Source organism: Vitis riparia, chromosome 4 (assembly GCF_004353265.1).
Source record: "Vitis riparia cultivar Riparia Gloire de Montpellier isolate 1030 chromosome 4, EGFV_Vit.rip_1.0, whole genome shotgun sequence".
In the NCBI taxonomy this organism is placed as follows: Eukaryota; Viridiplantae; Streptophyta; class Magnoliopsida; order Vitales; family Vitaceae; genus Vitis; species Vitis riparia.
The window spans coordinates 22,821,877-22,886,141 of NC_048434.1; the positions used below are offsets into that span (position 1 = coordinate 22,821,877).

Below are 64,265 nucleotides of genomic sequence, written 5' to 3' on the forward strand. Positions count from 1 at the left end.
GGTCACTATTGGTGGAGGTTGATGGAAATAAGTATTCTCAATAGAGGCACCATGATATATCATGGGATTATGACAACATTGCCCATTGGGTGATCCAAAAGACATGTGATCATGAAATCTGTGGTTGTAGTATTCCCTTTAGTGAAATTTGACATGCTCCTTAAAGTTAGAGTATGTCAATTGATCACATAATATGAGGATTAGTAACTTAAAGATTGAAGAAGTAATTTTGATGGGTTGATAGAACTATCCTCTTAGATTACGGATACTAGTTCATGGGGAGTCTGCATGTAATGAATAGTAAGTCATGTACCCAAACTTTGTCTCATTGTAATTTCATAAGGTATTGGAGTGCAGTTGACTTTCTTTGGTGGAGTGTTAAGTCAACTTCATAATTGGATTATGAGGGAGCAAGTATTTTCCTATGTGATCTAATGGTCCCCACTCGAGCTCTTAGTTCATGGTAACACACATTTTAAGGGTATTTTAGGTGTATAATTCATAAATGTGCATATAGGCATTTTGTTAAAAAAATGCCCTAAGGGCTTCAATATTCTTATTCAATTTTTTGAAATTCAAAGGAGAGGAACCCTAGCCACCCTCAAGGAGAGAGAGAAAGAAGCCCACCATTTTTTTTGCTAAGATCTATGGACGGAGAGATAAAGTGGAACGCCTTTAGGTGAATAAGTTCTATGACAATTACTACAAATTCAGTTTCTTCATCGGCTTAGAAATGATCTAGGAACATCCAAATCATAGGTTTGAATTTTTCCTCCTTAGATTTATGTTCAATATTGGTTTTTAAAGCCATATGTTTCCATTATGATAGATCTAAAGAAGCCTATGATAGAATGCATGTACTTTATTGATCCAAGGCTTGAGATTAGAGCAATTTGGGATTCTTAGTCATCTCAACATTTCACTATAAGAGTCAACTGCACACCAACATCTTATGAAATTAAATTGGGAAATAACTTGATCAAAAATAATTTATTCAATTTATTAGGTTTGTGACCTACTAACCACTGCATGTAAGCTCCTTATGAACTATGTCCATAATCTAATAAGATGGAAGCTATCAACCTCTCAATATTACCTTCACCATATATCCTTGATTTTCATATTCTTCTATTATATGATTGACAAGCATACTTTAGATCACCAAGAGCATATGTCAAAATTTCGTTAGAGGAATTACTATGACATCACAAATTTCATGATTACAAGTCCTTAGGATCACCTAAGGGAACACTATGTCTCAATCCTATGAGATATCATGGTAACTATTCGAGAATACTTGTTACCACCTTCATAATTCATTAATAATAGTGCATAAGGAATATAGGACCACCTCAAGAACTAACCCCATAGGTCAAAGTCACTAAAGTTCATAGCACTAGTTCAATGTTCTGTCTAGGTTAAGAGCTCATGCATCATCATGGCTTGATGAAATTATAACTAGCCAATAAACAATGTCATGATTTACCAGAGGTCTTGTCTAATGTGTAACCATACACACTAGTGCACTCACCATGGGAAAACTATCTTGATGACCAAGACAAGTCATCCTTCTAAATAAGAGGTGGTACACTACAACTTTAATTATACGGATTGTGTACGTCTATGAACCAACAACAAACTACTCATCAACTTGAAAGAAGCCCATGACTTAAATCTTTAGTGTGATTTCTAATGCACCCAAGTTGTATACAATGCAAGTGCTGTAGACTTGAATACTCAAAACAACTATAATGCATTAATAGGGCAGTAAAGTAAAAAAAAAAAAAAAAAACCACAATATAAATATTAATGAAATCATATATTATTACATCATGTCATGTTTTTAAAAGCTCTATCTTAATAATCTATCACTAACCCTCAAAGCATGTTAGGTATACATCTTATGCATATGCTATCCCTATAATCTTCAAAGACTCTCCTTGACAAAGTCTTAGTGAAGGGATCTATCAAGTTCTCTTGCTTAAGGTATCTTCTCCACAACAACATCGTCTCTTTATACTATCTCACAATTAAGGTGGTACTTCATTTCTATGTGTTTACCTTTATGATAGTTCCTTAGTTCTTTAGATTGTGTCAACACCTCACTTTTATCACAAAATAGGATCATAGGTGATACAACCCTATTGATGTCAAATTCAATGAAGAAAAAAAAATGAGATTGGAGTGTTCAAAAAGACATCTATGATAATCCTCCCGTCTACAATAAAGAATAATAGAAACAAGAGAAAGCTTATAAGAGATTGTTACTCCACTTTCATTACCATTTTCATCAACTCATGAATTTCAACATCTTTATTGGAAATCTCAAGTGAAGTAATATCATATTTAGGAGTCTACAAGATATTTATGAGGTAACTAAAAATCAAAGTGATATAGCCCTCTTTTGTCTTTTTATAAATTGTGAATTAGTAAGTTTTGAAGAAACAATTCAAGACAAAAGATGAAAAAATACTATCGGTGAGAAAATAAAAGCAATAAGTATGAGAATTGAAATCTCTTCTAAAAAGGAAAGAGATAATTAGAGTAAGATAGGTATATAAGACAAAGAAGAGTGCTAAAGGAGAACTAGAGAGGTACAAAACAAGATTAATAGTTAAGGGTTACAAGTAACAAGAAGATATCAACTATGTAAACAAAAAATGATTGACTGCATTGTCAAAAAATCAAAATCTAGATTTCCATGATTGAAGCTTTATTTTGATACAAGACATCATTTTATTACATAGTGCATTATGAAAAAGATCAAATTATAGATATTTTTACAAAGCCTTAAAGATTTTAGAATGTTAAGGACACTACTTGGAACTACAAATCAAGTTTAAGAGGGTAGGTTGGAAAGCTAAACTTGATTATTGGAAGTTTCTAAAAATTTGAATGTGATTTAGTTTCTAAAGCTATATTTGGAGGAAAAGTAGAAAGAAAAAACTAACGGAAAATAAATATTAGTTTTAAATCTAATAAATTAAAGTGAAATGAGTTTTTTCAAACTCGTTTCACTTTTTTCTCAATCATAAAAGATTAAATAATTTAAAAATGCATAAATTTAGAAGGTTTATATATTTTGTTATTAAGGGTTTCTATATATATATATATATATTTTATTATTAATAGTTTTTATTTTGTTAAGTATGAGATATTATGTAATATTTGAATTAGGAGAATGGTTAAAAACAATATATTTTTAATTCTTCTCACTTATTTATCTTCCTTCATGTAATTATTTTGTAGACCCCCTTTGCAAACGACCAAGGGAATGGAATTTTTTTCCATTTTCTTTGAAGTAGGGGGGGACCTCTTTCTGAAGAAAAAAGAGAAAAACAATTGCATGGACGTGTGGCAAAAGGCATGGTCGGCCATGGTGGTGCTTGAGGATGACATCTTCATTGAGCAATGCACAACGGAGTGGGTAGTGTGGCTTGCGAGGGAAGATAGAAACAGAGGATCTTGAGCATAGTCAGGAGGCTCGAGAGAAAGACAGGAGCAAGGAGTAGGGTTTTGAGGGGACAGGTAGGAAGATATTTTTTTCTGGAGAGTTTCTAGGGGGTCAGGCGAGCTTGGGTTTTGAGAAAAAGGCTTTTCAGGAAGCAAGACATCCAGATAGGGCAAAGAGCTCGGGAGAGGAGAAAAGAGAGGTATGGCTACCATGGATCCCTGGACTTACTTTATCGATATACAATCTCATTATTTTTCTTTTAACCGTTCCTGTGGATTATCTGATTATATGTTTAGTTTCATGGTTCATGTTTGAGTTATGGGTTCATTACTGTTATCTCCTTCACTTCTTTAGGTTGTTTTGAGAGCAATGCAGCTTTGTTTTAGCTTCACCATCAATCACACAAGAGTTTTGCTTTGTTTTCATTGTTATGAGATGCTCTCAGGTTCACCCACCTATAGCTGAATCTGTTGATCAAAACACGAAGCATGGTTTGGGTTGTTTTATTTTGCTTTGTCAGTTTATGCTTTGTTTTTGTTTAGATATTCCTCTGTTCTTAGTGTCTTACCCTGTCACACATCAATTTACATCTTGCCACCATACCTCGCCTCTCGATACCCATTTTCTTTACCATGAAGATATGACTGTATCTTCTACACCCATTTCCCCTCAGTCACCCACCTCCTCATAACCATTACCATGCTCATCATCCACCCTTGATACCCACACTGTTACTACTCCAATATGTCCAACGCCATGCATCATTCATCATGCCTCATGCACGCTGAATCCATTTTTCTTCCACTACACCCCTACACACCCATCACCTTTCAACTCTCCATTCTTTATCACTCATACCCATCCCTCTCATTGCCCATAGTTGCATTTGACACCCAAAGCTACAAACCCATTCATCTCTCTACACCACGTACCTTCCATGCACACAACCACCTTTATCCCCTCATTTCCCTCAACTTCTCTTTCTCTTCCTCTTCCTCTTCCTCTTTCTGCGCCTCTTTTCCGGTGATCCAAGGTGTGCGGCGCTTCCGGACGTTAACGGAGGGCGGCGTCCACCTGGAGCTCACTCCCACCACCACCTCCCCGCTGGCCATCAACGTCACTGAATCAACCGATATAAGGATCCAGCGCCTCATCTCCGAGAACCCCGTCATCACCTTCAGCCGTCTCTCCTACTACATATGCCACATCATGAAGTGCCTGCTCTCCACCATCGGCGTGCACCCCACCATCATCGAATTGGATGACGAGGAGATCGGAGCCCTCGCCGCCCACTCCGCCTACTCCACCTCCACCGCTCCCGTCACCCCCACCGTCTTCATTAGCAGCACACGTGTCGGAGGCTTGGAGAGCCTCATGGCCCTCCACCTCAGCGGCCACCTCGTCCCTTACCTCGCCGGTGGTGGAAGCTTTCTCTGGGGATGATACCCAGGTGGAGAAGCAGGCCGTGATGGGGATTGAAGGCTTGGATATGCTCATGTTAATGGATATGGGCTTGAGATGGAGCCCAAACCCGAATGTGCTGATGAAAGGCCTCATGCTCTTTATGTTGATCACCCTTATTAAGTTGGCTCATACCCATATTAAGTTAGCCCATTTGATTGCTTTAATTTTAAGTAATTCTCAAGTTCCCAATTTTCGTAATTTTTTTTTTAAAAAAAACTCTAATTTCTCAATAAATTTTCTAAATTCCAAATTCTAAATCCTATTTTCAAAACTTGTGTCTTCAAGCAATTCTTCAAAATCCCAACTTCCAGATTTAATCTTCATGGTTTCCACTCTCACATAATTTTCCAAACATTTCCAATTTCGAAATTTATTTCTTTAAGAAATCTCATTCCTCAAACATTTTTTTTAAGTTCTAATTCTCAAGTTCATTCTTTTTAAAATTCCACCTCTAAACAATTTTTTAAAATTCCGCTATTCACATTCATTCGTTTAAATATTATTTTTGTTATTATTATTATTATTCCATGTTTATTTATTTATTTCTCTTAAAAATTTCAAATCATTAAAGTTCAATTCTTCAAAAATCTAACTTCCAAATTTAATTTTCAATCTCAAAAATTCCACTATTCGCTTTCATTCGTTTAAATATTATTATTTTTAATTAGTATTATTATTTCATATTTATTTATTTATTTATTTAAAAATTTCAGTCATTAAGGTTCAATTCTTCAAAAATCCGACTTTCAAATTTAATTTTCAATCTCAAAAATTCCGCTATTCACTTTCATTCATTTAAATATTATTTTTTTAATTATTATTATTATTCCATATTTATTTATTTATTTCTTTTAAAATTTTCAATCATTAAAGTTCAATTCTTCAAAAATCCGACGTCCAAATTTGATTTTCAATCTCAAAAATTCCACTATTCGCTCTCATTCGTTTAAATATCATTTTTTTTATTGTTATTATTATTATTCTATATTTATTTATTTATTTATTTTAAAAATTATAATCATTAAAGTTCAATTCTTCAAAAATCTAATTTCCAAATTTAATTTCCAATCTAAGAAATCCCACTATTCACATTCAGTTGTTTAATGATTATTTTCGTTATTATTATTATCTCATTCATTTGTTTATTCCCTATTCATATATTTAAAATCTCATTTCTAAATAATTTCTCAAATTTTCAATCCCTAAGTTCAATTTCCAATTTCCGAAATCTTAACTTCTATAATTATTTATCCAATTATCATTATTTCGTCATTATTGCTATTCCGTTCATTTATTCACTCGCTTATTCATTTACTTAAAATTCAGTCTTTAAATAATTTTTCAAATTTCCGATTTCCAAATTTGGTTATCTGAAACTCCAATTTTCAATTTCCGAACTTAATTTTCGGTTTCCAATATTCCAATTCTCGCATTTATTCCGTTGCTTATTTATTATTATCATTATTATTATCGTTTTGTTCATTTATTTCTAAAAATTCTGTCTACGAATGATTTCCAAGATTTCCAATTTTTATAATTCAATTTTCATAGTTTCTACTTCTCAAATAATTTTCAATTCTGATTCCTTTCAAAATTTAATTTCCAAAGTCCCAATTTCCGTAATTCAATTTTTTGAAATCCCAAATTCCAATTTCTTTCAAATTTAATTTATAAAATTCTTATTCTTACATTTAATTTCTAAAAATTCAATTTTCAAATAATTCTCTAAAACTCTAATTTTCAAATCATCTCTAAGACTCCAATTTTCAAGTAAATTCCAAAAATCCAGTTTTTCCCTCGACCAGTTTTAATTTTGTTTGGTGATGCATGTGATATGTTTAGTGCTCTTTATTATACACTGATCCCATTTTTATGATAAGCGTATTACTCGTTCGTGGCCTAGGTATGCATCCATTCCCATTTGGATCCTTCACTATGCATGTTTTGATTCCAATATGTGCATGATCGATTTGAGTATCCATTGATTTTCTTATTGATTGTCACGTCAGCTTCATTTTACTAGTAGAGACCCAATTTTAGGGACTTAGAGGGGTGTTACGGTCTTTACCGTACCTTTCCAATAAGTAATCTGACCCCCGAGCCCGATCCGGTTTTTCATATACCACATTTTCCAAAATAAGGAGTCACACTTAGGGTTTTCTTTCTTATTTTGTTTACCCTTTTAAAAATAAAACAAAAATAAGTAGCGACTCCAAGTCATTTTTTTTTAATAAATAAAATTATTTTCAAATTAAAATCGAACTTGCCAGTGAGTGGAAAATGCATGAGCTGACATACAGGGTCCACATATTTGCATTTCTATTTCAACCCTATTAAAACCAACATTTAAGGTCAGAAAGAAATAAAACAATGGTAAAGGAGATGTAAGAAGGTGGAAATAAAAATGAAAATACAAATTTTAAAAATTTGGACAGAAACAATAGTAAGGCTCTATGCTACCTTGCCACAAACCATCCAGTGAAAACAGTAAGAAAGTTCAATTGGCTAAATGACGAGATCAGCTTTTAAGTCGTCGTTGATTTTGAGAGTCAACTGTGTGGCTTTATTAGTTTTGTTCTGAACTTTATTGAGACTCTGATACATTGGTCTCCTCTCATGGCTTCTGTATGGTTTGTGTTCTTTCTGCCATTACTTTGTGTAGGAGTTAGAGCTCAACCAGAGAAGACCAAGTTAATAAGCTTGAATTCTTCACTTTCCCCTAAATATGGCTCCCCTATAGGATGGGCTTCACCATCCGACCTTTTTGCATTTGGTTTCTATCCACAAGGCAGTGGGTTTTCAGTGGGAATATGGCTGGTCGGTACAGACGAAAACACAGTTGTTTGGACTGCTAATCGAGATGATCCACCTGCCTCTGCAAACGCTAAGCTATACTTCACAGAAGATGGAAAGCTTCTCCTACAGACCGAGGAAGGTAGTGAAATATCCATTACTGATGGGTCAGGTCCTGCAGTCGCTGCTTCTATGCTTGATTCTGGTAGTTTTGTGCTCTACGACCAGAATTTGAGTGTCATCTGGAACAACTTCAGTTACCCAACTGATACCATATTAGGAGGTCAGAACTTGGACTCTGACAATAAAATAGTTTCCAGTGAATCGAGATCCAACCACTCTAGTGGGTGGTTTTTCCTCGCTATGCAGGAAGATGGAAACCTTGTTTCGTACCCAGTAAATAGTTCAGCGGAAAGCGATGACGCCTACTGGAGCTCTGGGACTAGTTCTGCAACTCAGCTGAGTCTCAACACTGAAGGCGCTCTATACTTGAGCAGTGGGATGTCATCGTCGATCATACGAACTTTCAGGAACAACTCCAATCCCAGCAAGAGCAAGACCACCATATACCGTGCAACATTTGATCCCGATGGGATTTTTAGGTTATACTCGCATCGTTTTGAGAACAATGGTAGCTTCAATGTGTCCATTGTGTGGTCAAGTTTGAGTGATCAATGTGATGTCAAAGGTTTCTGCGGCTTCAACAGTTATTGCTCAAACCCTGGTACTAAAGCTGAATGCCATTGTTTACCCGGTTTTGCTTTCAACAACCTTAGTGAGAAGATCCGAGGCTGCTCTAGGATCTTCAATGGTGATGATTGCAGCAAAATGAACAATCAATTGATATCATACAACATTACTACTTTAGAAAATACAGGGTGGGGAGACTATCCTTATTACAAGAAATCAATGAAGATGGAAGAATGCAGCAAGTTTTGCCTGGATGATTGCAACTGCGGGGCAGCACTGTATTGGAATGGAAATTGCTATAAATATAAGCTCCCGATCAGATATGGTAGGATAAATCGGAAAGAGACTGCTACAGCCTTGTTGAAGGGACATTTGCAGAGAGTCAAGTCTGCAAACCGTCCCCCACCTGCTCCAATGAATACAGAAGTGAAGATTGATGGCAAGAAAACTCTCATTTTAGTTCTTTCTTTAAGTTTGGGTTCCATTGCATTCTTGTGTTTGGTCATTGCAATCTCCAGTTTCTGGGTATATAGACATCAAGTTTAGAGCTACAGACAACAGTCGGAAGAAGTAAATTTGGGTTCAACGGAAGAGTTTACTCTGCAATCTTTTTCTTATGATGAGCTTGAGAAGGCAACGGATGGCTTCCGGGAAGAGTTGGGGAGAGGCTGTTATGGAGCTTGTTTACAAAGGGACAATAGAAAGGGATAACAAAGTTGTGGCTGTAAAAAGACTAGAGAAAGTTGTGGAACAATGAGAGAAGGAGTTCCAAGCTGAAATGACTGCGATTGGGCAAACTCATCACAGGAATTTAGTCCGTCTGCTTGGTTTTTGCATTGAGGGCTCAAGGAAGCTTCTTGTTTATGAGTTCATGAGAAATGGCTCACTTGCAGATCTTCTCTTCAATGCTGAGAAGCGCCCCATTTGGAAAGTAAGAGTGAGAATTGCACTAGAGTTAGCCCGAGGGATACTCTATCTGCACGAGGAGTGCGAGTCCCAAATCGTCCACTGTGACATAAAGCCTCAAAACATACTCATGGATGATGCCTGGACTGCTAAGATATCCGATTTTGGATTTTCAAAGCTGCTAATGCCAAATCAAGAAGGCATTGTTACTGGGATCAGAGGGACAGCAGGGTACTCTACACCCGAATGGCACAAAAATACCCTAATATCAGTGAAGGCTGACATTTACAGTTTTGGGGTTGTGCTTTTGGAGATTGTCTGTTGCAGGAGAAGTATAGAGGTTAAAGTTTCAACTGCAGATGAGATCATTCTTTCTAGTTGGGTGTATGGTTGTCTTGTGGCCAGAGAGTTGGATAAGCTTGTTGGAGATGAACAAGTAGAATTTAAGTCGCTAGAAAGAATGGTGAAGGTGGGCTTGTGGTGTGTTCAAGATGACCTGGCTTTGCGTCCTTCCATGAAGAGTGTGATATTGATGTTAGAAGGGACTGTGGATATACCATTCCCTCCATCTCCAACTCCTCTGTAATTTCTTAATAATAATCTTGTCTCTGTATTGCTATGCTTAAGACTTCTGTTTTCTTGGTGCCTTACCTCCAAGTACTATAGAAGCCTGTTTCTTGTGTTTCATTTTGCTTCTGATGAAAATTCTGGAAAGTGTTTCAATTATGAATCAACCATAGAAAAGCCCATGCTGAAATGGTCCTCATGGAGAAATTTCTGCATATTTTCCTTCCACCTTTTTGCTTTTTCTAAAGTCGATCCAGGTCAATGATGAAATTTCTGCACTAGTCAATTCATGATTTTAGAGCAGTCTCTTTCATGTCCCATTTGAGAGCCAATGAAATTCTAGGACGCGCTTTGGAAATCAAATCAAATCTACATTATTAACAAGTCTTGAAGTTCCGATCATCTCCTTCCACCCTTATCTAATAGTTGAAAGAAAGCATCACTGACATTGTTCTAAAATGTCTTTACTTCCCATGGCTTCTGTATCTGTGGTTTACTTCATCCTTCTGGTATTCTCTGCTGCTGAAGGGGCTCAACCAAAGCCGTCCAACCAGATCAGTCTGGGCTCTTCACTTTCCCCAGAATCTCAACCCACTTCATGGCCCTCCCGTTCGGGTCAGGGTTTTACCAGCAAGGTCTCAATTTTGCTGTGGGGATCTGGCTGGTAGGCAATCCCAACAACACTGTTGTCTGGACAGCAAATCGAGATGATCCACCGGTCAACTCGAATGCAACTCTGGATTTAACCAAGGATGGTAAACTTCTTCTGAGAACTGATCAAGGGGAAGAGAAGCTCATTGCTAATGCAACCACCGCTGCAGCCTTTGCTTCCATGTTGGATTCGGGCAATTTTGTGCTCTATAACGAGGACTCTGATCCCATTTGGGAGAGTTTTAGCTTCCCAACTGAAACTATATTAGGAGGCCAGAGTTTACGCACAGGGGGTGAATTAGTTTCTAGTTTATCAGAATCCAATCATTCAAGTGGACGGTTTGACCTTAACATGCAGCTTGATGGGAACTTTGTTCTGTACCCTGCAGACACTGCTCACACTCCAGGAGATGCTTACTGGAGCACTGGAACTTTCACCAGTGGCAGCCACCTGTATCTCAATGATAGCAGAGGCGACCTACTTCTCCGGAGGAATGATGATCTTGGTTCATTGAGAAGTGTGTTGACTTCCTCATCTTCAATCAATAAAGATGCCAACAAAGTTATCTATCGGGCTACACTTGATGTTGACGGAGTTTTTCGACTCTATTCTCATGCCAACTACAACAATAGTGAACCCAAAATAACGATGGAGAAGTCAGTACTTAACAATGCATGTGATGTGAAAAGTTTTTGTGGCTTCAACAGCTTTTGCACATTTGCTGACGATAAACCCTACTGTGATTGTCTTCCTGGTTCTGATTTCATTGATCCTAATCAAAGATCTCTTGGTTGTGGGAGAAACTTCTCTGAAGAAGGGTGTAGAGATGAGGAAGAAAAAACGCCTTTTTATGGCATCAAGACAATGGAGAATTTGAATTGGGGAGACCACGCCTATTTTGATGCACCAATGTCAAAAGATGACTGCAGCAACTCTTGTTTGGAAGACTGTGATTGTGGGGCTGCCCTATATCTTAATGGGCATTGCAAGAAACAAAATTTTCCCTTGAGATATGTTGTAAGAGATCGAGAAGTGTCTTCCACAGCTTTCCTGAAGGTGGGCATGAGAAGTATTGAGACCAAGAACGGGACCTTTCCTAGCCCAACAAAGCCACCAGTTATAGTGACAAGCAAGAAAGCAATAGTGCTAATTATTGTTTTAAGCTTGAGTTTCGTTACATGTTCATTTGTTGCTCTTTTATTCTCTGGCTTTTTCATTTTCAAGTACCGGGTTCTTAGGTACAGAAGGCTGTTGGAGACGGGAAATTTGGGCCCAGCCAAGGAGCTCACCTTGCAATTGTTTTCATACAAAGAGCTCATAAGAGCAACCAGTGGGTTCAAAGAAGAGTTGGGTAAGGGCTCTTTCGGAGAAGTCTATAAAGGGTTTTTGTACAAAAGTAAAAAACTAGTTGCAGTAAAGAGACTAGAGAAGATAGTAGAAGAAGGTGAAAGGGAGTTTCAGGCAGAGATGCGAGCAATTGGGAGAACTCACCACAAGAACTTGGTTCGGTTGATGGGGTACTGTGCTGAAAACTCTAGGAGGCTTCTGGTCTATGAATATATGAGTAATGGCTCCCTTGCAAATCTCCTTTTCAATGCGGGAACCCGCCCTCACTGGAATGAAAGAGTTAAAATTGCATTGGATGTGGCAAGAGGTATCCTCTATTTACATGAAGAATGTGAAACCCCTATCATTCATTGTGATATAAAGCCTCAAAATATTCTGATGGATGAATTTTGGAATGCCAAAATCTCTGATTTTGGATTAGCCAAGTTGTTGATGCCTGATCAAACAAGGACCTTCACTGGGGTCAGAGGGACTAGAGGATACTTGGCACCAGAATGGCAGAGGAACACTCCAATATCTGTAAAAGCTGACATCTACAGCTATGGGATAGTGCTGTTAGAAATTGTATGTTGCAGAAAGAACATGGAAGTTCAGGTGAAAAATCCAGAAGAGATTATTCTGTCCAATTGGGTCTATCAGTGCATGGTTTCCAGAGAGTTGGATAAGCTTGTGGCTGATGAAGAAGCAAATAAAAAAACCTTGGAAAGAATGGTTAAGGTGGGATTGTGGTGCATTCAAGATGAACCTGCTCTTCGTCCTTCCATAAAGAGTGTAGTGCTGATCTTAGAAGGGATAACTGATATAGTGGTCCCTCCATGTCCAACTACTACCACCATGTAGATGAGGCAGGTTCAATTGCCTTAATGTTTTTGTATTTTTCATCTTCCAATGCATAAGCTAGCATATGCGGTAAGCCTTTTCTGAGTGAAATATATGGTAACTCTTGGAAGCAATAGATGCCCACTTCCTAGGTGGAAGCAGCTGTATTAAGTTGATGTGTTTAATTCTATCTATTACCAGTCGAACACTTTGTACTTGTAATTCATAGAATCTCATTTCCACTCTCCTTCTCATTAAAATTTTTGTCATTAATTAGAACAACTTCTGTATTTTAGCTGGTTGGGAAAGGCTTTCATTCTGTGCACAAGAAGGAATGACAGCTGCAGTCTAACGCATGCCCACCAACACTCAGTTTTGTTCTAGTTGACTATGGCAGAACGATATGGGCTAGCAACCAGTCATCTATATATGTGGCCATGTGAATTTAGATTGGTTTGGTTCTAATTGCAAAGCTGAACATGAAACATTTGTGTGCTGGCTGAGACCAACCCGTTTAATTACCAACCAACCCAAACTACTGTTTTTTGGGCGTAAAATCTGGTATCTGTAATACAAAGAATGAAATATTAATGTGAACCCTCCCTCTGAAGACAGACAGGACAGCCATATAAATCATTGGTAGTGTTCTTGGTAGCTATAATCTAACATACAAAAATGATTTGCAGTTGGGTCTATAAGTGCTTTATTTCAATATATACATTTTTTTCATGGTGAACAGTCCAAAAAAATCTTCCTCTACAAGTACTGAACAGTCCAAAAAACATTTCATACACTCAAAACCAACATCACAATATGGAATGGTCCCATATGCTTGTTGGTTAAGGCACCAACATAATGGAAACTTATAACTGAATTTTGATGCTTTTGCGAATACCCTAATCATAATGTGTGCCAGCTCAAAACTTGAGGAGGCAAAGCAATACTAGTTGGCGAAGCAAGGTGAGACCCATGTTGCATGGAGCACTCAACCAAAATAAAAAACAAACAAACAAACAGAGGAATTAGGTCCACTCTCCACGTGAGAGGCACTTTCAGATGCCACACCCACATGGCCCTCTCTACTTACCAGTTAGTTACCATGCATCTTAGCACATGCCCCTTACCATTTCTTGCTTTTTTTTTTTTCTGTGTCTCTTTTGGATATTTATAGCCTTCTTGTTCATCTCCCCACAAACCATTTGTGAAACCTGTGGCCCCATGCCTCCAACACCAACCAAAATGATGATTTGGTTGTGTTGAAAGTGAGTTTTCCTAAGAAGCATTAGACAGGATCCAGCATGGTCCGGACTTGCCATTTCTTAATCTTTTCATATTGATATTGATCAACAATTAGATCCATAGATTAATTATGAACATGATTCGGGAATTAAAAAACCCAAGTGTGCCGAGACAGCCTTACCGATTTAGCCGTAGAGGGGCCACTTAATTAGATGCATAAATATTATAAGTACATTTTGGTCAGCATGAAGCTTTCTTGATTATATAAAACAAAAACCAACTCCACTTACACAACCCTACGCTAAGATTAAACAAAAGCATATGGGCTGGGGGTTTGTCCCTGCAGGCAACTTCTTCGATACAGTCAAACGAACCCTTTCTTTACTTAAACTATATATCGAGTTTCTTTCTTTAAAAGTGGGTTCTCTGATTGAGTCATTGCCATTATTCTTCAAGGCTTTTTCTGGGGTGCCACCCATGCATATCTCTAATCTTGTAATCCATAATATTATACACCGTGACCTAATCTTTGGTGGGGGTGTTTTGAAAGTCGAATCCATTACTAGTATATATAATGTCTCATGACTATAGTTATTCAACATCATCAAACAATTAATTAATCTGTTCAATGTTGCACTAAGCACAAGGAGAAGCTTCATATACAACCAAGCACCTACTATCCCATCCTACGGTTTTAAATATTAATTAATCTGTTCAATGTTGCACTAAGCACAAGGAGAAGCTTCATATAAAACCAGATTGGTTTTGAGTTTTTCCTACAGGGGCAAAAAACCATTAGTGAGATACCACACTAGGAGGAAAATGAAATTTTCACATTTACCACAAATCATTATTTGGGAATACCAAATTCTTTTTGTGTCCCAAAAATGGATTTTGGTTAGAATTAGAGCCCGTTTGGTAGTAATTATAGGAAACGCTTTTAATATTTTTAATACTTGAAAATTTTCATCATTCAAGTATTAGAAATGATAGAAACGCTTTCTAAAATCATTGTTGTTAGCCCAAGGGTTCTCCTAATCGGGTTTTGATGATAACAAACCATGGTAAAGTGACTAATTGGTTTAATGATTAAGAATCTCAAGCATAAACTCAAAAATTCATCAAATGACCAAATGGATACAAGATCGAGACGCTTAGAAAACTTGTGATCATAGGAAACTAATGTAAGATGAATGCATGAGTGCATTTAGGATTTTCACACGTTTCATGCAACTTAGAAAACTTGATTTATTCTTTAAAACTTCGATTTCATTAAAACCCGAGTTTTTAACTAATATACCTTAGGCAAAATGTTTTATAATTGGCTTAATAATTTATCTAAAGACCTTGCCTAAGTTTTAGAAAAGAAAGGAATTAAAAAAATAGATTTTTGGGGCCAAAAAGGCTCAACCGGTCAAGACTATGGCTAACCGGCTCAACCGGTTGAGGAACCGGTCGACCGGTTGACCTCGTCTGATCGAGGACCGGTCGAAGGATGTTAAAAACTTTCTCTCTCTCCCAATGGCCTTCTCTTCCCGATCGAGGTGATTCTCTTCTCGGTCGAGGTCCGGTCGAGGCAACGATAACTTGTCAAGCATTAAATGCTCCAACGGCTAGTGAATCGGTCGACCCCTAGTTCGACCGGACAAGGTTACCTTTTGCTGTTTTTGACTTCCGAGCTTAGAAACCTATAAATTGAGAGTTCCACTTCATTTATTGATAAGAGAACACTTGCATTCAATAGTCTACCTACCTGTTCTTGGTCAAAAAGCTCTCATTTATTTCATATTGCATTAAATCATCACTTGCATATCCTTTAGTGCACTCGTGTGTGTCATCCTAGCTTTGTCTTGTATTTGAGCTATCATTAAGCTAGGTTGAGGGATTCTTTCTTGTAAAAATATGAGTGTTAAAGCCTTCAAGAGGTTCGAATCTTGAAGAGATTGTGTAAAAGCTCATTGGAGCCGAAATCCAAGTGTAAGAAGATTGGAAGCTTGGTTGAAACTTCAAGTTAGTGGAACTCTCACTCGGTTAGGAGATAGAGGAAAGTAGACGTAGGCAAGGAAGTGTCAAACCACTATAAAACCTGAGTTTGAATTCTCTAACTCTATTTCTTTATTTTGCTTATATTGTGTTTGAATTTGTTGTGATTGAAAATATTTTAAAAACTCAATTCACCCCCACCCCCTTTTGGGTGTTTTTCTTATTTAAGCATAGCCTTTGTTTTCTCAATTGCCAAATGGGCTCTTAGAAGAACATAAAATCAATGAATTCTAACTATGAGAAATCAATTTATTTAAAAGAAAATTATTTATTTATTTATCCTATTTTTCAAAATCTAGAACAAATGAGATTAAGGGTTATATTTTGAGCATAAAAATCTATATCTAATTTATATGGAATTTTTTCTTTATCTCAAAAATATTGTGCACAAAAAGTTATCTCAATTAAATGTGTAATTTCTTTTTAAAAAAATATTACAACTTTACTCATAAGAGCATTTATATTTCAAATTTAAGTGCTACAAGACCTTATTTTTCTTCAATGGAGTCAAAATTACTCTCCTTTAAATATCATTATTACAATTATAATTGTGTGTCTTATATTTAGTAAATTTTTTAGCATATTTAACTTTCTATTAAATAGACTTAGTAAATTTTTTACCATATTTAATTTTCAATTAATTATATAACTAAACTTGAGTTATATTATTTAAAAACGGTTTAATTCTCATGTAAGTACAAAGTTTAGTGATGGTTTAAAAAATTCTTTAATATTTGATATATAAACTTAGATTTAATATGCAAACAAAAGTCGATAATATTAATCTTAAAAATTAGAGTCTTATTATAATATTAAAATATGTTTTTAAATTTTATAGTTTTGTACCCAAATTTCATTTATTGGTTTTCTTATATCTTATTTTTGTTTATTTATATCTTTTTTCAATTACTTAGAATTTATTACACATATTCAATTATGGAGAGTATTTTAGTACTTTATTATTTTTATAAAAATTTAGACAAATTGATATCTTCATTATGCTAAATTAGTTAAAAATCTAAATAAAGGTTTGTTCGATGATTATTTTTTATTCTAAAAAAACCTAAAAAAAACTCATCTAATAATTAAAAACTGTTTTTTTTAGGATGTTTTTAGATAATATTTTTTAATTGTTTTTTATTAATTTCATTTGTTTTTTAAGATTATTTTAAAAAATAATTATATAAATATTTAAAATGATTAAAAATAAAACAAAGCACATAAAAATTATTTTTAAAATATTAAAAATAAATTAAAAATATTTTAGATTTATAAACAGATTTTTATCCAATAAAACATTCGAAGAACCGATTTCGAAAACAGTTACGAAAGAGGCTATGAATCACTTAAAAATTTGATTGTAGTTTTTGTAACACGAACAAATTTGATATAAAGTGAGCCACCGAATTATACAGGAAAGAATTAAAGATGATGTCGATATTCCTGGACACAGAGCCTAAGTATGGCTCCAAGTAAAAAGGGCAAAGCGAAGGCCAACTCAGGCGGGTCAACTCAGTCATCTGACTCTGTTAACAGCAGCTTCCCTTCATGTATTCGATTCGTGCCTCCCTCCTCCGTCTCCATCACCGTTCATGCCAAGCCCGGCTCCAAAGTCTCCTCCATCACAGGTCCATCTCTCCAGGTTTTCTTAATCCCTGTTTGGTTTCCAGAAACGTTCGGAAAGTGAGAGAAACTAAAATTTTGAAATTTTATCTTTTTTTGTTTTATGTTCTTTTCATGAATTCTGATTTTAATAGATTCAGAGAATTTTACCCTTCTCCTGCACCTTCTCAGGAAACAACCAATTCTATGTGCGCGCGCGTTTTGCTGTTGTTGTTTGATGTTTTTAATTTTTAGGTTTTTATTTTATTTTATTTTATTTTATTTGGATTATGAATTCAGATTTCGACGATGAGGCGCTGGGCGTGCAAATCGATGCTCCTGCAAAGGATGGAGAAGCGAACGCGGCGCTCCTTGATTACATAAGCTCGGTGAGTCTTTCTGTAATATTTAGTTTTCTGGAAATAGATTTGTGCTTTGTTTGGTTGCTGTGAAAATGCGGGAAAAGAAGCCAATCCGAGTTTTCTATTCAACTCTGACTAACACCGCTCTTGGGTCTAGTTTTCCTCAGAAAGCAACAATGTAGCTCTCAGTATTTAAAATGGAGAACTACTTTAAATCTTGAGGTAGATAAAAGTAGGTGAGATTGAGGCGGACAACAATAGTAGTTGTTCAACAATTATAATGTCTAATGTAGAAGGCTTCGGCTTTGATTTTATTTTAGTGGGATTCATTGCAATTGTCACATTGGAAAATTTATCTGTGCATTGGGGAAAAACATAAAATGAAAAGAAATTCTTTGAATATTTTGATCTGATGGCTGAAGAGGGAAACATTCTTGGTTGGGCACTTTTTAGTTTGATGTTAAGAGAGAAATATGAGTATTGTAACGAGGTTTTAACACCCTCTCCGCATGGAGGACAAGTTTCATCAACAAAGAATAGAATGGTACATCCCTACTAAGAATGTCAATTGTGTGGGATTTTTATTAAGATTTCCTAGGGATAAAGTACATATTTACAAATAATTTACTTATTTATTTAAGTTTAAGTGAATGATACTTCCTTATAACATTAGCTTAAGCATTGTAGGATGGGTCATGGATCATCAGTATTCTAGGATTACCAATAACAATGTAGTAGTTTTGGAAAGAAGTGATGTTGCCTCTTATAGGATACATTGATGGAGGGTGGTCTCTTATAATTAGGTAGTAGTGAGAACATGAATATCTGGATACTTGTTGTTTTGCATTTATATGTACTTTGTTTCAGTGTTAGTTTTTATTATTTTCTTTTCTTTTCCTTGTTTGGATAAGCAAAAGAGTGGGCACCCTGTTTACATAGGGTTATAGAAGCGGCACCAAGAGATAAGATTCTTTTCCTTTTTCATAGGAAATAAGAAATTAAAGTATTGAAGGACATTAAATTCAGGGTAAGGTTTTCAATAGAAAACTGATGTTGTGAAGATAAAGTGGTAAGTTAAAAATGCCCCACAGAATGGTTATTAGAATGAATGCCATCCAAGAGGTCAACATACAAGTCATTCTATATATAGATATATATAGTCTCAAAATTTTAAAACTGAACACCACATATTTATTTTGATAAAAGATATGTAGTTCTATGTTAGGATGTGGGTCTGCTTGTGTGTAAAGTTTCACACTCAAATCCATATAGTAGCAAGGGTAGTTGAGGCCTGAATTTGGTGGCAAGGGGTTTGAATGGGGGATAAGGGGGTTTCAAGTAAGGAACAAAATTTGATGTTACCATTGAAAAACCAGAAAAGTTTGGGGTATTAGTGGTCCCCAATATTAAAACTGTCTGATGTGTATCGTTAAGTTGGAATTTTAAGAAAATGCCCCAAATTTTGCCATTTTTCTATGAAAATTCTGCCAGTTTCATCCAGCGAGCTAGCTGTAGGGGTGCCTATATTGTACATGTGAGACATATGATTAGTATATAAAATGTGTGTGCAACTGAAATTTTGTTGAAATATTGCAATATTTCTTGATGTTTTGGGAAATATCTTAATATATTTATATGATTATTACTTTTTTCCATTTATTTTACATTTTGGGCTATTTTCACTCCAAACAAGATTTCCTAACTCACTGAAAATTTTACCTAAAATTTCAATAAAATCATAAGTCCTTTAGTAAATTAAATCGCCTTAAAACTGAATCTAAACTTATCTATAAATCAACTTCAAAATCACCCATATCCAAAAAAATATATATAAAAAATCAACTTAAAAATTGTACCTATATTTATTGCTAAAATTTACTTAACAAATTACTCTAAAAATCAACTAACAAAAAAATCAATCTAAAAGATTCAACTTACATTTCATAATCAGTCTTAACTACTACTCAAAGTTCATTGCACACAAATATAACTGAATTAAAAAAATGAACCTAAAATTCTACCTAAATTTTACAACAAAAATTAACCTAAAACTCTCCCTACCTAAATATCAAACTATGAGAATAGGGGTGATGATGGTTTTGAACTCCCTAGAGATTCTAGACGATACCTAGGCTATCCATGACCATTGTATTCTCCAATAATCTTATGTTTTTAAAAATTTGTCATAAAATAGATGCCTATGGACCAATTTACACTTTCATTGGTCAGAGCACACAACTTTTGTCCGATATACTACATACTTGTCATGTAGATAACTTTTGTTTATATTTTGACTCTAATTGGTGCACCATTGCATGTCTTAGTAATCTTTGAAGTTCCATTTTAACTTTCCATGTTATGTTAGTAATTTCCTTCATTTCTTTTGAAAAGTTTCTGCTATTGATATTTTGTCAATATTTTTGTCAATACCCTAATATTTGTATGGTTGATATATCTGTCAATACTCGTCTTTTGGTCCTTGGTTTTTGGTTTGATTCCAAATAAAATGTATTTATGATAAAGAAAAAAATATCTATATCAAGTAAATAAAACTTGTAAAATGGTAAAGATTCAACATTCAAATAGTACCAACAACTGCTACATCAAAATGCTTACCCTTACAACTAATTGATTATAGCAATAATACTTGGTTCATTTTAAGAACTTTCTTTATTAGTCTTAGCAAGAGAGAGGGAGCATTAGACAAGAAGACCCTAAGCAACTACTCCTCTATATTTTAATTTCAATGGATGATAAATTTTCAAAAAATTTTGAATTCAATTTCATTGAAAAGGATTATGTTTTTATAGACTCCATCATCATGGCTTTAATCTAAATACATATTGATGCATTGGTAAGTTCTAATATCTGCCCATGAAATTGAGTGGAGCATGTTTTCTTCATTTGATTTACTGGTAGGCTCCTCTTAAACATTTTTGGAACTGCCAGTTAGTTGCTAATAGGATGGTAAAAAAATATATATCTCAACCCCTTCATAAAATCAGATACACGCATTAATTTGTGACTGAAACTTATGACAAACCATCAGTTCATAATACTGACTAGTTTATTAATAGTTTTGAGCTTTGATTGATCACATGACCGATAAAACAGAGAGGTGTTGTAAGAAAAAATTGAACATAAATCTTGAGCAGCTTATTTCATATAAATTAAACTTATTTCGTATAAATTAGTGGACTTTCTTTTTAAAAAAATATTTAAGAAATATTCATAAATGAAACCCCAAAAGGGGCTGTTACCCAAGTACATGGAAAGTGTCAGTAGCATCAAGAGAAGGAAACAGAAAAAATCTCCCTAGGGGTAACAGGATAATTACAAAAATGATTCAAAATTCAAGAAAGACATCCGTCCATTCCCCAAGAACTCAACCTTCCATATTAATAGATTGCAATAAAAACTCCTTTTACTTCCTGTCCAAAATCTCACTTCCTGAAAAATCTGGAAATTCCTGTATAGGATGGTTTTACATTTTGAATAGGAGTAAATTCCATTTTTTTAATTATTGGGTTATTAGTAGGTTTTTTATTTATTATTTTTCTTTTTGATTTCATTATAGCATAGGAAAATTTTGTCCAACTAATGTTTTGCAGCTATCCTGACTTTTAAAAGTATGATAGATCAGATGTGACATGACTTGGAGAGATGACACTTGAAATTAGAGCATTGTTGGAAGCCAAAGCTAGGGAACTTGTGGTAGTAGGAAAAGTGAGCTTGAAGGTTTTAACTATGGGGTTGAAGGACGAAAAGTTGAATAAAAGTAGTAGAATAAAAAGCAATTTGCAAGGGATATGACCCTTTTTGGTATGTAACAGTGAGTCATTATTCATGAAGCCAACCCAAATGGTTGGGACCAAACTTTCTATTATTAGGATGATGATTGTTATTGAGATTTGAAAAATTTACATTTTTGTGAAGAGAATAATAAAAATAAGAATTGGCTTACAATTGATGGGATTGGAAGAAGAAATTCTTGCATGCACATTGCTTTGAAAAGTTTTGAGTAAATATATTTTCATTCTCCATTCAATACTTCCGAAATCCCATGGTTGTTTAGAATGGTATTTTTTTTTTTCTTTTGGATACATGTTCTTAGAAGAGCTATTTCTCAAGATTGGTTAGAAGCTTTACCTATTTCCAAGTTAGACTTTTATAGATTGAATGGTTTCATAGGTCCATGACACTGAATCATTTGTTTGCACTATGGGGGGCTTTCACTATTTTGATTATAAAATGTCATCAGGATATATATATATATATATATATATATAGATATATATTTATGGTAAATTTTTGTCCCCCATTGAGACTTGAACCTAGAACCTCCCACAAGCCCTCCCCATCCCTTTACTACTTGAGTCAGGCCTTAAGGGCAGAATGTTATAAGAATATAATCCTGTCTTTTTTTTTCCCCCTCTTCTTTTCTTTAATTTTCTTTTTTGAAAAATTGTAGGTTTTTCTTTGGTGGTGGTACTGAGTAGATTAGGTTGATACACCAAACTCTTGTCATGATTGCTTCGCAATTGTAAATAGATAGCACCTTCTTCACAACTGTTCCTTTCTTCTTCATTACTACATAGCTAGATACATTCCTATGAATATGGTAAGATGTGTTCATATGCTAAAAAGGACTGTGGAGTACATCTATTGTTACATAAGATTTCTTCTTGGTTTTCTTGTCCAAAAAATTTATTTATTTTACATCTTTTCCGTTCTCTTTTGCTTGGATTAATTGTTCTTCTGTCTGTTCTTTTCCTTCCTCAGTATAGTTTGTTTATTTAAAAAGTAATGTTCTCAATGCTGATAAATTTTACAGAGTTCATTTTTCTCCATTAACAGGTTGTAGGAGTGAAAAGAAGGCAGGTGTCTATTAGTTCCGGTTCTAAATCAAGGGATAAGGTTGTGATTGTGGAGGAAGTAACTTTACAGGGTGTTTTTGATGCTTTGGACAAAGTTTCCAAGTCCCATTGATGTAGAAAGGAGACCTGTGATTTCCATCCATTAGCATGACTCAGGAGTTCTTGTTTCTTATCTCATTGCAGCCAAAACTGATGCTGGTGTTGTGGGGTGTGAATCTGTTTTGCCAGTATTGGATGTACACTACTGATTCTCAGGAGACCATAAATTGTGAATCCAACTGTTAATTGCACTCATTTTTGGATTTATATTTATAAATCAATAGTTTATAATTTGCTATACCAAGAGTGTGTTACTCTTTCATCAGAAGGTCTTATTTCTTCGTCACTTCTACATTTATACTTTGGGTTATTTTTGTAAGTCTGCCCTACGTTCTATATGGCTGTTCTCGGCATTCCCTAATAAACCATCTTTTGTAGCACTAAACTTTCTTGATGACTCTCAATTAAGCATGTTCTCGCACTTGATAATCAAGAATTTCTTCTAGTTCTGCTTGATTTATGTGTATTTGTGCTCAACAAGCTAAGACCCTCAGCCGATCTCATGTGGCAATTAACGCAGTACCTTCACTGAAGAAACTGGTATTGAGTTTCCTCTGACCCTGCCATGGATCTGGCTAGATGTTAAAGTTATTAGGAAGAATAAGATATTGAGTGGTAAGGAAGTGGCGTGCACTAGATAAAACCATGTGTGAATTTGTGCATGAGCATCCAGAAATTTACATTATGTTTCTGACAATGCATGGTATTGAACAAACCAAAGCTTTACTTTTAATTTAATTGCAGAGAAATTCTTAACACAAGGTGCAGCCAGTAAGTGCTTATGAAACAGGGAAAACAAAAATGCATTGTCTGACCCTAGATGGCAGAAAGAAAAGAAACAGGACTTGGAGGTACTGGGATGTCTACAGTGCCTTCCAACATCAGGAGAACCTTCTTCATTGATGGACGAAGCGATGGCTCGTCCAGGATGCACCAGAGACCAACTTTAACCATCCTCTCCAACTGTCTCTTGTCCACCTCTTCATAGCCCACTAGTTTACCAAGCTCACCAGCTTCGAAACAATGGTAGACCCATTCTTCTAGAATGGCTTCTTCTTCCGGGAGGCTCCAGTCTACATTCTTTCGACAACACATGGTCTCCAACAACACAATTCCATAGCTGTAAACATCTGCTTTAACTGTCACTGGCAGTTTGCGATGCCACTCAGGGGCAACATAGCCCCTTGTTCCTCTGATCCCGGTAAAGGTATTGGTCTGGTCATGCATCAGCAGCTTTGCTAATCCGAAGTCAGAAATTTTTGCACACCTATACTCATCCATGAGTATGTTTTGTGGTTTAATATCACAATGTATGATCTGTGTCTCACACTCTTCATGCAGATAGAGAACGCCTCTTGCCACGTTCAGGGCAATTCCCATTCTCTCAATCCAGCAAGGTTGTTTTCCAGGTGTGAAGAGCAAATCTGCAAGTGATCCATTGCTCATGTATTCATATACCAAAAGCCTATTTGGCCCTTCAAGGCAGTAACCCAGCAATCTGACGAGATTCCTGTGGTGTGTTCTCCCAATTACTTTTAATTCATTCTGAAATTCTCTTTGCCCCTCAGCTAACACCTTCTCTAGTTTCTTGACTGCTACAATCCTCTGGTCGTTTGATATGGCTCCCTTATAAACAGTCCCAGAAGCTCCCTTACCAATCTCTTCCTTAAAACCGTTGGTAACCTTCTCAAGTTCCATGTAGGTAAATGATCGCAGAGCAACGCCTTCAGTCAATCCAACATTCCCAGTCTCTGAGATCTTCTTGTATGCCCATAGATTCTTTCTATGAATTAGAACTCCAGAAATGACCAAGATAATGAGAGCAAAAGAAGCTAATGAAACACTGATAACTAGGATGTCTGTCCGGATCTCTTTCTTGGTTCCTTGTTGTGAAACTTCTGTGGAACCCACCTTCACAAAGAGTATGTTTGAATTACTTAGCGATCTTCTCCCAAATCGCAAAGGAAGCCGTTGCTTTCTGCAACTTCCATCTTCAAACAGGGCAGCTTCACAGTTACAGTCCTCCAAGCAGGCTTGTTCACAATCTTCTTGGGTTGGTAATGATAGAGTGGAGTAGGAAGCATCTTCCCACCAGGTGTTATCCAATGTTGACATGGTGTATTTGGTACTTCCATCCTTGCTTTTGCAAATATCTTCTTCGAAATTTCTTATGCAGCCCGAACTCCAGTTGCTTGCAACAACAAAATCAAATCCAGGAAGACAGACACAGTCAGGCCTGTCATCAAGCAGAACACAAAACCCATTAAGCCCACATAGACCCTTAGGAGCACACTTGTCGGCTGAAGATCTCCATAAAATTGACCAGCTGCCGTTCTGACCCAAATCATGTGAGTACAGTTTGAAGATCCCATCCGGATCGATTCTCAGACGATAGAGGTTTTCCTTGTTATAACCATCTGTTATATTCTTTATATTGGAACCATTTGTATTGAGCAAGTAGAGATGACCTTCATCATCAAGATTAAGGGTCACATTAGCTCCTTTTCCATCTGTACCTGATGCATAATAAGCATATGTTCCCGTGTCTGGAGTTTCCACCGGGTATTGCACAAGGTTCCCATCATTTTGCATCTTCAGGCGAAATAATCCAGTTGAGGGGTTAGTTTCTGACATACTAGAAAGCAGCTCTTTCCCTGCAGAGAGACGTTGACCTGGTAAAAGGGTATCAGTTGGGAGATCAAAACTCTGCCATACAATGTCCCCATCAGAATTATAGAGCACGAAATTTCCCGAATTCAGCATGGAAGCAGAATAAGCTGAAGCAGAATTGGCGATCTCCTTTTGCTGACCTTGCGTTTGCAACCTGAGCCTGCCTTCACTAGTGAAGTGCAAGGTAGCGGTGCTGGGGACTGGGAGATCATCTCGGTTGGCTGTCCACACTACAGTTTTCTGGGGAATTCCGTTGAGAAAAATTCCTAGATAATAGCCATCACCCTGCTTGTAGAATCCAAAGGCATATAGGCGGTTGGGTGACAGCCAAAAGGAGTTGGAAGTGGGAGTTAGAGAAGAACCTCGACTTATATTAGAACCTCTTTGTTGGGCTGATGCTGCAACACAAAATGCAGAGAGAAGAAGAAACAGTAAAGCAGTTGAAGCCATTAGAGATCAGCTTTCTCTATCTTTTCTGTTTCGGCCCTTTCCCTACAACAGTCGAGGCAACAAGTAAATAAGGGCAGGATTGCGCGACTAGGAGAAATGATCCAGGAGCAGATGAGTCAAAGTCTTTGGTCTGTTCGGATGGAAAAGTATGCAAAGAAAAGTCTTTAGTGCCAAACGCATTAGCGTGGTGTGGCTCCCTGGTAACTCCTTTCCTCATTTTCTTTGCCTTGGAGTAGATTAAACTGCATGTAATGTGGTTAATTCATCTGGGCCATCAAACTGAAGAACAACGCTTGCAGATTACACTAGATTTCACGAATCTGAAATGTTGGATCTTCTTGATCTTCCCCAGAAAGCTATCTTCTGAAATGGTAGCCTAACCCTATTTCCCAGAATGAGTGGGCTGTTGATTTGGTGAATAAAAAGAATGACGTAACAAACTTTGCTATATTTTATTTTGAATGTAAGCCAAACTTTGACAAGGAAAGGAGTGAGGTCTTTAATTCTAATTTGACTTGGCTTACCGACGTTATTTTTTAATTTGACTAATTATTTGTATAGTCAATAGGTGTGCTTCATATTTGGTTTAAAAACTCTATGACAGTCACACTAATAATGATATAAAATTATATTTCTTTGAATCTAGTCTAACTCAATCATACATAAGATAGTTATACTAATAATGTATTTGATAATGATTCTTGGAAGTATTTCTAACTTTTGTAACACTTCAAAATTTTTATCCTTCAAGTATTAAAAATGTTAAAAACAATTTCTATAATCATTGTCAAACATACTTTAATAATAATATAAAGTTTAACTTAACTCTTTAGACACTAGGCTAATTAAGGTGTCATGCACTTTTTTGTTTTTTATTTTTAAAATAAAAAATAATAACTTTAAAATAGAATAGAAAAGTTTTCAAACACTTAATTGAAAAAATAATAACTTTTAAAAAATGATTTAAAAAATCAAGATATCAAAAAAAGAAAAAATTTATTATCCCAAATTTAAATTATTTTATATAAAATTTATTGCTTTTTGTGTACAAATTATTACTATTTTTATTTTTAAAAAATTAAAATTAAAAAATATATCCAAACCAACACTTAACTTTATTCTTATTATTTGACCTTTTATTAACATCTAGTTTCAAGTTAGTACATGAACTTACAACTCTGTTAAGGTCATTATTCCAACCCACTAGATATGTGACACGTGGAAATTTCATTATTTAATTCTACTACTTTGAATATGGAATCTTCTAACTACTTTAGTATATCTTTAATAATTTGTGACATATACTTATACGTCCATCCCATTCTTCAACAACTTGTAACGTTAAGGTGTGACCTGGTCAACTCCTATACACACGCTTTGGAAACAATGGAAAACACTCTCAGTTGGAATGTCTCCATTCCAAAAGTCTTCACGCGTGATTGCCGCTCACATTAATAATAATAATAATTTATGTGACAAGTTTTGTCAAGAAGAAAATTGCCTTCCTCCCATGCATTATTTTCTCACACGTACATTAAAAATTCAAGAAAATTTATTGAACAAGTAGACGAGGAGTCAATATTAAATGTGAGGTTGGCTTAGCTCACACGTATGATTTTTATTTATTTTTTTAAATATTAGTTATCGCTTACAGCTAGCGTTGAGCTCTAGAAGAATGTCTAGTCATTTTTCATGAGTTCTCTTTCTCAAAATATTTTATTCTTTTATTTATTTATTTATTTATTTTTATTAAATGCTGAGAATCCGTATTGATTACAAATAATAATACAAGTTTCTTTTTTCTCCTCAAATTAAATTAGCTACCCATAAATTAATTAAAGCCAAATAATTATTCAGCTTTGCTCTAATAAGAGTTAAATTGCTTCTTTTTGTTTATAAAACCCACTCATGCATCTGATGAGTTCTTTATGAGGTTTTTTTTTTTTTTTTCACAATTTAGTGACAAAAAATCAATTTGACATTATGTTTACATATTTTATCTGAATTTTGTTAGGTATTTGATAGCTAAAAGGAAAATTGTATATTAGAATTTTCATAAAAAAAAAAATTGAGATAGATGTCATTTGGGATTTTTTTAACTTCTATAAGTACTTTAAAAAAATATAATTATAAAAATAGAAAAATTATGTAAACATGCACTGTTTACAAAATATTGATGAATTCAATACCAAAAAAGTAACTTTCATAGGGACTGCATTTTGGGGAAAATAATTCTCGGTTCATGTTAGATACTAATAAGAAAGTGATAAATAATTAAGAGTAGAAATTTTAGAATTTAAAAATATGTTTTTCAAAAAATTAAAAATAGCATTTTCTTTAATTGAAAATTTTTTTAATAAAAAAATTAATGTTTAACATTTGAACATTCATTAGTCATGGTTCAAATGTTGAGCTATTCTTCATTCAAATATTGCATTAGTCACATTCAGACATCCTATTATTCACTTTCGGCTTTTTGTATTTTTATTTTTTTATTTATTTTTTGCAACTGGGATTTGATATGTATATTTTCATTACTACCCAAATTTTAAATGCATACTTACTTTGCCAAATCTTTGATGCTCGATAAACTTGGACTCGATCATGGACATTAAGATCCAAGGAAGTAAGTTGTATCAAATTAGTATTGCATCACTAGAACAAAATTGTCAACCTATTATAAAGCACCAAAAATCCTCCCTTTGGCAATTTTGTGATAAAACATTTATTACAATGACCCCTTGCAAACTCTCAAATTAAGGTTCATTAATCTTACTTATCCAATCTTAACTAATGTGTGCTCTCTCACAAAAATCTATAGCCTTACGTCATGACCAAGTGATTAGCACTCAAAATTGGTGTTTTTCTATATACAAAAATAGGTTTTTCAATAACTTTTGACAAATCATTATCTTTTAACTTAAATATGTTAAGTCCCAAATTGAGGACTAATGTTTACATCTAGTAAAGAATATAACAAAAAAAAAGGATAATATATGCATAAATGCAAGTACATGACAACCCAAAGATTCAAATATACTAGAAACAAAATGGAAAAGCTTGAACGCATAGGAAATGATGAAAAAAAATGCAAAAAAAGGAATTTTGACACAAGCTGGGGAATGTCGATATAGAAATCTAATGCTAGGAGCTCATTTCAATACACTTTGATACCACTTTGATAAAATGGAGCAAATTAATCATAATACAATAAGTTTAGGGTGTTATCAAAATATATTTCGACAATAAGTGATACTTTATTTTGATATCAAAAGCTAATTTTGATACCATAGTGGAGGTATTGTAATCATCAACTTCACCATTCCAAAGATCTAATGGGTTTGGGAGTTTATCAAAGTGGATTTCAATGCCCATTTTGATACAGTGGAGTTATTTAATTTTCCTCCAAAAGCATTCCAAAGATATAGAAAGTTTGAGGGTTTATCAAAATGAATTTCAATGCATTGAGATACAATTTCGATATAAGGTGCAGCATTTCGAGACATCAAGATACATTGAGAAACAATTTCGATATAAAGTGCAAAATTTTGATACATTAAGATCTATAAAGATACATTGTGATACATGTAGAAATCAATTTGATACCACATTAGAAGCATGCCAGAGGTATAGAAGGTTTAGGTATTTTTCAAAATTCATTTCGACACCACTATGAAGGTATCAAAATTTCATATACAAATGAGATTTTCATAATTTCACTCTAAGACTTTCCCTATTTGACTTTTACAACACAACAATGAAAACCAAGTTCTTAAATTATCTAAATAAAACATTAAATCTACGTTTGATTTTGAATTGGAGTTTGATTCAATTGAAGATAGGCCTATGTATTTTTGGTTTTAAGACTAGCAATTCTAGGATTTGACTTGATTCATTCAAATTGTTTCTTATTATTAAGAAAAGGAACAAAAAAATATAATAGGATGTTGTACAGAAGGCGTAATGATCTAAGCACTATCTTGAAAAAAGATTCAATATAATAGACGTGTGTGAAGATGCAAGATGATGACTACCTCCATCGGGGCAAACAAGTCATTATTCCCTAAGATTGGTTTTGAGTTTTTCCTACAAAGGGCAAAAAACCATTTGTGAGATACCACACTATGAGGAAAATGAAATTTTCACATTGACCACAAATCATTATTTGGGAATACCAAATTCTTTTTGTGTCCCACAAATGGATTTTGGTTAGAATTAGAGTCCGTTTGGTAGTAATTATAGGAAACGCTTTTAATATTTTTAATACTTAAAAATTTTCATCATTCAAGTATTAGAAATGCTAGAAACGCTTTCTAAAATTATTGTTGTTAGCCCGAGGGTTCTCCTAATCGGGTTTTGATGATAACAAACCATGGTTAAATAACTAATTGGTTTAATGATTAAGAATCTCAAGCATAAACTCGAAAATTCATCAAAAGACCAAATGGATACAAAATCAAGATGCTTGGAAGACTTGTGATCATAGGAAACTAATATAAGATGAATGCATGAGTGCACTTAGGATTTTCACACGTTTCATGCAATTTAGAAAACTCGGTTTATTATTTAAAACTTCGATTTCATTAAAACCCGAGTTTTTAACTAATGTACCTTAGGCAAAATGTTTTATAATTGGCTTAATAATTCACCTAAAGACCTTGCCTAAGTATTAGAAAAGAAAGGAATTAAAAAAATAGGTTTTCGGGGCCAAAAAGGCTCAACCGGTCGAGGCTATAGCCAACCGGCTGAACCAGTTGAGGAATCGGTCGACAAGTTGACCTCGTCCGATCGAGGACCGGTCCAAGAATGCCAAAAACTTTATCTCTCTCTCAGTGGCCTTCTCTTCCCGATCGAGGTGATTCTCTTTTCAATCGAGGTCCGGTCGAGGCAACGATAATTTGTCAAACATTAAATGCTCAAACGGCTAGTGAACCGATCGACCCCTAACTCGATCGGACGAGGTTACCTTTTGCTATTTTTGACTCCCGAGTTTAGAAACCTATAAATTGAGAGTTCCACTTCATTTATTGATAAGAGAACACTTGCATTCAATAGTCTACCTACCTGTTCTTGGTCAAAAAGCTCTCATTTATTTCATAGTGCATTAAATCATCACTTGCATATCCTTTAGTGCACTCTTGTGTGTCATCCTAACTTTGTCTTGTATTTGAGCTATCCTTAAGCTAGGTTGATGGATTATTTCTTGTAAAAATCTGAGTGTTAAAGTCTTCAAGAGGTTCGAATCTTGAAGAGATTGTGTAAAAGCCCATTGGAGTCGGAATCCAAGTGTAAGAAGATTGGAAACTTGGTTGAAGCTTCAAGTTAGTGGAACCCTCACTTAGTTAGGAGATAGAGGAGAGTGGACGTAGGCAAAGAAGTGTCAAACCACTATAAAATCCGAGTTTGAATTCTTTAACTATATTTCTTTATTTTGCTTATATTGTGTTTGAATTTGTCGTGATTGAAAATATTTTTAAAACCCAATTCACCCCCCCTCCCCCTTGGGTGTTTTTTTTATTTAAGCATAACCTTTGTTTTCTCAATTGCCAAATAGGCTCTTAGAAGAACATAAAATCAATGAATTCTAACTATGAGAAATCAATTTATTTAAAAGAAAATTATTTATTTATTTATCCTATTTTTCAAAATCTAGAACAAATGAGATTAAGGGTTATATTTTGAGCATAAAAATCTATATCTAATTTATATGGAATTTTTTCTTTATCTCAAAAATATTGTGCACAAAAAGTTATCTCAATTAAATGTGTAATTTCTTTTTAAAAAAATATTACAACTTTACTCATAAGAGCATTTATATTTCAAATTTAAGTGCTACAAGGCCTTATTTTTCTTCAATGAAGTCAAAATTATTCTCCTTTAAATATCATTATTACAATTATAATTGTGTGTCTTATATTTAGTAAATTTTTTAGCATATTTAACTTTCTATTAAATAGACTTAGTAAATTTTTTACCATATTTAATTTTCAATTAATTATATAACTAAACTTGAGTTATATTATTTAAAAACGGTTTAATTCTCATGTAAGTACAAAGTTTAGTGATGGTTTAAAAAATTCTTTAATATTTGATATATAAACTTAGATTTAATATGCAAACAAAAGTCGATAATATTAATCTTAAAAATTAGAGTCTTATTATAATATTAAAAATATGTTTTTAAATTTTATAGTTTTGTACCCAAATTTCATTTATTGGTTTTCTTATATCTTGTTTTTGTTTATTTATATATTTTTTTCAATTACTTAGAATTTATTACACATATTCAATTATCAGGCTATTTTAGTACTTTATTATTTTTATAAAAATTTAAGCAAATTGATATCTTCATTATGCTAAATTTGTTAAAAATCTAAATAAAGGTTTGTTCTATGTTTTCAGATGATATTTTTTAATTGTTTTTTATTAATTTTATTTGTTTTTTAAGACTGTTTAAAAAAATAATTATATAAATATTTAAAATGATTAAAAATAAAACAAAGCACATGCAAATTATTTTTAAAATATTAAAAATAAATTAAAAATATTTTAGACTTATAAACAGATTTTTATCCGATAAAACATTCGAAGAACCGATTTCGAAAACAGTTACGAAAGAGGCTATGAATCACTTAAAAATTTGATTGTAGTTTTTGTAACACGAACAAATTTGATATAAAGTGAGCCACCGAATTATAAAGTGGGACATAGGGAAACAATTAAAGATGGTGTCGATATTCCTGGACACAGCCTAAGTATGGCTCCAAGTAAAAAGGGCAAAGCGAAGGCCAACTCAGGCGGGTCAACTCAGTCATCTGACTCTGTTAACAGCAACTTCCCTTCATGTATTCGATTCGTGCCTCCCTCCTCCGTCTCCATCACCGTTCATGCCAAGCCCGGCTCCAAAGTCTCCTCCATCACAGGTCCATCGCTCCAGGTTTTCTTAATCCCCGTTTGGTTTCCAGAAACGTTCGGAAAGTGAGAGAAACTAAAATTTTGAAATTTTATCTTTTTTGTTTTATGTTCTTTTCATGAATTCTGATTTTAATACATTCAGAGAATTTTGCCCTTCTCCTGCACCTTCTCAGGAAACAACCGATTCTATGTGCGCACGCGTTTTGCTGTTGTTGTTTGATGTTTTTAATTTTTAGGTTTTTATTTTTATTAATTCAGATTTCGACGATGAGGCGCTGGGCGTGCAAATCGATGCTCCTGCAAAGGATGGAGAAGCGAACGCGGCGCTCCTTGATTACATAAGCTCGGTGAGTCTTTCTGTAATATTTTGTTTTCTGGAAATAGATTTGTGCTTTGTTTGGTTGCTGTGAAAATGCGGGAAAGAAACCAATCCGAGTTTTCTATTCAACTCTGACTAACACCGCTCTTGGGTCTAGTTTTCCTCAGAAAGCAACAATGTAGCTCTCAGTATTTAAAATGGAGCACTACTTTAAATCTTGAGGTAGATAAAAGTAGGTGAGATTGAGGCGGACAACAATAGTACTTGTTCAACAATTATAATGTCTAATGTAGAAGGCTTCGGCTTTGATTTTATTTTAGTGGGATTCATTGCAATTGTCACATTGGAAATTTTATCTGTGCATTGGGGAAAAACATAAAATGAAAAGAAATTCTTTGAATATTTTGATCTGATGGCTGAAGAGGGAAATATTCTTGGTTGGGCGCTTTTTAGTTCGATGTTAAGATAGAAATATGAGTATTGTAACGAGGTTTTAACACCCTCTCCGCATGGAGGACAAGTTTCATCAACAAAGAATAGAATGGTACATCCCTACTAAGAATGTCAATTGTGTGGGATTTTTATTAAGATTTCCTAGGGATAAAGTACATATTTACAAATAATTTACTTATTTATTCAAGTTTAAGTGAATGGTACTTCCTTATAACATTAGCTTAAGCAGTGTATGATGGATCATGGATCATCAATATTCTAGGATTGCCAATAACAATGTAGTAGTTTTGGAAAGAAGTGATGTTGCCTCTTATAGGATACATTGATGGAGGGTGGTCTCTTATAATTAGGTAGTAGTGAGAACATGAATATGTGGATACTTGTTGTTTTGCATTTACATGTACTTTGTTTCAGTGTTAGTTTTTATTATTTTCTTTTCTTTTCCTTCTTTGGATAAGCAAATGAGTGGGCATCCTGTGTACATAGGGTTATAGAAGCAGCACCAAGAGATAAGATTCTTTTCCTTTTTCATAGGAAATAAGAAATTAAAGTATTGAAGGACATTAAATTCAGGGTAAGGTTTTCAATAGAAAACTGATGTTGTGAAGATAAAGTGGTAAGTTAAAAATCCCCCACAGAATGGTTATTAGAATGAATGCCATCCAAGAGGTCAACATACAAATCATTCTATATATAGATATATATAGTCTCAAAATTTTAAAACTGAACACCACACATTTATTTTGATAAAAGATATGTATTTCTATGTTAGGATGTGGGTCTGCTTGTGTGTAAAGTTTCACACTCAAATCCATATAGTAGCAAGGGCGGTTGAGGCCTGAATTTGGTGGCAAGGGGTTTGAATCATAAGGGGGTTTCAAGTAAGGAACAAAATTTGATGTTACCATTGAAAAACCAGAAAAGTTTGGGGTATTAGTGGTCCCCAATATCAAAACTGTCTGATGTGTATCGTTAAGTTGGAATTTTAAGAAAATGCTCCAAATTTTGCCATTTTTCTATGAAAATTCTGCCAGTTTCATCCAGCGAGCTAGCTGTAGGGGTGCCTATATTGTACATGTGAGACATATGATTAGTATGTAAAATGTGTGTGCAACTGAAATTTTGTTGAAATATTGCAATATTTCTTGATGTTTTGGGAAATATCTTAATATATTTATATGATTATTACTTTATTCCATCTTTCTTTTTCATTTATTTTACATTTTGGGCTATTTTCATTTTTTTGATAGGCAAAGGCAACAATATATTAGAAAAGGGCACCAAGAGGAAAACCCAATAGCATACAGGAAGTATACAAAAGGCCCCTTAAGGCACACACAAAAGAAGAGAAAATACAAACCCGACCCTCATCTAGCGCCTAGCCAATCAATAAAACTAGGTAAAGTAATAGAACCTTCATTTACAATTGATTTTGTCCAAACCCAAAGATTACAAACAAAAGAATTTTTCACCCTATGAACCGAAAAGTCCTCGTTTTCGAAAGCAATCCTGTTTCTTTCTTTGGGCTATTTTCATTTCCTAACTCACTGAAAATTTTACCTAAAATTTCAATAAAATCATAAGTCCTATAGTAAATTAAATCACCTTAAAACTGAATTTAAACTAATCTATAAATCAACTTCAAAATCACCCATATCCAAAAAAATAAATATAAAAAATCAACTTAAAAATTGTACCTATATTTATTGCTAAAATTTACTTAACAAATTACTCTAAAAATCAACTGAAAAAAAAATCAATTTAAAAGATTCAACTTACATTTCATAATCAGTCTTAACTACTACTCAAAGTTCATTGCACACAAATATAACTTAATTAAAAAAATGAACCTAAAATTCTACCTAAATTTTACAACAAAAATTAACCTAAAACTCTCCCTACCTAAATATCAAACTATGAGAATAGGGGTGATGATGGTTTTGAACTCCCTAGAGATTCTAGACGATACCTAGGCTATCCATGACCATGGTATTCTCCAATAATCTTATGTTTTTAAAAATTTGTCATAAAATAGATGCCTATGGACCAATTTACACTTTCATTGGTCAGAGCACACAACTTTTGTCCGATATACTACATACTTGTGATGTAGATAACTTTTGTTTATATTTTAACTTTTGTTTATATTTTGACTCTAAGTGGTGCACCATTGCATGTCTTAGTAATCTTTGAAGTTCCATTTTAACTTTCCATGTTATGTTAGTAATTTCCTTCATTTCTTTTGAAAAGTTTCTGATATTGATATTTTGTCAATATTTTTGACGATACCCTAATATTTGTATGGTTGATATATTTGTCAATACTCGCCTTTTGGTCCTTGGTTTTTGGTTTGATTCCAATTAAAATGTATTTCTGATAAAGAAAAAAATATCTATATCAAGTAAATAAAACTTATAAAATGGTAAAGATTCAACATTCAAATAGTACCAACAACTGCTACATCAAAATGCTTACCCTTACAACTAATTGATTATAGCAATCATACTTGGTTCATTTTAAGAACTTTCTTTAATAGTCTTAGCAAGAGAGAGGGAGCATTAGACAAGAAGACCCTAAGCAACTACTCCTTTATATTTTAATGTCAATGGATGATAAATTTTCAAAAAATTTTGAATTCAATTTCATTAAAAAGGATTATGTTTTTATAGACTCCATCGTCATGGCTTTAATCTAAATACATATTGATGCATTGGTAAGTTCTAATATCTGCCCATGAAATTGAGTGGAGCATGTTTTCTTCATTTGATTTACTGGTAGGCTCCTCTTAAACATTTTTGGAACTGCCAGATAGTCGCTAATAGGATGGTAAAAAAATATATATCTCAACCCCTTCATAAAATCAGATACACACATTAATTTGTGACTGAAACTTATGACAAAACATCAGTTGATAATACTGACTAGTTTATTAATAGTTTTGAGCTTTGATTGATCACGTGACCGATAAAACAGAGAGGTGTTGTAAGAAAAAATTGAACATAAATCTTGAGCAGCTTATTTCATATAAATTAAACTTATTTCGTATAAATTAGTGCACTTTCTTTCAAAAAAAAAAAAAAAAAAAAAGAAATATTCATAAATGAAACCCCAAAAGGGGTTGTAACCCAAGTACATGGAAAGTGTCAGTAGCATCAAGAGAAGGAAACAGAACAAAACTCCCTAGGGGTAACAGGATAATTACAAAAATGATTCAAAATTCAAGAAAGACATCCGTCCATTCCCCAAGAACTCAACCTTCCATATTAATAGATTGCAAATAAAACTCCTTTTACTTCCTGTCCAAAATCTCACTTCCGGAAAAATCTGGAAATTCCTGTATAGGATGGTTTTACATTTTGAATAGGAGTGAATTCCATTTTTTTAATTATTGGGTTATTAGTAGGTTTTTTATTTATTATTTTTCTTTTTGATTTCATTATAGCATAGGAAAATTTTGTCCAACCAATGTTTTGCAGCTATCCTGACTTTTAAAAGTATGATAGATCAGATGTGACATGACTTGGAGAGATGACACTTGAAATTAGAGCATTGTTGGAAGCCAAAGCTAGGGAATTTGTGGTAGTAGGAAAAGTGAGCTTGAAGGTTTTAACTATGGGGTTGAAGGAGGAAAAGTTGAATAAAAGTAGTAGAATAAAAAGCAATTTGCAAGGGATATGACCCTTTTTGGTATGTAACAGTGAGTCATTATTCATGAAGCCAACCCAAATGGTTGGGACCAAACTTTCTATTATTAGGATGATGATTGAAATTTGACAAATTTACATTTTTGTGAAAATAATAAAAATAAGAATTGGTTTACAATTGATGGGATTGGAAGAAGAAATTATTGCATGCAGATTGCTTTGAAAAATTTTGAGTAAATATATTTTCATTCTCCATTCAATACCTCCGAAATCCCATGGTTGTTTAGAATGGTAATTTTTTTTTTTCTTTTGGATACATATTCTTAGAAGAGCTATTTCTCAAGATTGGTTAGAAGCTTTACCTATTTCCAAGTTAGACTTTTATAGATTGAATGGTTTCATAGGTCCATGACACTGAATCATTTGTTTGCACTATGGGGGGCTTTCACTATTTTGATTATAAAATGTCATCAGGATATATATATATATATATTTATAGGTAAATTTTTGTCCCCCATTGAGACTTGAACCTAGAACCTCCCACAAGCCCTCCCCATCCCTTTACTACTTGAGTCGGGCCTTAAGGGCAGAATGTTATAAGAATATAATCCTTGTCTTCCCCCCCCCCCCCCCCCCCCCCCCCCCCCCCCCCCCTCTTCTTTTCTTTAATTTTCCTTTTTGAAAAATTGTAGGTTCTTCTTTGGTGGTGGTACTGAGTAGATTAGGCTGATACACCAAACTCTTGTCATGATTGCTTCACAATTGTAAATTGATAGCACCTTCTTCACAACTGTTCCTTTCTTCTTCATTACTACATAGCTAGATACATTCCTATGAATATGGTAAGATGTGTTCATATGCTAAAAAGGACTGTGGAGTACATCAATTGTTACTTAAGATTTCTTCATGGTTTTCTTGTCCAAAAAATTTATTTATTTTACATCTTTTCCGTTCTCTTTTGCTTGGATTAATTGTTCTTCTGTCTGTTCTTTTCCTTCCTCAGTATAGTTTGTTTATTTAAAAAGTAATGTTCTCAATGCTGATAAATTTTACAGAGTTCATTTTTCTCCATTAACAGATTGTAGGAGTGAAAAAAAGGCAGGTGTCTATTAGTTCCGGTTCTAAATCAAGGGATAAGGTTGTGATTGTGGAGGAAGTAACTTTACAGGGTGTTTTTGATGCTTTGGACAAAGTTTCCAAGTCCCATTGATGTAGAAAGGAGACCTGTGATTTCCATCCATTAGCATGACTCAGGAGTTCTTGTTTCTTATCTCATTGCAGCCAAAACTGATGCTGGTGTTGTGGAGTGTGAATCTGTTTTGCCAGTATTGGATGTACACTACTGATTCTCAGGAGACCATAAATTGTGAATCCAACTGTTAATTGCACTCATTTTTGGATTTATATTTATAAATCAATAGTTTATAATTTGCTATACCAAGAGTGTGTTACTCTTTCATCAGAAGGTCTTATTTCTTCGTCACTTCTACATTTATACTTTGGGTTATTTTTGTAAGTCTGCCCTACGTTCTATATGGCTGTTCTCGGCATTCCCTAATAAACCATCTTTTGTAGCGCTAAACTTTCTTGATGACTCTCAATTAAGCATGTTCTCGCACTTGGTAATCAAGAATTTCTTCTAGTTCTGCTTGATTTATGTGTATTTGTGCTCAACAAGCTAAGACCCTCAGCCGATCTCATGTGGCAATTAACGCAGTACCTTCACTGAAGAAACTGTTATTGAGTTTCTTCGGACCCTGCCATGGATCTGGCTAGATGTTAAAGTTATTAGGAAGAATAAGATATTGAGTGGTAAGGAAGTGGCGTGCACTAGATAAAACCATGTGTGAATTTGTGCATGAGCATCCAGAAATTTACATTATGTTTCTGACAATGCATGGTATTGAAATTAGATATATGTTGTGCACTCTCATTGAACAAACCAAAGCTTTACTTTTAATTTAATTGCAGAGAAATTCTTAACACAAGGTGCAGCCAGTAAGCGCTTATGAAACAGGGAAAACAAAAATGCATTGTCTGACCCTAGATGGCAGAAAGAAAAGAAACAGGACTTGGAGGTACTGGGATGTCTACAGTGCCTTCCAACATCAGGAGAACCTTCTTCATTGATGGACGAAGCGATGGCTCGTCCAGGATGCACCAGAGACCAACTTTAACCATCCTCTCCAACTGTCTCTTGTCCACCTCTTCATCGCCCACTAGTTTACCAAGCTCACCAGCTTCGAAACAATGGTAGACCCATTCTTCTAGAATGGCTTCTTCTTCCGGGAGGCTCCAGTCTACATTCTTTCGACAACATATGGTCTCCAACAACACAATTCCATAGCTGTAAACATCTGCTTTAACTGTTACTGGCAGTTTGCGATGCCACTCAGGGGCAACATAGCCCTTGTTCCTCTGATCCCGGTAAAGGTATTGGTCTGGTCATGCATCAGCAGCTTTGCTAATCCGAAGTCCGAAATTTTTGCACGTTTATACTCATCCATGAGTATGTTTTGTGGTTTAATATCACAATGTATGATCTGTGTCTCACACTCTTCATGCAGATAGAGAACGCCTCTTGCCACGTTCAGGGCAATTCCCATTCTCTCAATCCAGCAAGGTTGTTTTCCAGGTGTGAAGAGCAAATCTGCAAGTGATCCATTGCTCATGTACTCATATACCAAAAGCCTATTTGGCCCTTCAAGGCAGTAACCCAGCAATCTGACGAGATTCCTGTGGTGTGTTCTCCCAATTACTTTTAATTCATTCTGAAATTCTCTTTGCCCCTCAGCTAACACCTTCTCTAGTTTCTTGACTGCTACAATCCTCTGGCCGTTTGATATGCCTCCCTTATAAACAGTCCCAGAAGCTCCCTTACCAATCTCTTCCTTAAAACCGTTGGTAACCTTCTCAAGTTCCATGTAGGTAAATGATCGCAGAGCAACGCCTTCAGTCAATCCAACATTCCCAGTCTCTGAGATCTTCTTGTATGCCCATAGATTCTTTCTATGAATTAGAACTCCAGAAATGACCAAGATAATGAGAGCAAAAGAAGCTAATGAAACACTGATAACTAGGATGTCTGTCCGGATCTCTTTCTTGGTTCCTTGTTGTGAAACTTCTGTGGAACCCACCTTCACAAAGAGTATGTTTGACTTACTTAGCGATCTTCTCCCAAATCGCAAAGGAAGCCGTTGCTTTCTGCAACTTCCATCTTCAAACAGGGCAGCTTCACAGTTACAGTCCTCCAAGCAGGCTTGTTCACAATCTTCTTGGGTTGGTAATGATAGAGTGGAGTAGGAAGCATCTTCCCACTGGGTGTTATCCAATGTTGACATGGTGTATTTGGTACTTCCATCCTTGCTTTGCAATATCTTCTTCGAAATTTCTTATGCAGCCCGAACTCCAGTTGCTTGCAACAACAAAATCAAATCCAGGAAGACAGACACAGTCAGGCCTGTCATCAAGCAGAACACAAAACCCATTAACCCCACATAGACCCTTAGGAGCACACTTGTCGGTTGAAGATGTCCATAAAATTGACCAGCTGCCGTTCTGACCCAAATCATGTGAGTACAGTTTGAAGATCCCATCCGGATCGATTCTCAGACGATAGAGGTTTTCATTGTTATAACCATCTGTTATATTCTTTATATTGGAACCGTTTGTATTGAGCAAGTAGAGATGACCTTTATCATCAAGATTAAGGGTCACATTATCTCCTTTTCCATCTGTACCTGATGCATAATAAGCAGATGTTGCCGTGACTGGAGTTTCCACCGGGTATTGCACAAGGTTCCCATCATTTTGCATCTTCAGGCGAAATAATCCAGTTGAGGGGTTAGTTTCTGACATACTAGAAAGCAGCTCTTTCCCTGCAGAGAGACGTTGACCTGGTAAAAGGGTATCAGTTGGGAGATCAAAACTCTGCCATACAATGTCCCCATCAGAATTATAGAGCACGAAATTTCCAGAATTCAGCATGGAAGCAGAATAAGCTGAAGCAGAATTGGCGATCTCCTTTTGCTGACCTTGCGTTTGCAACCTGAGCCTGCCTTCACTAGTGAAGTGCAAGGTAGCGGTGCTGGGGACTGGGAGATCATCTCGGTTGGCTGTCCACACTACAGTTTTCTGGGGATTTCCGTTGAGAAAAATTCCTAGATAATAGCCATCACTCTGCTTGTAGAATCCAAAGGCATATAGGCGGTTGGAAGACAGCCAAAAGGAGTTTGAAGTGGGAGTTAGAGAAGAACCTCGACTTATATTAGAACTTCTTTGTTGGGCTGCTGCTGCAACACAAAATGCAGAGAGAAGAAGAAACAGTAAAGCAGTTGAAGCCATTAGAGATAAGCTTTCTATATCTTTTCTGTTTCGGCCCTTTCCCTACAACAGTCGAGGTAACAAGTAAATAAGGGCAGGATTGCGCGACTAGGAGAAATGAGGAGCAGATGAGTCGAAGTCTTTGGTCTGTTCGGATGGAAAAGTATGCAAAGAAAAGTCTTTAGTGCCAAACGGACTAGCGTGGTGTGGCTCTCTGGTAGGTCCTGTCCTCATTTTCTTTGCCCTGGAAGAACAACCGTTGGAGATTATACTAGATTTCACAAATCTGAAATGTTGGATCTTCTTGATCTTCCCCAGAAAGCTATCTTCTGAAATGGTAGCCTAACCCCATTTCCCAGAATGAGTGGGCTGTTGATTTGGTGAATAAAAAGAATGACGTAACAAACGTTGCTATATTTTATTTTGAATGTAAGCTAAACTTTGACAAGGAAAGGAGTGAGGTCTTTAATTCTAATTCGACTTGGCTTATCAACTTTATTGTTTAATTTGATTAATTATTTGTATAGTCAATAATGATATACAAATAATTATTGTACATAACCGTACAATAATTATATGACAGTGACACTAATAATGATATAAAATTATATTTTTTTGAATCTATTCTAACATAACCGTACATAAACATAATTATATTCATAATATTTTTTGAAAGTGCTTCTAGTTTTTATAACACTTGAAAGATGAAAATGTTAAAAACACTTTCTATAATTATTGTCGAACACATTTTAATAATAATATAAAGTTTAACTTAACTCTGTAGACATTAAGTTAATTAAGGTATGATTTGAATGCATTTTTTGTTTTTTATTTTTAAAATAAAAAATAATAACTTTAAAATAGAATAGAAAAGTTTTCAAACAATTAATTTAAAAAAATAATAACTTTTTAAAAAATAAAGATATCATAAAAAAAATTATTATCCCAAATTTATTTATTTTTAATTATTTTATATAAAAATTATTGCTTTGTGTATACAAATTATTACTATTTTTATTTTTTAAAATAAAAATTAAAAAATATATCCAAACCAACACCTAACTTTATTCTTATTATTTTACCTTTTATTAATATCTAACTTCAAGTTAGTACATGAACTTACAACTATGTTAAGGTCATTATTCCAACCCACTAGATATGTGACACGTGGAAATTCATTATTTAATTCTACTACTTTGAATATGGAATCTTCCTACTTTAGTATATCTTTAATAATTTGTGACATATACTTATACGTCCATCACATTCTTCAATAACTTGTGACGTTAATGTGTGACCTGGTCAGCTCCTATACACACGCTTTTGAAAGGATGGATAACACTCAGTTGGAATGTCTCCATTCCAAAAGTCTTCACGCGTAATTGACGCTCACATTAATAAAAAGAAAATTGCCTTCCTCCCATGCGTTATCTTCTCATGCGTACAGTAAAAATTCAAGAAAATTTATTGAACAAGTAGACGAGGAGTCAATATTAAATGTGAGTTGGCTACACGGACGATTTTTATTTATTTTTTTAAATATTAGTGTAGACCCCCATTTTGGGTCATTATTTCCAGCATACAAGAGAGCCTTGTTCAGCTATTCTTTTTGCCAGGTGGAAGGCTCTGGATGACCATGTGTTGCCTTGTGGTTGGCTGTTGGGGATTCAGAGGAGTGGGCTGAAGGTGCAGTGAGAATGGGACACGTGGATGGGAATATTTTGCAAGCCGTTATGGAGGAGCACATTTTGTTGCCTGAAAGGGGGATATTTTGGCTAGCTTGGTGAGTAAGGTAGGAGGGCTAGCTAGAGAAAAACTAGAAGGAAGATATTTTTCATGTGGTTGGTTGCTTGAGAGAGAGCTGCATGTTTAAAGAGAGAAAATAGGATGAGTGGGTTGTGAGAGAGACACTTTGGGAGAGTGAACGGAAGAGAACCAGAGCAGAGAACAGGAAAGAGGAAGGAAGCTAGAGTCTTACTGGTCTTGGAGTAAAAGAAAGGGTGAGAAGCTGACCAAGCTTTCAGAAACCTAGGTATGGCCACTGAACATTTCACCGTTTTCCTTCCTCGGTGCTTGTTGATTTTGAGTGTTATTTGCTTATTTGGGTGTGGATATCATATGTCCATGCATTGCTTGTTGCCTTTGAAGCGGTTGATAGACTAGATCTTGCTACATTCGTCTATACACCTTTGTTTTTCTTCGAGATAAATCCTGATTATGGTTCAGTTTTGCTGTGACATATGAGAATCATGTTCCCACTCCTTGTTTCACTCACTCGCTCTTGGCCCGTTGATTAAAACATGAAACGTATGGCTATAGTTGGCTCATTTTGCTTTCTTCATTTGTGCTCTATTATCTTGTTGTTTGTTTTTTTTTTTTCTCTCTTTTCCCCTGTTTCTGATGTCCACCTATGGAGAGCTGGGCACAATGCATACAAAGCATTAAGAGGTTCTGAGCATTTGTGGTACATGGGTTTTTACTGGGTGAGGCAATACCAGAAGATTTCAGGGATGTTTATGACGATAAATGCAAGTGTTTGCATTCTTGGAATATTGGTGATTATTTCTCGAGTTTGGTACAGTTTGAAGGGCACCAGAAGGCTGTTTGTGGGATTGCTTTGCTATTTAGGCCTGATAAGCTATATGCTGGGAGGCATGATGAAACTAAGGTGGCCAAGTTAAAACTAAGGGAGCTCCAGAGCATAATTCCTTGAAGAAGCTGCTCATTTCCTCTCTGCGTGCACAAAATAATACCTCCTCATTAGCATGGCCACCCTACAGTTGTTGCATGACCACCTGCTCATTTTTTTATTCACCCAAAGGAAACAACAGAGAGGAAAGTTCAGCCCGTTGAATCAAATAGAATTGAATGATGGCATCAAGTAATCTCTGCTTTCAACCACTCGACTTTGTGATGGATACTCTTCAGTCCACTGCACTGGGAAAGATAACCAGGCCAAGTTCGAGTTTGCCATACACTCTGGAGTTGGATCACTGCCAAAGCTATAGGAGAACTGTCTATGAAAACCCAGAATCCTTCTTTTACTCCCAAGAAGCTGCTAATTTCCTCTCCTGCACCTACTTGCACGCAACTTTGGTCACGCATGGCCATATTTTCTCCCTCTGTATTGAGTACACAACTCTCATCATGATTCATGTTCTATGCTCAACCCAGCACCATTCTTCGACACAGATTTCATGACTTCCATCCCAAGGGTCAGAGGTGGACCCTTGTAACATAATGTGCCTATGCTGTGTTAGGTTATATATGTAAAAATAACTTTTTTGTTTTATGTTTTGAGTGGTTGTCATGCTTCCACGTGAAGAGATTTACTCAAGTTAAATCTCTTTGCATTTGGTTTAAATTCTTGTGACTGTACAACAAAAAGATGGTAGAACCGAGAATACAAAGTGAAAGAAAAAAGCTCCTCTATTTTTTGGGACTGTCTTAACTCCTCTGTTCCCAGGTCTGTTCCAAGCTGTTACTCTTCCATTTTTTCTTTCTATAGCCTTTCTCTGTTTCAGGCTGAAACTGCAGCCAATAGAATTGGTATCAGAGCAACCCATTTCACAAATCCACCTCTCAATCTAATCTTCGATCCACCTTGTTGTTTCCAATCTAATCTAATCCACTTCTTCTTTTCAAGCCCTTTTTATCTCTTAAAACATGCCTCTTGTGTATGGAATTTTAAGAAATTTCCTCTGTTTTGGAAAGAAAGGATACTAGGATTTCTTTTAATCCAAAGACCCAAATCCGAACCTACAATGCAGCTGAATTGGTGATGTTGTTGTGCAATCAGATTCTGTAGCTAGAAACCCTCAATCTTGAAGTAGACGGACCAAGGACTTAAAGGGTAGATCAATGGCTAGCACAAGTGTTACAAGTATGAGTTCTCAACCTTCTTCTATTCCATTATTTGAAGGAGAAAATTATGACTTTTGGTGCGTAAAAATGAAAACATTATTTATGTCTCAAGATGTTTGGGATTTGGTTGAAAATGGTTTTGATGAACCGACAATGTGATTACACTAACTCCGGTTGAAAAAAATCAGTTGAAAGAATTGAAAAAAATGGATGCAAAAGCTCTCTTATTTATTCAACAAGGTGTTGGTAATAACATCTTTCCAAGAATTATGAGAGCTTCAAAAGCTAAAGAAGCATGGGACACCCTTTAACAGGAGTTCCAAGGAGACAAAAGAACCCGCTCAGTAAAGCTTCAAGCTTTAAGAAGAGAGTTGGAAAATATGAAAATGAAGGAGAATGAAACTCTAAATGAGTTTTCTTCCAAATTTATGGAGTTAGTAAATCAGATGAAGTCATATGGTGAAGAAATTAGTGATAAAAGAATTGTTGAGAAACTTTTGATCAGTCTACCTGACAAATTTGACCCAATTGTGGCTGTGATTGAAGAAACAAAAGATCTCTCACTGCTCAGTGTACAAGAGCTATTTGGGTCTTTAAAAACTTATGAACAGAGATTGTTGAGGCATTCTGAAAAATTAGTAGAAAGTGCATTCCAAAAAAAAAAAAAAAAAGCCTTAACTCAAGAAATGTTGAAAGGAAACCTATAAGCAATGAAAATAGAAGTGAATCATCTAGAGGTGGCAGAACTGGACGAGGAAGAGCAAGAGGAAGAGATGGAAAAGGTAGAGGAAGATTCAACTATGGAAGAAAGTTCACTAACGAAGATGGCTCATCATTCTCAAAGTGTAATATTTGTAAAAAAAGTAGTCATGTTGAAAAAGATTGTTGGTTCAAAGGGAAGCCTCAATGCTTCAATTGTAAAAAATTTGGGCATGTTCAAAAAGATTGCAGATTTAAGAACAATCAACAAGCAAGTTGTGCTGAGGAGAAAGAGGTTGATGAAAACATGTTTTATGCTTGTCAAAGTGTTGTTGAGCAAAAGAATAATGTGTGGTTCCTTGATAGTTGTTGCACAAACCACATGACTGGTAACAAAAATATTTTCCTTGACATGGATACAACCATCAACTCACAAGTCAAAATGGGTAATGGTGATTTAGTGAATGTTAAAGGGAAAGACATAGTTGGCATCCAAACTAAAGTGGGAACCAAGTACATCAGAGATGTTCTTCTTGTACCAGCCTTGGAGCAAAATTTGTTGAGTGTGGGACAGCTAGTAGAGCATGGGTATAAACTTCACTTTGAAGATAATGAGTGCACCATTTATGATAAGGAGCGGAGAAGAAATTTAGTGAAGAAGATAAAGATGGATTAAAATAGAAGCTTTCCAATTGTCTTCAAATATGCTGAAAATGTGGCTTTGAGAATGGAAGATGTTGAAGAAGCTTGGTTGTGGCATGGAAGATTTGGGCACTTAAACTTCAATAGCTTGAAGATGCTTTGTCAAAGGAAGATGGTACAAGGATTGCCAAACACCATTGAAGAAAAGAATGAAGTATGTGACGGTTGTGCTCTTGGGAAGCATCATAGACAATCATTTCCAAAAGGAGTCGCTTGGAGAGCAAAGAAAGTATTGAAGTTAATTCACACTGATATATGTGGTCCTATGTCTACATCTTCTCAAGGCAACAACAAGTACTTTGTATTATTTATTGATGATTTTACAAGAATGACTTGGGTGTTCTTCATGAAGCAAAAATCAGAAGTGTTCTCCATCTTCAAAAAATTCAAGAGTTTTGTTGAAAAACAAAGTGGTTGCTACATAAAGACCTTGAGAAGTGACAGAGGAATGGAATATACTTCAAGCCAATTTGGTAATTTTTGTGAAGATGAAGGGGTTGAGAGACAGCTTACTGTTGCATATACTCCTCAACAAAATGGAGTAGTTGAAAGAAAGAATCAAACAGTTATGGAAATGGCCAAAGCTATGTTATATGAGAAGGGTTTGCCTAAAAATTTTTGGGCTGAAGCAGTTAACACTGCTGTGTATCTTTTGAATAGATGCCCAACAAAAGCATTATTAAACAAAACTCCGATTGGAGCATGGAGTGGAAGAAAACCATCTGTTAGACACTTCAAAGTGTTTGGGTGCTTATGTTATTCACAAGTTCCAAAGGAAAGAAGGAGTAAGCTGGATGAAACAAGTGAAAAGTGCATCTTCATGGGTTATAGTTCACAGTCAAAGGGTTATAGGTTGTATAATTTGAAAACCAACAAGCTGATCATAAGTAGAGATGTTATTTTTGATGAAAAAGCTGCTTGGAATTGGGAAGAAGGTAAAATTCTGAAGAAAACAATTCTTGTTGATGAACTTCAAACAAAAGCACCAGCTGAAACTAGAAATGGCAGCACTTCAACTTCATCACCTCAAGAATCCCCAAGATCAGTTCCATTATCTCCCTCAACTGAGTCTCCAACTTCAAGCTCGTCATCACCATCCTCAACTCCAAGAAAAATGAGAAGTTTGAGTGATGTTTATGAGAGATGCAATTTGTGCATTGTTGAACCTCAAAGTTTCGAAGAGGCAATAAAATGTGAAGATTGGAGGAAAACAATGGAAAAAGAAATTTATGTCATTGAGAAAAATGAAACATGGCAGCTGGTTGAAAAGCTAAAAGACAAAGAAATCGTTGGGGTGAAATGGATTTTTAGGGTGAAATACCATTCTGATGGTAGAGTTCAAAGGCTTAAAGCTAGATTGGTTGCAAAAGGTTATTCACAACAGCCGGGTGTTGATTTCCATGAGACCTTTGCTCCAGTTGCTTGTCTTGATAGTATTAGAACTATTATTGCAGAGGTTGCTCAAAAAGGTTGGTTGTTGTACCAACTTGACATAAAATCTGCATTTTTGAATGGAAAGCTGGAAGAAGAGATCTATGTTGAACAACCTCAAGGCTTTGTTGTTGATGGGGAAGAAAACAAAGTTTACAAGTTAAAGAAAGCCTTATATGGTTTGAAACAAGCTTCCCGTGCCTGGTACACTCAAATTGACAACTATTTCATTGAAAATGGTTTCATTAGAAGCAAGAGTGAGCCTACCCTCTATGTGAAGAGCAAAGATAATTCCCAAATCCTTGTTGTTGCTCTTTATGTTGATGATTTGATTTTTACTGGAAATGATGAGAAAATGGTTGAAAAATTTAGAAATGAAATGATGAAAAAAATATGAAATGAGTGATATGGGATTGTTGCACTATTTTTTGGGAATTGAAGTCTATCAAGAAGAAGATGGTGTGTTTATTTGCAGAAAGAGGTATGTTGAACATATCCTCAAAAAGTTTGGCATGGCTTGTTGTAATCCTATATCTACTCCTTTAGTTGTGAATGAAAAGTTGAGGAAAGAAGATGGAGGGAAGATGGTTGATGAAACTCACTTTAGAAGTCTTGTTGGAAATTTGTTATATCTCACTGCAACTAGACCTGACATCATGTTTGCAGCAAGCTTGCTATCAAGATTCATGCACTAACCTAGTCACTTACATCTTGGAGCAGCAAAAAGAGTATTGAGATATTTGCAACGCACGGTTGAACTTGGAATAAAATATTTTAGGAATATTGAAGTGAAACTAATTGGCCATTGTGATAGTGATTGGGGTGGCTGTATTGATGACATGAAAAGCACATCAGGCTATGCATTCTCCCTTGGTTCAGGTGTTATATCTTGGGTCTCAAAAAAGCAAGGTTCAGTGGCTCATTCCTCTGCTGAAGCAGAGTATATTTCAGCTTCATTGGCAACTTCTCAAGCCATGTGGTTGAGAAGAATTTTAGAAGACATCAATGAGAAGCAAAATGAAGCAACATATCTACTTTGTGACAAAAAATCTACTATAGCCATTGCAAAAAACTATGTTTTTCATAGTAGGACTAGGCATATTGCAGTGAAGTATCATTTTATTAAAGAAGCTATTTCAAATGGTGAGGTTCAATTGATGAACTGTAAATCAGAGGAACAGGTTGCTAATATCTTCACTAAAGCATTGCCTTTGGAGAAGCTTGTTCACTTTCGAAAGCTTTTGGGTGTAGAGGAACATCACATTAGGGGGGAGAATGTAACATAATGTGCCTATGCTGTGTTAGGTTATATATGTAAAAATAACTTTTTTGTTTTATGTTTTGAGTGGTTGTCATGCTTCCACGTGGAGAGATTTACTCAAGTTAAATCTCTTTGCATCTGGTTTAAATTCTTGTGACTGTGCAACAAAAAGATGGTAGAATCGAGAATACAAAGTGAAAGAAAAAGGGTCCTCTGTTTTTTAGGACTGTCTTAACTCTTCTATTCCCAGGTCTGTTCAAAACTGTTACTCTTCCATTTTTTCTTTCTATAGCCTTTCTCTGTTTCAGGCTGAAACTGTAGCCCAACAACCCTAAGTTGAACACAGATCATGGTGAGCACATACCCCACAAGTGCCCCAATGTCCTTCCCAATCCTGAAAATTATGTCAATGAATAGGTGTCTTCGTAAATGTACTAATTGGGTGCGAATTTTTTGCTACCTTCTCTTTATCAATCTGAGCCAGAAGCGTGAGCACATCTTCATGGAAAATGCAGAGGCCGAGTCCCATGCACGCATGGCCACCCTAGTGTGTGCCAAGGTTAACACATGGCTCATTCCTCCATTCTTTCACCTATTTCTCGTCTGTTCAGTGGCTCTAGTCTCTGCGCAACTACGAACGGAACCAACTCTTGGTAAACTGAAAAGCACCAGAACTACCGAAACCAAGGGGAACGTCCATAGCAACATCAACATTGGTTACCGTGTTTGATGTGAGCTTCAATAATTTGCAAGGCTCACTGCCATCCACCATTAGTAAGATGAAGACCAAGACGGACCAGAACGGAGCATGCATGGCAATGAGGCTTCCGTTTCGCAAACCATACCAGTGAAGCCAAGCTTTCTATATGCATTAACCTTTGGGAGTCTTCAAGAACTTGTGCCCAAGATGAGGTATTGAGAGTCTCAGCTCTCCCCGAACAGGGGACCTCCACCTGCAGACACTCTATGATAACTTTGGAGGTGATGTTTACGCTTGAGGATTCAAAGCCACTTCTGATAAGGCCAAGCCGAATGAAGGTCCAAACCGATGCAGCACCTGCAAGAAACGAGTTGGTTTGATAGGATTTAATTGTCGATACAGTCACCTTTTCTGTGCAACACACCGCTACTCAGACAAATAGGACTACCTTTTTTATTATCGCACTGCTGCACGGGATGCCCTAGTTAAATCCAACCATGTTGTTAAGGTAGAAAAGCTGGATAAAATCTAAATCTGATGGGATGAAGTGCAAGAACTGGATATGATGTCTTTTCATCCCCGAGATTTCTGATGATTTGGCTACTATGCATCAGTGCTCTTGGCTTATACAATATATTCCACTAGAACCCATATGTCTATCAAGCTCTGTCCCCATATTACATGTTCAAATTCTTGAAGAAGACGAGGAAAAATGGATGGATGTCTTTGAGTGGAATTTTATTGTGTGTAACAGGCTCAGAGACAATGTTTTCTGATCATGGACACTTCTCATACACTGCAATTCAGATTGCCTTCACTTTCTTGGTTTATCCTGCTCTGATATTGGCATATATGGGTCAAGCTGCTTACTTGTTGATACATCGTGACACCAGTTACCAGATCATTTTTTATGTTTCAGTTCCAGAAATTGTGAGGTGGCTTGTGCTTTTAATAGCGATTCTTGCCTCTGTTGTGGGAAGTCAAGCGATCATCAACAAAACATTCTCTATAATCAACCAAAGCCTGTCACTTGGATGATTCCCAAGAGTCAAGGTTGTTCATGCCTCTGATAAAATGCATGGCCACCTTTTGGTCACGCTTCCTCTCTTTTTATTTCATCATCTTTGATTTTAAAATAATTTCAAATTTTCCAGTTTTCAAATAGTTTTCCGATTTCTCGATTTCCAAATAATTTTAACTTTTCAAATCTTCATCTTTATATTTTTTTTATTAGGCCTCAAAAATCCATTTTCTAATAAAATTTGTTGTCTTTTTCTTCGGCATGGAATTTTCATAACCTTCATGATTTTTAAAATGTTTTAAAATAAGAATAAATTTAATTTTGTAATTCCAAGTGATGGAATTCATGGAATTAATTCATATAGAAATAAATCGGACGTTGGTGGGGCCCAACATGTGGGATTTTCTCATTGATTGTTATGTCGGATTGGCTTGCCTCACTCCATGACATGCATGCGATTGTTCTGTATTTGTACACTAACCTTGTCCCTAATGATAGAGTTCAGTTTGTGATTAAGGTACGCCTCATATTCGATTGTGTTTATCGATTTATTTGTTATCATGTGTGTCTTGCTTTCACACCTTTTATCATTGTTCGGTATCCATGTTTAATCAATTAATTGTCATACTTGTTTCATCTTATTAGTAGAGAATCGTTTTTAGGGACTTAGAAGGGTGTTACGGTCTTTACCGTACCTTCCCGATAAGTAACCTAACCCCCGAGCCCAGATTTGGTTTTTCACAGACTACCATTTCCAAATAAGGAGTCACGCTTAGGGTTTTCTTTCTTATTTTGTCTTCCCTTTAAAAATAAAATAAAAATAAGTGGTGACTCCAAGTCATTTTCTAAAAAATAAATCATTTTCAAATACAAAGTGAGTTCATCATAGTGGAAGCGCATGAGCAGAAATGCGGGGTCCACAAAATGGCAACTCCACTGGGGATCACTAGAGGGTCAAACTTGAACTTAAGATAAAGCAAATGTGGCATTTGATTGATTGATTAGTGGATACCCACCTTTCTTTGTGCATGTGTTTGCTTGACTATTGATTACACATTGAGAGCTCTTGATATCATTATTCTTTATGCATGTGTAAACCCTTCATTTTGTCCTCCTCGCACATGTCGTTTATAGCAATTCCTTGGTGGCCCATTAATACTCGCATAACCTATCTTTTCTAAGCCACTTTGAGGACATCGATTGAGGGATTCATTTAACCCAATTGTGACTCTTGGTAGCCCTAATTTAGACCCAGGCCCACTTAGGCACCCTAGGTTCATTTAGGTACACTTGGCCCATTAGGCATCACCATAGGCCCATTTAGACACTTTAGGCCCACTTAGGCACCCTAGGTTCACTTAGTACACCTTAGGCCCACTTAGATACACTTGGCTCATTAGGCACCACCCTAGGCCCACTTAGTACACCCTAAGCCCATTAGACGCACCTGGCCCATTTAGGTAACCCTAGGCCCATTTAGGTACACTTGGCCCATTAGGCATCACTTTAGGCCCACTTAGGCACCCTAGGCCCATTTAAGTAACCCTAGGCCCATTTAGGTACACTTGGCTCATTAGGCATCACTTTAGGCCCATTTAGACACTTTAGGCCCACTTAGTTACCCTAGGCCCACTTAGATCACTTTAGGCCCATTTAGGCACCCTAGGCCCATTTAGGTACACTTGGCCCATTATGTATTATTTTTTGCATGGGCATGGTTTGCATGGTTACATGGCTTGTATGACTTGCAAGACTCGTTTTTGTAAAATCACATTGCTTGATTTTTTTTTACCTTTATATTTTTGTTTATTTTATTTTATTTATTATTTTGTATATTTCTTCATTTATTTTATTTTCCTATTATTTTATCACTTTTCCATAATACTTGTCTTTACTTATTTAATTTAATTTAATAATTTTGTTTAAGCGTTTTCATTATTATTATTATTATTATTATTATTATTATTATTATTACTCTATTAACTTTGAAATTTTGTAGGGAAGTCCACCAATAGAAAGATAAGAAAGTGCCTATGATGTGAAGCTCGGAGAGGGTAGCTACAATATTGGTTCCAAGAGTAGACATGGAAAAAATGAATGAAGCCATGTTATGGGGAAGATTCAACTTATGAATGAAAAAAAAATGATGAGCAACAAAGAAGGTAATGTAATTTGTCTTTTGGAAAAAGAATCACGTGATGATGGAAGGAGGTTTCAGTAGTGTTTTGGGTAAAAGCATATTTTAAACCGAAAAGGAAAAGAGATGATATATTTTAGGAAGAATTAAGGTGGCATATTGAATAAATAGACTGTATTTTGCAAGAAACAAAGTAAGGGGAATTCTCAGAAGGAAATAAAAGTCAACTCACATGCAAAAAAGGGAGGAGAGGCGTGATGAAGGGGATTTGGGGGTTTTTTTAGAGAATATGAGAAAGACAATGAGGAAGAGGTAGAAGGAGGATAATTTTTTTGGGTGAGAGCTTGAAGATAGATGGGAGACGTCTTAGTGAGAGGGGGAAGAGAGTTCTAGAAGAATTTTGGTTGATTTTTGAACGGGCTTCAGAAGAAAATTGTAGACATGGAGATCACGTTTCCGGGTGGAACTTCTAGAGGACGCATAGGCTGATTCAGAGACTCTTTGTGGTGAAGGAACACACAAACCAGATCGAAGAAGCAGACACAACTAGACTAAGAAGAAAAAGTGACAACACTGTGAAAGAGGGTAGCTGCAAGCAAGGTTAGTGTTCTTTGACTTCGTTTTGTTGGATTTAAAATGCAAATGAATGTGAATATATGGTCAGTCCTGATGTGAATGATGCTATTGACATGTTTTTATTTATTTGTTAAAGGAAAGGGAATGAAATCATGGACGGTTATAATAGGATTTAATGTATTCCGGTGAATGTTTTGTTGGATTTAATGTATTTATATGAGACGTGTTAATGATTGTTTGAACAAAATATAAATCAAGTTAGGATTTTTAGTTTTTTTGGTTTTTGAATTTATTTTATTTATTTTATTTTAGTTATCATTATTATTATTGCTAATCTCATGTTAATTTTTGTAGGCATTTGTCTTGGATGATTTTGGATGATAGTTTAAAAATTAGATGTTTTATTTGTTTTGGATAATTTTGTGATGTTAATGAAAAGTTGAAATATTTTGCAAGTTTTTTTTAGTTTTCAATAATTTGGATATTAATGAAAAGTTATATTGTGCTTATTTTTTTTTAGCTTTGGGATAATTCCTGATGATTGTTTGAATAAAATATAAATCAAGTTAGGATTTTTAGTTTTTTTTGGTTTTTGAATTTATTTTATTTATTTTATTTTAGTTATCATTATTATTATTGCTAATCTTGTGTTACTTTTTGTAGGCATTTGTCTTGGATGATTCGGGATGATAGTTTAAAAATTAGATGTTTTATTCGTTTTGGATAATTTTGTGATGTTAATGAAAAGTTGAAATATTTTGCAAGTTTTTTTTTAGTTTTCAATAATTTGGATATTGATGAAAAGTTATATTGTGCTTATTTTTTTAGCTTTGGGATAATTCTTGATGATTGTTTGAATAAAATATAAATCAAGTTAGGATTTTTAGTTTTTTTGGTTTTTGAATTTATTTTATTTATTTTATTTTAGTTATCATTATTATTATTGCTAATCTCATGTTACTTTTTGTAGGCATTTGTCTTGGATGATTCGGGATGATAGTTTAAAAATTAGATGTTTTATTTGTTTTGGATAATTTTGTGATGTTAATGAAAAGTTGAAATATTTTGCAAGGTTTTTTTTAGTTTTCAATAATTTGGATATTAATGAAAATTTATATTGTGCTTAATTTTTAGTTTTGGGATAATTCCTGACGATGATGAAAAAGTTAGAGTTTTTAAGTGTTTTGATAATTTTTATGATAGCTTTGTTCAAAAATAAAAAAATAAAAAGTCATAATATTTAAATTATTTTAAACATTTTTTGTTCTCTTGGATTAAAATATAAAATACTTGTTTATCTTATTTATAAAATTTATTATGTTTTAAAAATAATAATAATAATAAAAATTTATGTGCTTTCTAAATGAAGAGTTGTAGAAATCATCCTCTTGTAAATAAAATAAAGTCAAAAAAAAAATTATTAAAGAAAAATTTAAATTATAAAAGATATTCTTACATTAAAAAAATATATTTTTAAATTGTCAAATATATTTTTTATGAGGTTTTATTATTATTATCATTATTAATTAATTAATTTTTTTTTTCTCTTTTTTGTAAATGAATTTTTTGAAAACATTTTCTTTACATGGAATTAAAGCCATTTTATTTAAATAAATTAAAACTTCCTTTTATAAATAAAATACATTAAAACTATGGAATTAATTATTATTATTATTATTATTATTATTATTATTAATACTTATGAAATATTTCCTTTATAAAAGTGATAACATGTATTTTCTTGTGAATAAACTTTTTTTTAAAAAAAAAACATTTTCTTTGCATGGAATTAAAGTCTCTTTTTTAAATAAATTAAAACTTCCTTTTATAAAATTCATTAAAACTATGGAATCAATTATTATTATTATTATTTTAATACTCATAAAATATTTCCTTTATAAAATTATTTTCTTGTGAATAAACTTTTTTTTTTTAAATATTTTCTTTGCATGGAATTAAAGCCTTTTTTATTTAAGTAAATTGAAACTTCCTTTTATAAGATTAATTAAAACTATGGACTCAATTATTACTATTATTATTATTATTTTAATACTCATGAAATATTTCCTTTATAAAAGTGATAATTACATTTATTTTCTTGTGAATGAACTTTTTAAAAATATTTTCTTGCATGGAATTAAAGTCTTTTTATTTAAATAAATTAAAATTTTTTCTTTAAATTCATTAAAACTATGGAATCAATTATCATTATTATTATTATTATTATTATTTTTAATACTTATGAAATATTTCCTTTATAAAAGTGATAATTACATTTATTTTCTTGTGAATAAAAATTTAAAAAAAACATTTTCTTTGCATGGAATTAAAGTCTTTTTATTTAAATAAATTAAAGGTTCTTTTTATAAATAAAATTCATTAAAACTATGGAATCAATTATCGTTATTATTATTATTATTATTATTATTATTATTTTTAATACTCATGAAATATTTCCTTTATAAAAATGATAGCATTTATTTTCTTGTGAACAAACTTTTTTTAAAAATATTTTCTTTGCATGAAATTAAAGCCTTTTTATTTAAGTAAATCAAAACTTCCTTTTATAAATACAATTCATTAAAACTATTGAATAAATGATTTTTTTTAATACTCATGAATTTTTTATTTTTTATTTTTTTATTTTTTTTACGAAAGTAATAACATTTCATTCCAAGGAACATGATTGACAATAATGTAGGAAAAATTAGTCCTTAATACAGGGTAAAAATTAGGAAAGATAAGCGGACCAACCATTTACTCAGTATTGGACTAGCTAAGAAGTAGCCCCAAATGCCCTTACCCATATTTCGAATTATATATAATCGATAAATTAGATTTGAAATTGTGGAAACTCTTACCTATTCAACGAAAATTAAATTTAAAATTTTCAAGAATTTGCGAAAATCAACAATCATCCAAATCCAAATAAGAAGTGAACCAAAAGTAATTGAAAATGTAAAATAATAATTCCTAAAATGAGATGAAAAAGGTCAAGGAAAAAAATAACCACCAATTGCATCCCAAAACCACAAACCTTTAATTCCATCTCGCTTAATTTTCTCACTATCCAAACACAAAAAGAAAAACCAATATTAGGGGGTGAATGTTAGAGCTCATCTTTACCTTGATTTGGGTTTCACACTAATAGTACTTCAGGGTTTTGGAAAAGCCACTATGTTAATGAAGTAGTGAAGAGTTTAGGGTCTTATAGAAGGCTTATTGTCGGGATTGTTCATGGTTGACTTGAGAAGGAAAAGAGAAAACCCTAATTTTTAATAAACTTTCTCATAAAGATAAAAATAAATAAGAAAGAACATGTATTAAAAGAAGTAGAAATAGAGCACAACATACAAAATTCACCATCATTGAAGATAAGGCAAAGTTAGGGAACGATTTTTATTTTTTTCCGAACTAAAAGGATGGTGGAGTCGAGAGAAGCTTTTGTGAAGGGGACTACAATCGAAGAAGCATCCTTTGACTTACCCTTCCTTATTTACGAGGTTGGACTGAGGGCACTGATGGGTTTATTGTGGTTAGAAATGGAAAGATGTCAGAAATTTAGGGTTTTCAGAGAATGGGGGAAGTTGGTGTAGGGTTTGTCACGGTTTATGAAAAATTAGAGGGTTGTCTTTCGCACATTCATGTGAGAGAGTGGGGAGATTAGAAATTTTATATATATTGATATGAGATCATGGCGTTTTTTAAAAGTGCCAAGGTTGTGTGCAACCCTCACAATGACTCTTCTAAGAAGTGCCATAATATTGAAGCGCCATCATCCTAGTTTAAAAAGCGCCAAGGTTGATGTGGTTCTCTGTCAAGTGCCAAGATTGAACACAGGCGTCATAATTTACATTAAATCTTGACACTTCTCAAAAGCGTCAAGGAGTAAAGCGTCTTTGTTTGCATCTTTTGTAGTAGTGTCTAAGTATCGCACATGAGCTTAGGAAAAGCCTAAATTTGTGACACTATGCTTTGGATACATTAGCATGGGATAACATCATAAGATTTTGATCCTATTATGTTAGTCTTTGGGATCGGATTAAGGAACAATTGAGGACCAAAGCATGTGTCATGTATCTTGGCTAGGGTTGTGACACCATGGCAAGGGTCGTAGGACGCGTCATAGCATAGGTGGTGACACACATCATGTGTCTTGGCCCACTTGTTCCGTGATGTGTGCCTCAACAATCCCCCATGTCATGATGCCACAGTTCAAGCCAAGACATATGACACATGACACATGCCACCACCCATGCCATGACACTTATCATGACCTATGATATGATGGCAAAGGTTGTTTCAAGGCACATGATGCGTGCTACCATCCTTGTTGGCATTATAGTGACTCTACTCTTAATCTTCAATTGAGGTACTCTCATTTTGTTCCTTCTCTTTAATCTTTTTACCCTTTTGTTTCTTCAATTTGAATCACTTGGATTGGAGTGTTTATCACTTAGGATGAAGTGGTTCTAGGTTTGAATGGATTTAGGGTGCCATAAATGGATTTGGGTATAATGTCATTAAGCCAAGTGACTTATTATGGTTAACTTATGGGTTGTTGTCTTTGCAAGAACAGTGATTCTAAAGCTAGTGGGATTGTACGATGGAAATTCATTGATATTATTAGTTTGCTCGACTCTAAATTGAAAGGAAATCTCTTTGTTTATTAATTTTCATTGATGTAATGCAAAATTGGATTATTGTGTACTATATGTTTTGTTCCTAAGAAAGTGTGGGAAAATAAGGGAAATAACAACTTTGAAGTTTGGTTTTTTCTTTTGTAGTCGTTTGGTTACCAAGAACGAAGTAGGTTAAATGTAAGGTTCAATTCTTTTATTTTATTTTGTTCTTTTTCCCATGCTTTCCCTGAAGCCAAACATAGGGGTAGGGTTTTATAGTAGTTTTGTTGAGGGTGTGTTGAGCAGGAAATAAAAGTTTAACTAACACACACTTGTCTTGCTTTCTTATTAATGAGAGTCCATGTTGGATATGAGGAGGCTAAAACATTTCCTAATTTCTTGTATGAGCGAGATGGTTGAAAATGCCTCTTCTACTTCTTTTGTTTTGAGACTTTTTTGGATGTGTTTGCCCTTGTGGTACTTGTAAAATTGAAGAATAGATGAACGTTTTCTCTTTGTAACTTTTGACATGTTTTTATTATTTATGCCCACAAATTCATGCACGATGAGTATCCTATTACTTGTTCTGAGGTTTTGTCTATTGCTGGTTTGGGTTTTGTATATTCAGTTCTGTTTGTTGTGGATTGTTGGGGTTTTGTGTAGTGATTTTAGAATCAACCTTTAAGGAGTAGTCTTAGATATGGATCTAGGGAATGAAAACCAAATGAGTCATATTCTACTGCAAAGAGAGGTGGATCTCTATCTATTGTAGGTAAATAAGGTGTTCTTTAGTTTACTGTTAATTTTACTACACTTGTTGCATATCTAGACACGCCTCTATATTCTTGATCATTGGTTGGAGAAAACCACCCTTCAACTTTCCTTTCTTGCAAATTACATGGTTCTTCCATTATTCAAATAACAAGATTTACAGTGTTTTTCTTTCCCTTAATTATACCATTTTCTACTGGTTTAATTTATTTTTATCTATGACATAAATCTCTCTACAAAAGGTATAGTGGATGACAAATGTGGATATATTATAAGGTAAAGAAAGTCTTGCCTTAGGAGCTGATATTCTTTCTTTTTAAACCTTTTTGGTAGAATAACATAAAAAAATATAAGAATTGGTAGAAGGTATAGTAAATTAGAGTAGTGTTTTTCAATGGCATTCCTAAGTTTACTACTCATCAATTCTTATGGGTCACTTTTTGTCAATTTTACTAAAATTTTGGGCAAAATAGCATATAGAATATATGAATTGGTACAAGGTTTAGTAAATTGGCATAGTATTTTTCAGTAGCATTTCCAAGTTTACTACTCATCAATTCCTATTAGCATTTGCATAGGTTGTCTTAATGGTATATGACTATTTTGTCCATTTTCTGAATACTGAAACAACCCTTATCGCTAATCTGGTTCTACAATTTCTTGAACAGATAGAGGGGAATCTTAAGAGGCAGGGTTAAAAACAAAGTTTTCCAATTTCATCCAACAGCTATAAGAGAGGTCTCATATTTTGTTACAATCGAAATTCTAGACTTATATATATAGGTTGACGTATATCCTATTTTGGAGAGTATTAACTAAGGCCTAGAATTGTAGGCTGATATTTTTCTAGCATGCCAAGACATGACAACAATTTGGAACGGAATCAATTCGGACAATTTGAAGAAAATCCCTTATTAGACCAAAAATAGGAAATGCAATCACCGTAGGCCTTATTTTTACCAAACAACTACAATGCAAAAAACTTAATGCCAAACAATAAACCTAAAGATGTTTAGCAAGTTCAAAATGAAAATTGAAGGAAGGTCTAAATTGGTGCTTGATCCCACATACCTAGTAGAACAACCCTAATTCACTAAATCATAAAATCTGAAACCATTTATACTTCCAGCCAATAAGATTAGGTAGCATTAGGAGTAAAAAATAATTTTGATTTTTATGAAGATCATGCTTTCATTCCAAGAAGCCAACATGTACTATTGGACATTACTAGAAATGGCAACAGGGCGGGTTCGGGACGGGTCGCTCCCATCCCAACTCCGCCTCATTTATTAAAAACAATTATCATCCCCATCCTATTTAAAAAATTAAACAGGGCGGGGCAGCGCAGGACGAGTATAGGAATTTCCCATACCTGCCCCATTTAGCTTTTTTCTTTAAAAAAAAAAATTACTTTTAAATTTTTTAATTACATTAAAATAAATATATTTTATAAATAATAAAATTATTATATTTTTATAACTTATTTTATTAAAATTTTTTATTATTATCTATATATTAAAAATAGTAAAATAAAATTTTAAATTAAATTAATTTTAAAATTTAAATTAAATTAAATTTTAAAATTAACTTTATATATAATCGGGGCGGGATGGGGCAATACGCGAACCCGCCCCGGGTTTAAAAAAAAAATCTCATACCCATCCCAAACCCGTTTATTAAATTTAAACCTCGTCCCATTAGGGGCGGGGAGGGGCGGGTACCCGAAAAAACCCGCCCCGTTGCCATCCCTAGACATTACACATATTTAGGACATCTTGAAGTTGAATAGCATATGGCTTGAAAGATTTTTTCAAATACATGTGTAGTGTGTGAAAGAAATTACAGGGTATCTATGGGACATTTCAGTGAAGATGATGGAGATAAAGATGCCAAATCACATCTTTTATTTTAGGCCCATAATATAGAAAGGGATTCATTTTCTTATCTATTGTGCACTTGAAGGTAATTTTGTTATTTATTATTTATTTCATGCCATTATTATTTAGTAATAAAGTTTTATTAATGTTATGATTATTAAAATTAGTTTCCTACTAGAGCTATGATCGTCTATCTATATATAGGTCTAATGATGTTAAATACTTAGGACCTTTTTTATTAATAATATTTTAAATTTGTTTGAAATCTCTCTCTTTCCTCTTATTTCTTCCTCCAATATTCTTTTTCTATCTATTGTTCTACATGTACGTACGTATTGGTATCAAAGCAAGGTTAACCTTGAACGTGCTTTAGGAATACTCCTTATTATGGTACAACTCGATTAAAAGATACTAAATTGTAGCCAAGTTAGTATTGGGATGTGTTTTGCATCATTGGAATCCTCTCACCAATTTCAAAGCTCAATTCTACCACTAAGTCTTGAGGGTAATTTTTCTACTACTTGGAAATATATTCCTTTAGATTGGTTCTTTGGTTTAACAGGTAATGTGCTAGAATCTTGCCTTTATTGTAGTATTACTCTTTGCCAATTACCTTATAGAAAAAAATAAAATAAAAAGTGAGCCTTTAGAGGGAGATTACTTATTTCTTATCTATTTTTTATCATGGGCCTTTCTTTTGAGTCATTACATAGTCCTATCTTAATTGGCCATTAACATCAACCGATCAACCTTTTATATGTGGTTCAAAACTATTGCTACATAGTAAGCAACCTAGATTGCAGTTGGAATTTTAAACTACATAATTAGGAATTTTATTATCTTAGATAAACTCGTACTTGAATTTTTCGTTTTTCTTTCAAGTAATTAAGTGATGTTTTTATCAAAATACCATTCACTAGGGGTTCTAACTCTAAAAACAGTGAACACAACTTGATACGTAGGTCAATCTTTTCCCAACTAGACTTGTTTTACCTTAGGTGGTGACTTAGAGGAGCTTTGTTGAATCTTAAACTTTTGATTTGTACTCCTTCCTTTCATAGTGTTCAAGATATTATTTTTTAGGGAATTGAAGTCATTGCTAGGTTATTCAGTTGAGATTTGTACATCTCAAGAAATTTAGTATGGCTCCTATTTTGAGTTTGTCTAGACTTTTTAAAGTGTGTGCAAAGTAAGGGAGTATTGGAAGATGTTGTATGGCTAGGGGTTTATTCTTTACCTTTAACAAAAATAGCTTTTTTTTTTTTTTTTCACTAGTAAGAGTTTTGACTTTATTAATATACTTCAAACCTCTTTTTTCACCATGACTTTTGCATTTATCAAGAATTTCATTAAGCATTTATATGGCTGTTCCCTGCATTCCCTGGTAAACCATCTTTTGTAGTACTAAACTTTCATGATCACTCTCAATTAAGCAATGTTCTAGCCCTTGGTAATCAAGAATTTCTTCTAGCTCTGCTTGATTTACGTGTATTTGGGCTCAACAAGCTGACCCTCAAGTGATTTCATATGGCAATTAACACAGTACCTTCACTAAGAATACTGGTATTGAGTTTCCTTGGACCCTACCATGGATCTGGCCAGAAGTTAAGTTATTCGGAAGCATAAGACATTGAGTTGTAAGGAAGTGGCATGCAGCAGATAAAACCATGTATGAACTTGTGCGTGGGCATCCAGAAATTTACATTCTGTTTCTGCCCATGCATGGTATTGAAGTTAGATATATGTTGTGTACTCTCATTGAACAAACCAAAGCTTAACTTCTAATTTAATTGCAGAGAAATTCTTAACACAAGCTGCAGCCAGCAAACACCTAAGAAAGAGGGAAAACAAAAATGCAAGATACCAATTACTATGTTTAGTCACATACACAAACACCATACCCGAAATAGCAGTAAAACATACATGCCGTGTCTGGCCCTAGCTAGATGGAAGAAAGAAAAGAAATTAACAGGACTTGGAGGTACTGGGATGTCTACAGTACCTTCCAACATTAGGAGAACCTTCTTCATTGATGGACGAAGCGATGGCTCATCCAGGATGCACCAAAGACCAACTTTAACCATCATATCCAATTGTCTCCTGTCCACCTCTTCATCACCCACTAGTTTACCAAGCTCACCAGCTTCGAAACATTGGTAGACCCATTCTTCAAGAATGGCTTCTTCTTCCGGGAGGCTCCAGTCTACATTCCTCCGACAACATATGGTCTCCAACAACACAATTCCATAGCTGTAAACATCTGCTTTAACCGACACTGGCTGTTTGCGATGCCACTCAGGCGCAACATAGCCCCTTGTTCCTCTGATCCCGGTAGAGGTATTGGTCTGGTCATGCATCAGCAGCTTTGCTAATCCAAAGTCAGAAATTTTTGCACACCTATACTCATCCATGAGTATGTTTTGTGGTTTAATATCACAATGTATGATGTGTGTTTCGCACTCTTCATGCAGATAGAGAATGCCTCTTGCTACGTTGAGGGCAATTCCCATTCTCTCACTCCAGCGAGGTTGTTTTCCAAGTGTGAAGAGCCAATCTGCAAGTGATCCATTGCTCATGTATTCATATACCAAAAGCCTGTTTGGCCCGTCAAGGCAGTAGCCCAGCAATCTGACCAGATTCCTGTGGTGTGTTCTCCCAATTACTTTTAATTCATTCTGAAATTCTATTTCCCCTTCAGCAAACACCTTCTCTAGTTTCTTGACTGCTACAATCCTCTGGCCGTTTGATGTGGCTCCCTTGTAAACAGTCCCAGAAGCCCCCTTACCAATCTCTTCCTTAAAACCGTTGGTAACTTTCTCAAGTTCCATGTAGGTAAATGAACGCAGAGCAACGTCTTCAGTCAATTCAACATTCCCAGTCTCTGAGATCTTCTTGTATGCCCATAGATTCTTTCTA

General features: G+C 34.6%; 6 protein-coding genes and 3 pseudogenes across 6 annotated transcripts; 6 read left to right on the forward strand and 3 right to left on the reverse strand.

Moving 5' to 3' along the window:
• The first annotated feature begins 4,198 nt into the window (after positions 1-4,198).
• LOC117913347 (glutaredoxin-C6-like) lies at positions 4,199-4,897 on the forward strand. Its single transcript, XM_034828287.1, has one exon. The coding sequence runs from the start codon at positions 4,199-4,201 to the stop codon at positions 4,895-4,897; it is 699 nt and encodes a 232-aa protein (XP_034684178.1).
• A 2,637-nt stretch (positions 4,898-7,534) lies between these two features.
• On the forward strand, positions 7,535-8,947 carry LOC117913348 (G-type lectin S-receptor-like serine/threonine-protein kinase LECRK4). Its single transcript, XM_034828288.1, has one exon. The coding sequence runs from the start codon at positions 7,535-7,537 to the stop codon at positions 8,945-8,947; it is 1,413 nt and encodes a 470-aa protein (XP_034684179.1).
• A 50-nt stretch (positions 8,948-8,997) lies between these two features.
• LOC117912604 lies at positions 8,998-10,100 on the forward strand (annotated as a pseudogene).
• Positions 10,101-10,149: 49 nt separating this feature from the next.
• On the forward strand, positions 10,150-12,952 carry LOC117912602 (G-type lectin S-receptor-like serine/threonine-protein kinase LECRK1). Its single transcript, XM_034827260.1, has one exon. It carries the CDS (start codon positions 10,473-10,475, stop codon positions 12,711-12,713), a length of 2,241 nt encoding a protein of 746 aa, XP_034683151.1. The 5' UTR covers positions 10,150-10,472; the 3' UTR covers positions 12,714-12,952.
• Positions 12,953-17,416: 4,464 nt separating this feature from the next.
• Positions 17,417-23,294, forward strand: LOC117912605 (UPF0235 protein C15orf40-like). The gene is made up of 3 exons (XM_034827261.1): positions 17,417-17,602; positions 17,877-17,965; positions 22,796-23,294. The coding sequence occupies exons 1-3, from the start codon at positions 17,437-17,439 to the stop codon at positions 22,925-22,927; spliced, it is 387 nt and encodes a 128-aa protein (XP_034683152.1). The 5' UTR covers positions 17,417-17,436; the 3' UTR covers positions 22,928-23,294.
• A 326-nt stretch (positions 23,295-23,620) lies between these two features.
• On the reverse strand, positions 23,621-26,358 carry LOC117912601 (G-type lectin S-receptor-like serine/threonine-protein kinase LECRK3). The gene has a single exon (XM_034827259.1). The coding sequence runs from the start codon at positions 26,032-26,034 to the stop codon at positions 23,731-23,733; it is 2,304 nt and encodes a 767-aa protein (XP_034683150.1). The 5' UTR covers positions 26,035-26,358; the 3' UTR covers positions 23,621-23,730.
• Positions 26,359-32,751: 6,393 nt separating this feature from the next.
• On the forward strand, positions 32,752-38,941 carry LOC117913416 (UPF0235 protein C15orf40-like). The gene is made up of 3 exons (XM_034828390.1): positions 32,752-32,957; positions 33,208-33,296; positions 38,444-38,941. Exons 1-3 carry the CDS (start codon positions 32,792-32,794, stop codon positions 38,573-38,575), a joined length of 387 nt encoding a protein of 128 aa, XP_034684281.1. The 5' UTR covers positions 32,752-32,791; the 3' UTR covers positions 38,576-38,941.
• Positions 38,942-39,298: 357 nt separating this feature from the next.
• On the reverse strand, positions 39,299-41,999 carry LOC117913415 (annotated as a pseudogene).
• A 21,105-nt stretch (positions 42,000-63,104) lies between these two features.
• LOC117913349 overlaps positions 63,105-64,265 on the reverse strand; it is a 2,498-nt pseudogene continuing 1,337 nt past the window's right edge.

Coding starts and splice junctions, on each gene's coding strand:
- LOC117913347 (XM_034828287.1), top strand. CDS start 4,199: ATGTCCAACGCCATGCATCATTCATCATGCCTCATGCACGCTGAATCC.
- LOC117913348 (XM_034828288.1), top strand. CDS start 7,535: ATGGCTTCTGTATGGTTTGTGTTCTTTCTGCCATTACTTTGTGTAGGA.
- LOC117912602 (XM_034827260.1), top strand. CDS start 10,473: ATGGCCCTCCCGTTCGGGTCAGGGTTTTACCAGCAAGGTCTCAATTTT.
- LOC117912605 (XM_034827261.1), top strand. CDS start 17,437: ATGGCTCCAAGTAAAAAGGGCAAAGCGAAGGCCAACTCAGGCGGGTCA. Junction 17,603..17,876: donor CAAAGTCTCCTCCATCACAG/GTCCATCTCTCC, acceptor TTATGAATTCAG/ATTTCGACGATGAGGCGCTG. Junction 17,966..22,795: donor TCCTTGATTACATAAGCTCG/GTGAGTCTTTCT, acceptor CTCCATTAACAG/GTTGTAGGAGTGAAAAGAAG.
- LOC117912601 (XM_034827259.1), bottom strand. CDS start 26,034: ATGGCTTCAACTGCTTTACTGTTTCTTCTTCTCTCTGCATTTTGTGTT.
- LOC117913416 (XM_034828390.1), top strand. CDS start 32,792: ATGGCTCCAAGTAAAAAGGGCAAAGCGAAGGCCAACTCAGGCGGGTCA. Junction 32,958..33,207: donor CAAAGTCTCCTCCATCACAG/GTCCATCGCTCC, acceptor TTATTAATTCAG/ATTTCGACGATGAGGCGCTG. Junction 33,297..38,443: donor TCCTTGATTACATAAGCTCG/GTGAGTCTTTCT, acceptor CTCCATTAACAG/ATTGTAGGAGTGAAAAAAAG.